Source organism: Lissotriton vulgaris, unplaced genomic scaffold, assembly GCF_964263255.1.
Source record: "Lissotriton vulgaris unplaced genomic scaffold, aLisVul1.2 SCAFFOLD_1404, whole genome shotgun sequence".
Lineage (NCBI taxonomy): Eukaryota > Metazoa > Chordata > Amphibia > Caudata > Salamandridae > Lissotriton > Lissotriton vulgaris.
Window position 1 is genome coordinate 146,661 of NW_028247630.1, and position 72,089 is coordinate 218,749.

General features: G+C 50.4%; 1 long non-coding RNA gene across 1 annotated transcript; it reads left to right on the top strand.

Annotated features, from left to right (window-relative positions):
• Window positions 1-21,145: 21,145 nt before the first annotated feature.
• Window positions 21,146-59,028, top strand: LOC147665091 (uncharacterized). The gene is made up of 4 exons (XR_015305049.1): window positions 21,146-21,222; window positions 39,681-39,750; window positions 58,554-58,722; window positions 58,872-59,028. It is a non-coding gene; the product is annotated as an uncharacterized LOC147665091 (long non-coding RNA).
• The last annotated feature ends 13,061 nt before the right edge of the window (window positions 59,029-72,089 follow it).

Genomic DNA, 72,089 nt, shown 5'->3' on the forward strand with positions numbered 1-72,089 from the left:
AGGTATTGGCTCTCTGGGTCAATAGGTACACTAAAGAAGGCGTTCTTGAGATCAATTACAGTAAAGAACGTTGCTTCTGAATCAATAGCAGTTAATAGGGAAGAGATATCGGGGACCACAGGGTACTGTGGAACAATGCATTTATTCAGCTCTCTTAGATCAATCACCAGCCGATATACTGGCGGTGCATTGGGATCAGTACGTTTAAGAATCGGAATGATTGGTGAATAACAGATATTTGAGTCGGTCTCTACGACCACTCCTTGGGCGATGAGCTCTTCAATGATTTCCAGTAAAGCCACTACAGCATCGGGCGGTAACTTGTATTGTCTGATTCGCGGTAGAACAACTCCTGTCTTGAGTGTAACACGGTATGGTGTGATATGCATACAACCTACATCAGTTGGGCCTGTTGCCCACAAGTGATCTGGTACATTTTTCAATCTGACATCGAATTCTCGTAAGACATAATGACCCTTGAAATCCCGCAGAAAGAGTCTAACCCCCTCCGGGGAACAGCAGATTATGGCTCCTAGAGCCTTCAACGTTTTAATTCCTAACAGATTTTCTGGGCATGATTTCGTAAGTAACAAGTCTGTAACTCGTGATAATGGACCCACAGCCAGGGGGACTGGTTCAGATACTTCATTTACAATGGGCTGTCCTGAAAAACCAAGGGAAACATTCTGTGAGCCTGAGAGGGGTGCCCCTGGGACTTCATTATGACTGATTGTTGTGCGGCTTGCCCCTGTGTCAATTAAAAACTTTCTGTCTTTTCCCAATACTTGACTGTGTACATAAGGACCTTCTTGATCTACAGGAATTTCAATAAGAGGCAAGCCAAACTCCCTCTCTAGGCTGTTTCATGTGTATCGTTGATACTCAGGGTAAGCAGATTGGGCATACTGGTACATCTGTTGGGAAACTTGTTGAGTCGAGGCAGTGGGCTGTGGTACCGCTACTGTCTGTGCTGTATGAGATGAAGCATGCATAGGCTGTGTGTTCTGCATAGGTTGTACATTCTGTGAGGTCTGTTGCTGAACCTGATCTTGTCTTGGTGGATGCGGTCTCTCTTTAGTTTTTCCTGTTGATATGTTATGTTTCAGGAGTGGACATTCATGTACGTAGTGACCTGGCTGCTTACAATAATTGCATGTCCCTTTAACGGGAGCTGCGGTGTGACCTGTCTGGGTCGTACCCTTTCTGTGGCCGTCGGCCGGAACTGATTGGGCTACTAACATTTTCATTTTCGTGTCTTTCATACGTTTCTGTTCCTGATCCTGTTCTTCTCTAATTCTGTTCTGATGGTATTGTAACATCTGTAACATCTGTGATGGCGTATTTGCTTGCCATGTACTCTCAACCTTGTATACACGATTTTTGACTGCTAACAGGGAATTCTCGACTAACTTTGATACAAAAAGATGCGGATACGACTCGCTACTTGGTTTAAGACCACTATTAATAATAAAACATTTCTCGAATCTTGAATAGAAGTCACTAGTATCTTCGTCGGGTTTCTGTTTACATGCTGAGATTGCATCCCAGTCTTCCTTTCTTGTTGTCAATAATCTTGGCAGAACCTGTACTATCAAACCTGGTAATGCTTTAGTTTTCTCCCCAAGGCCTACCCCTGGGACACGTTTGTTCTCTTCATCTTCTATTTCTGCCCATGCAATCTTTTTCTCTCCAACCTCCCATTCTTTTTCCTTTAATTTCTCGTAGATGCCCGTGGGCAGCAGTACCTTTAACATTTTCATGATATCTTCATATGTGTAATCCCCCATCAGTAACATGTCTTTAAGTTCTCTGTGAAAACCTGCAGGGTCTTTATCATGGCAGGGTACTAGTTTCTTCATTTCTAACAGTTCTAACTTAGTCAGTGGCGTGTGTACATACACGCGTTTCAAGGTACGATCTTCACCCATAACTGGATGTACTTCTCGTAAGGGGTTCTGACTTTCAAGACCATGCAGACGCTCTATATGATACATTTTTCTTTCTGGGGGCGGGGCGGGAACATATTCTGAGCTTACAAAAGTGTTATATCTATGTCGTTGTTCTAGAATTATTTGTATTAACTTGGTACTTAGACCTCTCCATCTATCCATGAGTAGTGCTTCTAATGTTTCGTGTAAGGGACCTGGATCAGAATGTTGGTTTCTGTATTTCGTGAGGAGGTGCTGAATCATGTATACACCTGCTAATTTCTGCTCGTCTGGGGAAAGGTTCAGAAATGTCTGTGCTACCGTGTCATCATTATATATATCCGGATTTTCAGTCCATAATATGGCTGACCGGGCTAGTTCTTGTTCATCCATAGAATTGAGTACGTGGTACCCCATTCTCTCTCGGAGTCTTTTATCAGTTTCCTGGAACTGATGTTCAGAAGAATTCGGGTTTGTTAAGGCAGAGAGGAAAACTCTCTTGCTTTCCGGACGGATACCTTTCCTAAGGTAAGTTCCCTTACCTACATAGGCTATAGTATATGTAGTCTTTTCTGGTTCTTCAAGTTCCTCTTCCTCCTCGGAGGAAGCCTTTTCTTTCTCTTTTTGGTGTATTTCTATCACTGCTTTTCTAATTTTCTTGTACATACTGGCTATGCAAGTCCCCTTGTCGTGTTTTCCTTCAGATATATTTTGACCCCACTTGTTTAGTGCATCTAATTCACTCTGATCTGTCCCAGGCCTGTCTCGTTCTCTTATTAGGCAATTTATGAAAAAACGTAGTATCTGTGCTTGAACGTCAACTTTCTGACGCTCCATGGCATCCTGAATACTGTCAGGGTCTTTCCCAGTCTGAACAAACTCATATATTCTATCTAGGCGCTCCTTCATTCCTGCATAGCACAGCAGGAAATCAGTAGCAGATCTTAACCGTAGTGATGCCATCATCATTATATCGTCTTTGCCGGGTACTGGATCATATCTGCAAACTGAAAGGTTTTCTTTGAATATGTCAAGGCGGGGTGACTTGAACGTAAAGGGATTCCGCAAGTCCCCGAGCTGTAACCTGCGTGTTAATGGCGGGGTGTGAAGACCCCCGGTCGCACCCCCTGAGGCGGAAGCTTGAACATTATCTCTCTGTGGAGTCTGTACCTGGACTTGAATTTGTCTTTTAGTAGGATCAGGTAGAAGTGGTTTCGGTAGATCAACTTTAGGTACGGGAAGTGGTGGAGGTGGTGGAACAGGAGGATTCTGTTGTGGTACGGGCGGAATATGATCTTGGGGCGGGTTACCACCCCCGTCCCTGTCGTTAGGCAGGGCGCGGACAGGCAGATTGGTGTAAGCGGGTGCTACATCCTCTAGATAGGAATTCAGGAATATGTCTTTAGTGGTCCTATGAGTTACTTTAGTTGGAACCAATGGTGGCGGCAGATTTTTCGGTATTCCTGAAATGGCCTCAGGCGAACCCTCGGCCGCGAGATACATACCGTTTACGAGGTTATTTCGTGCGCGGTCTACTTGCTCTGATTTTACTCGGATCCCCTCGGTAACTGACTCGTTTTCTTGGGCCTTGTCTGATTCTTTAAGTCTGTCTTCTCTACGTAGTGCTTTTTCAGCACGCTTATGTGATTCCTTACGCCAAAACTCTATGGCGTCTTTCTGAGATTGTCTGGCTTACTTTTTCCATAGTGCTTCCTCTACCTTCATGATGCACTCGGCATCCCATGTTCCGGTAACAGGCCATCTGTGTCTTTCGTCTAGATGCTTAGTATAGTCGGCCCATAAATCTAGATACAATATGGCATCTAAGCCATGCTTATGGTACATAAAATTTCCAGGAGTATCCCTAGGGGGGATAGGAATTGCTTCCTCTAGTATCCCTTTCCTAGTTCCTATTTGCTTTAATTTGTCGAAAAACGGCATCTTGTTTACTTAATACTGAGTGCTCAACCCTAACTACTTAATACTGAATACAGCTAGTTATACAAGAACACAATAATGCACATTTAAAAACGGTCACATTCATACCACGACATTAATCACATGAAAAGACATTTTGAAACATATATGACTACCCCCTATACTGGATGTACTGCTAAACAGTACAGATACACTGGTAAAACAGTGCAGAACTTCGGAATACTAGATATACTGCTAAACAGTACAGATACACTGTCTAAAAACAGTGCAGACCGTGTTTGTGTACCCAAACCCGTCTTGATACGTCCCAGCAATGGTACTCACCGGGAAGCACGGAAAACAGAAGGCCTCGGAAAACTCGACTGGACTGGAGTCGACTCGGCTCGACTCGGAAAACTTCGGAAAACTGGTGGGCCTCTTGACACCTCGGACCTTGCTTCTTTCGGCTAGGCTCTGGTCGGGATCCTCCGCACCCCTCACCGCCTCGTCTGGGTACTGATCGCAGTCTTCGTCACCTCCGTGGGCCAGAGGGAGATGCAGGAAATCCTGCCGGTACGCGTAGTGTCCTTCTAACTGATGGCAGGGGACAGAGCTTGCAACGCACCAACCGGTGCGTGAGGTGGGGGAGGGGTCCCTGTTCGGGCGCCAAAATGTTGTAAATATATTATTTACCGTCTTAATTTCTATGCAGGTAAGTACTTAATCAATAATAACTCAAATCGGAAAGAAAGAAACAGAGTCCGTGGTGTTAGAGTTCTTAGGGGTTTTATTCCTTAAAAAGGAATGGTCAAGACCTGGATATCATGTTCTTCCCACCGCAGGGGTGGAAGAAGGGATAGAGCGCTATATTTTATTAACAGTACATAGCTTATATACTTAATTTACATCATAGAAAGCAATGCAGTAGGCGTAACAGCTGAGAGAAGACAAGATAACAGCATCCACGTGTTACTAGTACGTAATCAGAAGGCGTGAACTGGGCGTGAACTAGAGGTGTGTGCTAGAAACGTCACAGGTAGGTGTCATGAGTGGGTGGCACCAAACAGAAATGTTGCAATGTCAGCAGAAATCGGAGGCTTGGATGCGCGCGCAGCTGCATGACGTGTGATTGACACGGAAACTGGAGGGTGCAGGGGACTTGACATTTACACTGACGGAAAGAGACAGAAGTCTGGCATGTCAGATCAACTCGTACTTCTATCATATCTGATATCTGATGTTTGGGAACCATATTATCTGGACGGGAAAGGTCTCTGGGGCAGAAGCTATTCTATACTGACTATGAATGCGTGTATAAGCGCCTAAGTGTCTGCATGAGAAGCGTGGGGGCATGGGCCTTTCACGGGAGCATGGTAAAGGAGGCTATGAATTACTTGCATGGAGACAGGTCGGCCCTTTGCTCTGCAGCTGAGGGGGATGTTTACTGGAACCAGTAGGCAGGAATGTATTTTCGAGGAGCTGAACAGATAATTCGAAGGTTGTAGTCAGTCTTGGCAGGCAGCAGGCTGAGCTGAGCGCGGGGGCCGCGCTGGGAGTAAGTCAGAGTTCACGGGTACAGAGGCTGCCTGGGCTGAGGCTTTCAGAGTCAGAAGCCAGAGAAAAGGCTCGATGGCAGAAATTCAGGGCCTACTTTGCCAGAGTTGGAGAAACGTGTAAAGTACACTACAAAAAGACGTTGGCATAGCATACTTAGGAACGGACTATTCACTCCATCCAGGGTGGATCTGAAAGAGGACATGTTAACGTTGGACGCGAATGTATTTGCGTCTTCATAGCTGAGACAGGAGGGAAGTTACATGCACTTTAAGCTGGTACATGGAGACGGTGGGGTACTCGCTAGGGAACACAACTTGACCAAAAATTTATATTTCCTCACTAATATAAGCGGATTGTGATCAGAGACTAATTTATGATGAATCTCAATTTTGGCATTAGCCAACAGTACCGGCATTGAAAAAAAATAGTCTAATCGGACGAATTTTGAGTGAGGAGAAGAAAAAATTTTTAAACCTGGATCCTCAGAATGTTTTGAATTCCACACATCATAGAACCAGGATCCTAAATCAGGCCCGCAGGGCTTAAAAACGAACTTTTTTCTTCCTATATATGGAGGATTAGATCTGATGTTTACTCCTGCGTCAATGTTAATATTAAGATCACCGCACATTAACACCGGCAGTGTCCACTGTGCTAGCTCTAAATTCAAAAAATTAAAAAGTTCTGCATCATCCAAGTTTGGCCCATAAATGTTACACAGTGTGAACATGTGTTGGCCAACCTTGAACTCGGAAATGGCCCAACGGCCCCATTTAACAGCTTCTGCCTTTACACACTCACCTACTCCCCCCCTTTTTTTTTAAGTATAGCAACCCCTCTTTTCACACCAGTCTGTTTAGAGCAGACTACCAGGATCATAGCCAAACTTTTTAAATACCCTCTATTAGCCCATGCAACATGAGTTTCCTGCAGACACAATATGTCAATATGTAGTAGTTGGACAATTTTGGCTAAACTTGTCGTTTCTTGGTATCATTAAGGCCACATATATTTAATGTGCAAATCTTTATTTTCCTATCCATGAGCAATATTGAAGAAAAAACAATTCAACCTTGAGGCTGCACCTTTTCTTAGCTACAAATATCTTACACCATATTTCACGTCTTTTACAGCTCTTCTCATCTTGTTTTGACTCTTAAATTACTTGCCTGCTTAAACACATTCCTGTCTGCTGCTGTCTTTTCCCCCCTTCCACCATACCCCCATGCCCAGCCCATCCCCCCCCAGCCATACCACCCACACCCACCCTCCCACCTCGCGCTTGTGAGGCCCAGGGACCTTGAGTCCCTGCAATATATAGAGTGCCATGCCCCCCCCCCCGGCTCATGACAACCCAAAAAAAATTATCATTGTAACCATGTCAGGGAGAGGATCCAGAAGCCAAAAAGAAAGAAAGAGAAGAAAAAGAAAGAAAGAAAGAAAGAAGGGCCTTCTCCATCACCAAGGGGGACCTCCAAAAGTATAACTCTCCACATCACCACTCCACCACTTTTCCCGGCTTCGCCCCATTTTCTTTTTTCCTCCTTTTTTTCCCTCCCCCCCTCTCCCCTTTAATTCCTTCCCCTTTTACCACATTATATCTTACAGCACTGTCTCCCTATAAAGTATCCAAATACTCTTTAGCCTGGATTTCTGACCAGAAAAATTTAGTTTGACCTTTAGCCATCACCTTAAGTTTTGCCGGATTCTGTAAGTAAACCACAGCCCCCTTTTTATGAAAGTCTACTATCAATCGGCATACTCACCTTGAAGCCCCCACTGCCCTCTGGTGTCCCCTCCCCCCTGGACTCACCTCGAAGCCCCACTGCCCTCTGGTGTCCCCTCCCCCCTGGACTCACCTCAAAGCCCCCACTGCCCTCTAGTGTCCCCTCCCCCCCTGGACTCACCTCGAAGCCCCACTGCCCTCTGGTGTCCCCTCCCCCCTGGACTCACCTCGAAGCCCCCACTGCCCTCTGGTGTCCCGTCCCCCCGGGGCTTACCTCGAAGCCCCCACTGCCCTCTGGTGTCCCCTCACCCCTGGACTCATCTTGAAGCCCCCACTGCCCTCTGGTGTTCCCTTCCCCCGGGACTCACCTCGAAGCCCCCACTGCCCTCTGGTGTCCCCTCCCCACTGGACTCACCTCGAAGCCCCCACTGCCCTCTGGTGTCCCCTCCCCCCTGGACTCACCTCGAAGCCCCCACTGCCCTCTGGTGTTCCCTCCCCCCTGGACTCACCTTGAAGCCCCCACTGCCCTCTGGTGTCCCCTCCCCCCGGGACTCACCTCGAAGCCCCCACTGCCCACTGGTGTCCCTCGCCCCTGGACTCACCTCGAAGCCCCACTGCATTCTGGTGTCCCCTCCCCCCTGGACTCACCTTGAAGCCTCCACTACCATCTGGTGTCCCCTCGCCCCTCCCCCCTGGACTCACCTCGAAGCCCCCACTGCCCTCTGGTGTCCCCTCCCCCCTGGACTCACCTCGAAGCCCCCACTGCCCTCTGGTGTCCCCTCCCCACGGGACTCACCTCGAAGCCCCCACTGCCCTCTGGTGTCCCCTCCCCCCTAGACTCACCTCGAAGCCCCCACTGCCCTCTGGTGTCCCCTCCCCCCTGGACTCACCTCCCTGGACTCACCTCGAAGCCCCTACTGCCCTCTGGTGTTCCCTGCCCCCTGGACTCACCTCGAAGCCCCCACTGCCCTCTGGTGTCCCCTCCCCCTGGACTCACCTTGAAGCCCCACTGCCCTCTGGTGTCCTCTCCACCCGGGACTCACCTCGAAGCCCCCACTGCCCTCTGGTGTCCCCTCCTCCCTGGACTCACCTCGAAGCCCCCACTGCCCTCTGGTGTCCCCTCCCCCCTGGACTCACCTCAAAGCTCCACTGCCCTCTGGTGTCCCCTCCCCCCTGGACTCACCTGAAGCCCCCACTGCCCTCTGGTGTCCCCTCCCCCCGGGACTCACCTCGAAGCCCCCACTGCCCTCAGGAGTCCCCTCCCCCCTGGACTCACCTCAAAGGCCCCACTGCCCTCTGGTGTCCCTCGCCCCTGGACTCACCTCAAAGCCCCACTGCCCTCTGGTGTCCCCTCCCCCCCTGGGCTCACCTCAAAGCCCCCACTGCCATCTGGTGTCCCCTCGCCCCTCCCCCCTGGACTCACCTCGAAGGCCCCACTGCCCTCTGCTGTCCCCTCCCTCCTGGACTCACCTCGAAGCCCCCACTGCCCTCTGGTGTTCCCTTCCCCCTGGACTCACCTCGAAGCCCCCACTGCCCTCTGGTGTCCCCTCCCCCTGGACTCACCTTGAAGCCCCACTGCCCTCTGGTGTCCCCCCCCCGGGACTCACCTCGAAACCCCCACTGCCCTCTGGTGTCCCCTCCCCCCTGGACTCACCTCGATGCCCCACTGCCCTCTGGTGTCCCCTCCCCCCGGGACTCACCTCGAAGCCCCCACTGCCCTCTGGTGTCCCCTCCCCCCTGGGCTCACCTCGAAGCCTCCACTGCCCTGTGGTGTCCCCTCCCCCCTGGACTCACCTCGAAGCCCCCCCTGCCCTCTGGTGTCCCCTCCTCCCTGGACTCACCTCGAAGCCCCCACTGCCCTCTGGTGTCCCCTCCCCCCTGGACTCAACTCGAAGCTCCACTGCCCTCTGATGTCCCCTCCCCCCTGGACTCACCTGAAGCTCCCACTGCCCTCTGGTGTCCCCACCCCCCTGGACTCACCTCCCTGGACACACCTTGAAGCCCCACTGCCCTCTGGTGTCCCCTCCCCCCCGGGACTCACCTCGAAGCCCCCACCGCCCTCTGGTGTCCCCTCCCCCTGGACTCACCTCGATGCCCCACTGCCCTCTGGTGTCCCCTCCCCCTGGACTCACCTTGAAGCCCCCACTGCCCTCTGGTGTCCCCTCCCCCTGGACTCACCTTGAAGCCCCCACTGCCCTCTGGTGTCCCCTCCCCCCTGGATTCACCTCGAAGCCCCCACTGCCCTCTGGTGTCCCCTCCTCCCTGGACTCACCTCGATGCCCCCACTGCCCTCTGGTGTCCCCTCCCCCCTGGACTCACCTCAAAGCCCCACTGCCCTCTGGTGTCCCCTCCCCCCTGGACTCACCTGAAGCCCCCACTGCCCTCTGGTGTCCCCTCCCCCCGGACTCACCTCGAAGCCCCCACTGCCCTCAGGAGTCCCCTCCCCCCTGGACTCACCTCGAAGCCCCCACTGCCCTCTGGTGTTCCTCGCCCCTGGACTCACCTCGAAGCCGCACTGCCCTCTGGTGTTCCCTCCCCCTGGACTCACCTCGAAGCCCCCACTGCCATCTGGTGTCCCCTTGCCCCTCCCCCCCTGGACTCACCTCGAAGCCCCCACTGCCCTCTGGTGTCCCCTCCCCCCTGGACTCATCTCGAAGCCCCCACTGGCCTCTGGTGTCCCCTCCCCCCTGGACTCACCTCGAAGCCCCCACTGCCCTCTGGTGTCCCCTCCCCCCTGGACTTACCTCAAAGCCCCCACTGCCTTTTGGTGTTCCCTCCCCCCTGGACTCACCTCGAAGCCCCCACTGCCCTCTGGTGTCCCCTCCCCCTGGACTCACCTTGAAGCCCCACTGCCCTCTGGTGTCCCCTCCCCACTCCCCCCTGGACTCACCTCGAAGCCCCCAATGCCCTCTGGTGTCCCCTCCCCCCTGGACTCACCTCGAAGCCCCTACTGCCCTCTGGTGTCCCCTCCCCCTGGACTCACCTCAAAGCCCCCACTGCCCTCTGGTGTCCCCTCCCCCATGGACTCATCTTGAAGCCCCCACTGCCCTCTGGTGTCCCCTCCCCCCTGGACTCACCTCGAAGCCCCCACTGCCCTCTGGTGTCCCCTCCCCCTGGACTCACCTCGAAGCCCCCACTGCCCTCTGGTGTCCCCTCCCCACTGGACTCACCTCGAAGCTCCCACTGCCCTCTGGTGTCCCCTCCCCCATGGACTCATCTTGAAGCCCCCACTGCCCTCTGGTGTCCCCTCCCCCCTGGACTCACCTCGAAGCCCCCACTGCCCTCTGGTGTCCCCTCCCCCTGGACTCACCTCGAAGCCCCCACTGCCCTCTGGTGTCCCCTCCCCACTGGACTCACCTCGAAGCCCCCACTGCCCTCTGGTGTCCCCTCCCCAATGGACTCATCTTGAAGCCCCCACTGCCCTCTGGTGTCCCCTCCCCCCTGGACTTACCTCAAAGCCCCCACTGCCCTTTGGTGTTCCCTCCCCCCTGGACTCACCTCGAAGCCCCCACTGCCCTCTGGTGTCCCCTCCCCCTGGACTCACCTTGAAGCCCCACTGCCCTCTGGTGTCCCCTCCCCACTCCCCCCTGGACTCACCTCGAAGCCCCCAATGCCCTCTGGTGTCCCCTCCCCCCTGGACTCACCTCGAAGCCCCCACTGCCCTCTGGTGTCCCCTCCCCCTGGACTCACCTCAAAGCCCCCACTGCCCTCTGGTGTCCCCTTCCCCCGGGACTCACCTCGAAGCCCCCACTGCCCTCTGGTGTCCCCTCCCCACTGGACTCACCTCGAAGCCCCCACTGCCCTCTGGTGTCCCCTCCCCCATGGACTCATCTTGAAGCCCCCACTGCCCTCTGGTGTCCCCTCCCCCCTGGACTCACCACGAAGCCCCCACTGCCCTCTGGTGTCCCCTCCCCCTGGACTCACCTCAAAGCCCCCACTGCCCTCTGGTGTCCCCTCCCCCCGGGACTCACCTCGAAGCCCCCACTGCCCTCTGGTGTCCCCTCCCCCTGGACTCACCTCGAAGCCCCCACTGCCCTCTGGTGTCCCCTCCCCCCTGGACTCAATTCAATTAAATGTAATTTATTTATATAGCGCGCTACATACCCAGAGGGTCTCAAGACGCTTGAAGAAGGGGGGGAATTACTTGTCGAATATCCAGGTTTTAAGTTGCTTTCTGAATGCTAGGTGGTTCTGAGTGAGGCGAAGGTGAATGGGAAGTGAGTTCCAGGTTTTAGCCGCCAGGTAGGAGAAGGATCTTCCTCCCATGGTGGTTTTGTTGATGCGAGGTACAGCAGCAAGGGCTTGGTGGGAGGAGCGTAGCTGGTGGGAGGGGGTGTAGAAGGAAAGTCGTGTGTTGAGGCATTCGGGTCCAAGTTCGTAAAGTGCTTAGTGTGCGTGAGTTAGGAGGCGGAATGTTATCCTCCTGTTGACGGGGAGCTAGTGGAGGTTTTTGAGGTGACCAGAAATGTGGTCTTTACGCGGAATGTCTAGTATGAGTCTGGCTGATGCGTTCTGGATGCGTTGGAGTTTTTTCTGAAGTTTTGCGGTGGTACCGGCGTATAGGGTGTTTCCGTAGTCCAGGCGGCTTGTGGAGTGGTGTGGCTCACTGGTTAGAGGCGGCAGACCCGTAAGCAGAGAACGGCCCGGAACCAGGGTTCAATTCCCGACGCGGCAGGGTCGTGGACCAGGGTCAAAATGGACTCGATAATTCTCGCCTCGGTGCCTACTCCAACCAGGGAACACACTCGGCAACTCTGGGCATTAAGCTTGCCTCATCTCTACAACGGCCCCCCACAGACGCCGGGGATGCCTGGTTTCACCTTGGAGATACCCAGAAAGGGACCATCTCACAGGGAAAACCAGGACGGGTTCCCCAGCGGTCTTCAGCGCCAGGATACTCCATGGAGTCGCAGTGCGCTTTACAAGTACACCCACATTTACATTTAATCAGTGTGTGGGTGACCGTTTTTCTAGTTTCAGTGGGGATCCAGCTAAATGTTTTTTTGAGCATGCGAAGAATGTTGAAGCAAGATGATGATACGGTGTTGACTTGTCTGGTTATCGAGAGTGAGGAGTTCAGAATGACGCCCAGGTTCCGTGCGTGGTCTGTCGGGATGGGTGCTTTTCCAAGGGACTCTGGCAACCACGAGTCGTCCCAGGCGGAGGGGGAGGTACCTAAGATAAGGACTTCTGTTTTGTCGGAATTCAGTTTCAGACGGCTGTGCTTCATCCACTCGGCTACTTCTCTCATTCCTTTATGTAGGTTGGTTTTGGCGGTGTTAGGGTCTTTGGTGAGTGAGAGGATCAGTTGAGTGTCATCAGCGTAGGAGATGATGTTGAGGTTGTGTTGGCGTGCGATGGCCGCGATGGGGCTCATGTATACGTTGAAGAGGGTGGGACTGAGTGAGGATCCTTGTGGCACGCAGCAAATGACTTCAGTGGCTTCTGATTTGAATGGTGGGAGGCGGACTCTCTGGGTTCTTCCGGCAAGGAACGAGGTGATCCACTCCAGTGCTTTTCCTTGGATTCCGATGTTTCTGAGGCGTTGTAACAGGGTGCTATGACAGACTGTGTCGAAGGCTGCAGAGAGGTCGAGGAGGATGTGTCTCCATTGTCCAGTAGAGTACGAATGTCGTCTGTTGCTGCGATGAGTGCGGTCTCAGTGCTGTGTTTGGCACGGAAGCCGGACTGTGAGGAGTCAAGGGATTTGTTGGTTTCGAGGAAGGCGGCGAGCTGGTTGTTGACAGCTTTCTCGATGACTTTGGCCGGGAATTGAAGGAGCGATATGGGGCGGTAGTTTTTGAGTTTGGTGGGGTCGGCTGTGGGTTTTTTCAGAAGGGCGCTGAGTTCGGCGTGTTTCCAGCTTTCTGGGAAGGTGGCGGAGTTGAGGGAGCAGTTGATGACGTTTCGGAGGTGTGGTGCAATGATGGAATCTGCTTTGTTGAAGATGTGGTGAGGGCATGGGTCTGTGGGGGATCCTAAGTGGATGGAGTTCATCAGGCGAATGGTGTCCTCGGTGGAGATTGGGTTCCAGTCATTAAGGATGTTCAGGGGGGTTGAAGGTACGGCAGAAGGTTGGGTGGGTTGGTCTCCGTGTTGGTTGTCAAAGCTGTTGTGGATGTCTGCGATTTTGTCGTGGAAGAACGAAGCTAGGGAGTCGCAAAGGGCTGCCCTCTGGTCTCCCCTCCCTCCTGGACTCACCTCGAAGCCCCCACTGGACTCACCTCAAAGCCCCCACTGCCCTCTGGTGTCCCCTTCCCCCTGGACTCACCTCGAAGCCCCCACTGCCCTCTGGTGTCCCCTCCTCCCTGGTCTCACCTCGAAGCCCCCACTGCCATCTGGTGTCCCCTCCCCCCTGGACTCACCTCCCTGGTCACACCTCGAAGCCCCCACTGCCCTCTGGTGCCCCCTCCCCCTCGACTCACCTCATAGCCCCCACTGCCCTCTGGTGCCCCCTCCCCCCTGGACTCACCTCGAAGCCCCCACTTCCCTCTGGTGTCCCCTCCTCCCTGGACTCACCTCGAAGCCCCCACTGCCCTCTGGTGTCCCCTTCCCCCTGGACTCACCTCGAAGCCCCCACTGCCCTCTGGAGTCCCCTCCTCCCTGGTCTCACCTCAAAGCCTCCACTGCCATCTGGTGTCCCCTCCCCCCTGGACTCACCTCCCTGGTCTCACCTCGAAGCCCCCACTGCCCTCTGGTGTCCCCTCCCCCCTGGACTCACCTCCCTGGTCTCACCTCGAAGCCCCCACTGCCCTCTGGTGTCCCCTCCCCCCTGGACTCACCTCGAAGCCCCACTGGCCTCTGGTGGCCCCTCCCCCCTGGACTCACCTCGAAGCCCCCACTGCCCTCTGGTGTCCCCTCCCCCTGAACTCACCTCGAAGCCCCCACTGCCCTCTAGTGTCCCCTCCCCCCTGGACTCACCTCGAAGCCCCACTGGCCTCTGGTGGCCCCTCCCCCCTGGACTCACCTCGAAGCCCCCACTGCCCTCTGGTGTCCCCTCACCCCTAGACTCACCTCGAAGCCCCAACTGCCCTCTGGTGTCCCCTCCCCCCTGGACTCACCTCGAAGCCCCACTGGCCTCTGGTGGCCCCTCCCCCCTGGACTCACCTCGAAGCCCCCACTGCCCTCTGGTGTCCCCTCCCCCTGGACTCACCTCGAAGCCACCACTGCCCTCTGGTGTCCCCTCTCCCTGGGACTCACTTCAAAGCCCCACTGCCCTCTGGTGTCCCCTCCCCCTGGACTCACCTCGAAGCCCCACTGCCCTCTGGTGTCCCCGCCCCCCTGGACTCACCTTGAAGCCCCCACTGCCCTTTGGTGTCCCCTCCCCCCTGGACTCACCTCGAAGCTGCACTGCCCTCTGGTGCCCCCTCCTCCCTGGTCTCACCTCGAAGCCCCCACTGGCCTCTGGTGTCCCTTACCCCCGGGACTCACCTCAAAGCCCCCACTGCCCTCTGCTGTCCCCCCCCCTGGACTCACCTCAAAGCCCCCACTGCCCTCTGGTGTCCCCTCCCCCCTGGACTCCCCTCGAAGCCCCCACTGCCCTCTGGTGTCCCCTCCCCCCTGGACTCACCTCGAAGCCCCCACTGCCCTCTGGTGTCCCCTCCCCTGGACTCACCTCGAAGCCCCCACTGCCCTTTGGTGTCCCCTCGCCCCTCCCCCCTGGACTCACCTCGAAGCCCCCACTGCCCTTTGGCGTCCCCTCGCCCCTCCCCCCTGGACTCACCTCGAAGCCCCCACTGGCCTCTGGTGTCCCCTCCCCCCCCCTCCCCCTGGACTCACCTCGAAGCCCCCACTGCCCTCTGGTGTCCCCTCCCCCCTGGACTCACCTCGAAGCCCCCACTGCCCTCTGGTGTCCCCTCGCCCCTCCCCCCTGGACTCACCTCGAAGCCCCCACTAACCTCTGGTGTCCCCTCCCCCCGGGACTCACCTCGAAGCCCCCACTGCCCTCTGGTGTCCCCTCCCCTCCCCCTGGACTCACCTCGAAGCCTCCACTGCCCTCTGGTGTCCCCTCCCCCCTGGACTCACCGCGAAGCCCCCACTGCCCTCTGGTGTCCCCTCCCCCCAGGACTAACCTCGAAGCCCCCACTGCCCTCTGGTGTCCCCTCTCCCCTGGACTCACCTCGAAGCCCCCACTGCCCTCTGGTGTCCCCTCCCCTCCCCCTGGACTCACCTCGAAGCCTCCACTGCCCTCTGGTGTCCCCTCCCCCCTGGACTCACCTCGAGGCCCCCACTGCCCTCTGGTGTCCCCTCCCCCATGGACTCACCTCGAAGCCCCCACTGCCCTCTGGTGTCCCCTCCCCCCTGGACTCAGCTCGAAGCCCCCACTGCCCTCTGGTGTCCCCTCCTTCATGGACTCACCTCGAAGCCCCCACTGCCCTCTGGTGTCCCCTCCCCCTGGACTCACCTCGAAGCCCCCACTGCCTCTGGTGTCCCCTTCCCCCTGGACTCACCTCGAAGCCCCCACTGCCCTCTGGTGTCCCCTCCCCCCTGGACTCACCTCGAAGCCCCCACTGCCCTCTGGTGTCCCCTCCCCCCCCTTTCCCTGGACTCACCTCGAAGCCCCCACTGGCCTCTGGTGTCCCCTCCCCTCCCCCCTGGACTCACCTCGAAGCCCCCACTGCCCTCTGGTGTCCCCTCCCCCCTGGACTCACCTCGAAGCCCCCACTGGCCTCTGGAGTCCCCTCCCCTCCCCCACCCCCCACCCCCCTGGACTCACCTCGGAGCCCCCACTGCCCTCTGGTGTTCCCTCCCCCCTGGACTCACCTCAAAGCCCCCACTGCCCTCTGGTGTCCCCTCCCCCCTGGACTCACCTCGAAGCCCCCAGTGCCCTCTGGTGTCCCCTCCCCCTGGACTCACCTCGAAGCCCCCACTGCCTTCTGGTGTCCCCCCTGGACTCACCTCGAAGAACCACTGCCCTCTGCTGTCCCCTCCCCCCTGGACTCCACTCCCCTCGAAGCCCCCACTGCCCTCTGGTGTCCCTCGCCCTGGACTCACCTCGAAGCCCCCACTGCTCTCTGGTGTCCCCTCCCCTCCCCTCCCCCCTGGACTCACCTCGAAGCCCCCACTGCCCTCTGGTGTCCCCTCCCCCTTGGACTCACCTCGAAGCCCCCACTGCCCTCTGGTGCCCCCCCTGGACTCACCTCGAAGCCCCCACTACCCTCTGGTGTCCCCTCCCCTCCCCCCTGGACTCACCTCGAAGCCCCCACTGCCCTCTGGTGTCCCCTCCCCCTGGACTCACCTCGAAGCCCCCACTGCCCTCTAGTGTCCCCTCCCCCCTGGACTCACCTCGAAGCCCCACTGGCCTCTGGTGGCCCCTCCCCCCTGGACTCACCTCGAAGCCCCCACTGCCCTCTGGTGTCCCCTCACCCCTAGACTCACCTCGAAGCCCCAACTGCCCTCTGGTGTCCCCTCCCCCCTGGACTCACCTCGAAGCCCCACTGGCCTCTGGTGGCCCCTCCCCCCTGGACTCACCTCGAAGCACCCACTGCCCTCTGGTGTCCCCTCCCCCTGGACTCACCTCGAAGCCCCCACTGCCCTCTGGTGTCCCCTCCCCCTGGGACTCACTTCAAAGCCCCACTGCCCTCTGGTGTCCCCTCCCCCTGGACTCACCTCGAAGCCCCACTGCCCTCTGGTGTCCCCGCCCCCCTGGACTCACCTTGAAGCCCCCACTGCCCTTTGGTGTCCCCTCCCCCCTGGACTCACCTCGAAGCTGCACTGCCCTCTGGTGCCCCCTCCTCCCTATTCTCACCTCGAAGCCCCCACTGGCCTCTGGTGTCCCCTACCCCCGGGACTCACCTCAAAGCCCCCACTGCCCTCTGCTGTCCCCCCCCTGGACTCACCTCAAAGCCCCCACTGCCCTCTGGTGTCCCCTCCCCCCTGGACTCACCTCGAAGCCCCCACTGCCCTCTGGTGTCCCCTCCCCCCTGGACTCACCTCGAAGCCCCCACTGCCCTCTGGTGTCCCCTCCCCCCTGGACTCACCTCGAAGCCCCCACTGCCCTCTGGTGTCCCCTCCCCTGGACTCACCTCGAAGCCCCCACTGCCCTTTGGTGTCCCCTCGCCCCTCCCCCCTGGACTCACCTCGAAGCCCCCACTGCCCTTTGGTGTCCCCTCGCCCCTCCGCCCTGGACTCACCTCGAAGCCCCCACTGCCCTCTGGTGTCCCCTCCCCCCCCTCCCCCTGGACTCACCTCGAAGCCCCCACTACCCTCTGGTGTCCCCTCCCCCCTGGACTCACCTCGAAGCCCCCACTGCCCTCTGGTGTCCCCTCCCCCCGGGACTCACCTCGAAGCCCCCACTGCCCTCTGGTGTCCCCTCCCCTCCCCCTGGACTCACCTCGAAGCCTCCACTGCCCTCTGGTGTCCCCTCCCCCCTGGACTCACCGCGAAGCCCCCACTGCCCTCTGGTGTCCCCTCCCCCCAGGACTAACCTCGAAGCCCCCACTGCCCTCTGGTGTCCCCTCTCCCCTGGACTCACCTCGAAGCCCCCACTGCCCTCTGGTGTCCCCTCCCCTCCCCCTGGACTCACCTCGAAGCCTCCACTGCCCTCTGGTGTCCCCTCCCCCCTGGACTCACCTCGAAGCCCCCACTGCCCTCTGGTGTCCCCTCCCCCCTGGACTCACCTCGAGGCCCCCACTGCCCTCTGGTGTCCCCTCCCCCATGGACTCACCTCGAAGCCCCCACTGCCCTCTGGTGTCCCCTCCCCCCTGGACTCAGCTCGAAGCCCCCACTGCCCTCTGGTGTCCCCTCCTTCATGGACTCACCTCGAAGCCCCCACTGCCCTCTGGTGTCCCCTCCCCCTGGACTCACCTCGAAGCCCCCACTGCCTCTGGTGTCCCCTTCCCCCTGGACTCACCTCGAAGCCCCCACTGCCCTCTGGTGTCCCCTCCCCCCTGGACTCACCTCGAAGCCCCCACTGCCCTCTGGTGTCCCCTCCCCCCTTTCCCTGGACACACCTCGAAGCCCCCACTGGCCTCTGGTGTCCCCTCCCCTCCCCTCCCCCCTGGACTCACCTCGAAGCCCCCACTGCCCTCTGGTGTCCCCTCCCCCCTGGACTCACCTCGAAGCCCCCACTGCCCTCTGGTGTCCCCTCCCCCCTGGACTCACCTCGAAGCCCCCAGTGCCCTCTGGTGTCCCCTCCCCCTGGACTCACCTCGAAGCCCCCACTGCCTTCTGGTGTCCCCCCCGGACTCACCTCGAAGAACCACTGCCCTCTGCTGTCCCCTCCCCCCTGGACTCCACTCCCCTCGAAGCCCCCACTGCCCTCTGGTGTCCCTCGCCCTGGACTCACCTCGAAGCCCCCACTGCCCTCTGGTGTCCCCTCCCCCTTGGACTCACCTCGAAGCCCCCACTGCCCTCTGGTGCCCCCCCTGGACTCACCTCGAAGCCCCCACTACCCTCTGGTGTCCCCTCCCCTCCCCCCTGGACTCACCTCGAAGCCCCCACTGCCCTCTGGTGTCCCCTCCCCCCTGGACTCACCTCGAAGCCCCCACTGCCCTCTGGTGTCCCCTCCCCTGGACTCACCTCGAAGCCCCCACTGCCCTTTGGTGTCCCCTCGCCCCTCCCCCCTGGACTCACCTCGAAGCCCCCACTGCCCTTTGGTGTCCCCTCGCCCCTCCGCCCTGGACTCACCTCGAAGCCCCCACTGCCCTCTGGTGTCCCCTCCCCCCCCTGGACTCACCTCGAAGCCCCCACTGCCCTCTGGTGTCCCCTCCCCCCTGGACTCACCTCGAAGCCCCCACTGCCCTCTGGTGTCCCCTCCCCCCGGGACTCACCTCGAAGCCCCCACTGCCCTCTGGTGTCCCCTCCCCTCCCCCTGGACTCACCTCGAAGCCTCCACTGCCCTCTGGTGTCCCCTCCCCCCTGGACTCACCGCGAAGCCCCCACTGCCCTCTGGTGTCCCCTCCCCCCAGGACTAACCTCGAAGCCCCCACTGCCCTCTGGTGTCCCCTCTCCCCTGGACTCACCTCGAAGCCCCCACTGCCCTCTGGTGTCCCCTCCCCTCCCCCTGGACTCACCTCGAAGCCTCCACTGCCCTCTGGTGTCCCCTCCCCCCTGGACTCACCTCGAAGCCCCCACTGCCCTCTGGTGTCCCCTCCCCCCTGGACTCACCTCGAGGCCCCCACTGCCCTCTGGTGTCCCCTCCCCCATGGACTCACCTCGAAGCCCCCACTGCCCTCTGGTGTCCCCTCCCCCCTGGACTCAGCTCGAAGCCCCCACTGCCCTCTGGTGTCCCCTCCTTCATGGACTCACCTCGAAGCCCCCACTGCCCTCTGGTGTCCCCTCCCCCTGGACTCACCTCGAAGCCCCCACTGCCTCTGGTGTCCCCTTCCCCCTGGACTCACCTCGAAGCCCCCACTGCCCTCTGGTGTCCCCTCCCCCCTGGACTCACCTCGAAGCCCCCACTGCCCTCTGGTGTCCCCTCCCCCCTTTCCCTGGACTCACCTCGAAGCCCCCACTGGCCTCTGGTGTCCCCTCCCCTCCCCTCCCCCCTGGACTCACCTCGAAGCCCCCACTGCCCTCTGGTGTCCCCTCCCCCCTGGACTCACCTCGAAGCCCCCAGTGCCCTCTGGTGTCCCCTCCCCCTGGACTCACCTCGAAGCCCCCACTGCCTTCTGGTGTCCCCCCCGGACTCACCTCGAAGAACCACTGCCCTCTGCTGTCCCCTCCCCCCTGGACTCACCTCGAAGCCCCCACTGCCTCTGGTGTCCCCTCCCCCTTGGACTCACCTCGAAGCCCCCACTGCCCTCTGGTGCCCCCCCTGGACTCACCTCGAAGCCCCCACTACCCTCTGGTGTCCCCTCCCCTCCCCCCTGGACTCACCTCGAAGCCCCCACTGCCCTCTGGTGTCCCCCCTCCCCCCTGGACTCACCTCGAAGCCCCCACTGCCCTCTGGTGTCCCCTCCCCCTGGACTCACCTCGAAGCCCCCACTGCCCTCTGGTGTCCCCTTCCCCCTGGACTCACCTCGAAGCCCCCACTGCCCTCTGGTGTCCCCTCCCCCCTGGACTCACCTCGAAGCCCCCACTGCCCTCTGGTGTCCCCTCCCCCCTGGACTCACCTCGAAGCCCCCACTGCCCTCTGGTGTCCCCTCCCCCCTGGACTCACCTCGAAGCCCCACTGCCCTCTGGTGTCCCCTCCCCCCCTCCCCCTGGACTCACCTCGAAGCCCCTACTGCCCTCTGGTGTCCCCTCCCCTCCCCCCTGGACTCACCTCGAAGCCCCCACTGCCCTCTGGTGTCCCCTCTCCCCTGGCTCACCTCGAAGCCCCCACTGCCCTCTGGTGTCCCCACCCCCCTGGACTCACCTCGAAGCCCCCACTGCCCTCTGGTGTCCCCTCCCCCTTGGACTCACCTCGAAGCCCCCACTGCCCTCTGGTGCCCCCCCTGGACTCACCTCGAAGCCCCCACTGCCCTCTGGTGTCCCCTCCCCCCTGGACTCACCTCGAAGCCCCCACTGCCCTCTGGTGTCCCCTCCCCCCTGGACTCACCTCGAAGCCCCCACTGCCCTCTGGTGTCCTTTCCCCCTGGACTCACCTCGAAGCCCCCACTGCCCTCTGGTGTCCCCCCCCCCCCCCCTGGACTCACCTCGAAGCCTCCACTGCCCTCTGGTGTCCCCTCCCCCTGGACTCACCTCGAAGCCCCCACTGCCCTCTGGTGTCCTTTCCCCCTGGACTCACCTCGAAGCCCCCACTGCCCTCTGGTGTCCTTTCCCCCTGGACTCACCTCCCCTCTATTCTGCCTCTGCTCTCCTCTGTAACGCTGTAACAGATCCACAGCGGCAACTCCTAGCGGAGGTGATCTAAAGCATCGCTGTTTTCTGAGACAAATGGCTGCTTCCGGTTTAGCGTCGGCAGAGTCTCCCCTTACCGGACGCTGATTGGCTCCTCAGGCCTGAGAGGTGAACAGTGTCCGGGTTACCAATGGCAGAGTCAGCAGCAGCGGCGGAGGCGAAAGAAGCCTTCTATCAGGATAACATAAGCCCCGCCCCCGCCCTCTCACAAATGCTGTCTGCTTCCGGGTCAGCAAGGGCAGAGTCAGCACCTGCAGCCCCCTTTCTTCCAGTGAGCCCTGGCTGCAGGCACCTTCACTTACAGCCGAGGTAAGTGAGCCTCTCACAACCATCTGCAACCTAAGGAGTGTGAATGACATCACATCATCATCAGGGGGCAGGGGTGGACAGGTGTACTGGCCTCACACCATCATCAGGGGTGCAGCCTGAGGTGTACTGACCTCACACCATCATCAGGGAGTGCAGGGGGCAGGTGTACTGACCTCACACCATCATCAGGGGGTGCAGCCTGAGGTGTACTTATTTATTTTAGAGGTTTTATATAGCGCTGGCTGGACCCAGGGGTATCAGAGCGCTTTACATTTTTGAGAAAAAAAGGTCAATAAGACAGGGAAAATACATAGCATCAATGTATATAAACAACCTATAAGTCTCTGCCTGACAGATTTCAAAATGATAAATATGGGAAAAAAGCACACCCAAATGTGGAAGAAGTGATAATCAAAAATATAATACGGCACAAATTAAAAAAAGAGCTGGGAAATTGCAGAGTCAGGATAGGGAGGTTAGTGGTCAGTTAGGTTGGTAAGGAAGAGAGAGGGAGGGGCAGAAATCGGGGGGGGGGTTGGAGGGGATGAGGGCTGAGGGTGGACAAGGGAAGGGGAGGTGCAAGGAAACGTGAAGGTGGTAAACAGGGAGGGGGAATTGACGAGGAGGAAGGTGAGTAAGGCTGATAAAGAGAGGGCGGATGCATCTAGGGTCGGACAGATGTGGCCAGTGGAAGAGAACAGATAGGGATTAGGGTCCCCAGTATTTATTGAGGAGATGTAGTTTGAGTTCTTTTTTGAAGCTAGAGTAGGAAGGGTTGCAGCGAAGGTCAGTTGGAATGGCATTCCAAATGCACGGAGCGTTGCCGGAAAAGGATCGTGACTGTGTGGTTTTCTTTTTTAGAAGGGGGGGATAAGAAGGAGGGTGTTAGTACTTCTCAAGGCACGGGAGCAACCGGCTTTAGTGAGTTTGTTAGCGAGGTAGGTCGGTGTGTTCTGATGGAGAATTTTGTGTGTAATGCAGGCTGTTTTGTAAGTGGACCTACCTTCAATGGGGAGCCATTTAGGGTTTTAAGGGCACGGGAGATGTGGTCGAATCGCTTGCAGTCTGAGGTAAGCCTAGCTGCAAGGTAAAGCACAGATTTAAGAGGTGCTAGGTGGATCTTGGGAATTCCGGTGAGCGTGGCATTGCCATAGTCGATGCGAGACAGAGCAAGGGATTGGACTGCTAGTTTGAAATCATCGATAGGGACGAAGGGCTTCATTTTCTTAAGGTGGCGGAGAGTGAAGAGGGCTCTTTTGGCAGAATTGTTGATGTGTACCTTTTTTTTTTTTGAAGACCTTTATTAAAAGTACAAATGGAGTACACAGCATGAGTGCCTACAACCTGCGGGCAGGCCGGCAGCTATGACAAATTGTATGGCAGCGGAATGGCAATATCAGATATGGGCGGAGTAGATTAACACAGCATGTCGCCTACAACCCAGTAAGGGCCGGCCGCGTTGTAAGATGACGAGAGCTGTAGAAAAGAAAACATGGCATCATAGGAGTCAAACATGGAAAGGAGAGGAAGCAGTTAGCCTTGAGGTCTCATTTTGTATTTTTTTTTAAATTCAGTAACCTAACTTAACTAAACTGGTAGGAGCTATGATCAATCCCTCCCCACTGCGTGCCCACCATACAAAGTATGTGGTGAAGAGGATTGGTCAGCGCAGGGCCAGAATGAAGTGTTCCCCGTGATGGGTTTCAAATCAAAAGAGGAGGAGCGACACCCTGCCGCTGATCAAAGGCTGTAGTGTTGTTGGGGGGGGTCAGTACTGGCTGTGATTCTGATTTCAATATACAGAGGAGCTGCGGAGTTGCTGCCTATCTGAGGGCCATGTAGTGCGTGGATTGCATTGGAATTCGGGGGGGGGGGGTGAGTATTCCCCTCGCCAATGAGAATCCATACGCTGAGCAGCATTAGAACGACATACTGGTATCTTGTGCCCACAACCCGGCGTTCGCTCATAAGCTAAAAATCCAAAATGCGCGGTCGGCAACGGGAAAGCGATCAAAAAAGGGAAGGAAGTGTCGCTGGCATGGACGGATGGGCGGGGGGAGGAACGGTGTGCATTTTCACGCCACGGGTCTCGCGGCATCAGCGGCTTCCGACGGGGAGGCAGCCGAGGGGTCATCATCCACCTGGATCCTGAGTAGGTACGCGGTGAGCGGGCCCCAAAGGTCTTTAGGCCGAAGTTTGTGCGGCAAGAGGTCCGCATAATTATGCAGTTGGTCCTGCCAGGTAGCCATGGACGTCAGCCAGTCATTGAATTTGGGTGCGCGGCCGCGTCCCTTTTTGCATGCAATTTGACGTTTCGCGAGTAGAAATCCCAATGTAAAGAATTTCCTACTTTTTTAGGTCTCACCTTCTGATGCGCATGCGCATCGAGCTGGCGAGGATATAGGGGCTTAACCAAAGTTTAACGAAAAAGCAATTTGATGATGTGCACGCGCTTTAGGCCACGACCATCAAATCAGCTTTTTGGTTAAACATCTTAGTTGCACGGCCGCTAGGCCGTGCCTCCTTTAACTCTCCTCCCCCTACTCTCCTCCCCCTGCCTCTCACTTGCACGGCCGCTAGTCCGTGCCTCCTTTTTTTTTTTCTTTCACTTGCATGGCCGCTAGGCCGTGCCTCCCCCAGCTCCGCCCCCTCCCTTCACGGCCACCACATCAAAGGCAGCCCAGCCTCCCTCCCCCAAGCTTCTCAGCGTGCGCACAAAGATATGCAGAAATATATATTTTTTAAAAGGTCTGCTTCGATGCCCTTTATTTAATCGCATTCCAGAAAATGCCAACAGAGGAGCCGCGCTGCAGCTTCCCAAGGCTGGCCTCCGACCCGGAAGCACAGCCCCAGACACCATGAGCCAGCAACACCGTCATCTGACTCAGCCCGATCAAAGTAACGCTGCAATGGAGTGCACCGCGACAGCCAGACACCGCTCACTAAGCCCACACTCCCGCCACTATAAACTGCAAAGTAGGCAGGACTCACAGTACCACAGCAGATCACTCTGTGCAACCCGCTTCTCCCTCAGTTTGAACACCTGCTCCCCAAGAAATGTCCAACAATGAAACCTCCACGACCTCACCCCACCTTCCTAATACTGTAGCCTGACTGCCCACCACAACTTCCCCAAAGCCCTCCATGATACACATGCCGCTAGGCCGTGCCTCCCCCAGCTCCGCCCCCTGCTCTACGCCTCCTCCCTTCACGGCCACCACATCAAAGGCAGCCCAGCCTCCTTCCCACAAGCTTCTGCACGGCCGTTAGGCCGTGCCTCCCCCAGCTCCACCCCCTGCACCACCACATCAAAGGCAGCCCAGGCTCCCTCCCACAAGCTTCTGCACAGCCGCTAGGCCGTGCCTCCCCCAGCTCCGCCCCCTGCTCTACGCCCCCTCCCTTCACGGCCACCACATCAAAGGCAGCCCAGCCTCCCTCCCACAAGCTTAAACATGCCCCCTGCCTCTCACTTGTTTTTGTATGCGCCCATGTCCCTGTTGTCTTTCATCGTTCCGTCCGTTTGCTTTCTCACCTCGTCGCACACTGGCTCCACGTCCTCTTGCCCGCCCACCCCTCCCCTTCTCTTCCACCTCTGTGGTCTTTGTTTTAGCGCAACCAACATAAGCGTCTTCCATGTACCAATCAACCAGTTTCATTCAAATAGTAAAGAAGCCAAGGACCTAATTATGCATTACGGTCGGCATTATGTTAAGAGTATAGTTATTTAAAAATAACTCAACATAGATTAAATACATTTGAAATTAAATAAAATGCAGGTTTGGTGTAACGGTTAGAGTTGCGCCCATGTCCCTGTTGTCTTTCATCGTTCCGTCCATTTGCTTTCTCGCCTCGTCGCACACTGGCTCCACTTCCTCTTGCCCACCAACCCCTCCCCTTCTCTTCCACCTCTGTGGTCTTTGTTTTAGCGCAACCAACATAAGCGTGCATGGGGGCATGTAGTAACTGTAAGGATATACATTACGGCAGTATTTTATTTGCCAGTTGAAACAGGACACAAAAATGCTAAAGAATTAAAAAAAAAATATAAAGATTTCTAAAAGCTCTAACTCTAATGGTGCGAGACCTATTGCATTTCCAATGCTTGTTTAATCTTTGGGGAAGAGTGACCTAGCAGAGCTATCCTAGGGCAGGGTTCGATCTCGACCCCCATCATGTCAGACATGGCTTCGAATACCGCCATCCAGAATAATGCCACCTTTCTGCATGACCATGCCAGATGCATGAAGGTAGCGGCAGGGCGTTGGCATCGGAGACAACGGTCATTGTTACGTAAGCCAAATCTGTGCAGTTTGGCAGGGGTATGGTAGAGACGGTGCAGGAATTTAAAATGGAGTAGCCGGAGGCGTGCGTTGCCAGTAACTGAGTTTGTGTGGGAGCAGCTTTCCTCCCATTGGTCGTCAGTAAGTGGAGAATCCAGATCTTCATCCCAGTCCCGTCGTGCTCGAAATGTAGGGGGTGTGGAGGCCGAATATGCATGTTTGTATAGCATGGAAACAATGTGTTTCGGGGTTTCTGATTGGAGAAGAGCATGCAGAGGTGCCACGGTTTCTGGCTCGTCTTGGAAATTGGGGGTGACTGCTTTGATATTCTGGCGTAACCTAGTATAGAGGAACGTGTCCATAATGGAGGGTGTGTGCTCCCCAAAGAATTGAGTGGAAGAACGTAACGTGCCCTGCAAATAAAGATCTCCCTAGGTGTAGAGGGCCAGTTTGATGAGCATTTTACGACCTAATTCCTCCTGAGAAACACTGAGTCTGGGATCGTGTGCCAGGGGCATGCGCGGGGAGTAGAGGAAAGTAATGTCCATACGAGCCGCTACTCTGCGCCAGGCAAGGACTGTACAGTCCACCGTGGAAGGGTCCCGGTCGGACACCTGGGTGTCTGTGTGAAGGTAGCCCGATGGTCTGGTCGGTCTCGTGTAGCCGTCTTCAACTGCTAGGTGCGCCATGAACGGGGGAGGGCGGAGCCAATACGCCGCGAAGTGACCTTGCGCACAGTCATAATATAGCCGAAGGTTCGGCACGTCGAATCCGCCCTGATGGTAGGGTAGCATAAGCGTGTTCAACCCAATCCTGGCCTGTTTCCCCCCATATGAGTCTCGATAATTGGGAATCCAGGGCTCGGAAGAAGTGCGGTCCCGGGTTATATGGAATGTTCGTGAACAAGTACAGCAACTTGGGGATAATCACCATTTTTATCAAGGAGATGCGGCCTGCCATCGAGAACGGGAGGTGTATCCATTTAGCAACGTGGTCGGTCAGTTTATCTAGAACAGTGCCATAATTTGCCCTGATAAGGGCTTCACGATCTCTAGTTATTTTAACCCCCAAGTATTTGATCTCGTCACTCTCCCACTGTAGCGGGAAGTCGAGAGGGAAGCGTTTGGTCTGTCGGTGAGCGGAAACAAGGCAGATTTCGACCAATTAATTTGGACCCCAGCGATCGCACCAAATTTGGTAATTTCGCGAAGGAGGGGATTTAAATTTTCTTGCGGGTTATGGACATATAGTGTTATATCGTCCGCGTATAGGGAGACAAGCAGTTGCACGATGGTTGTGATGCTGATGAAGTTTGGCTGCAAGAGGTTCGATGGCAATTGCAAATAGGACCGGGGACAGCGGGCAACCCTGCCGAGTTCCTCTGTGGATCTCAAAAGTGTCAGACCTGTATCCGTTTAAAAGAACAGCAGCATGTGGTTTGCAATATAAAAGTTTGATCCAATCCAAGAAGTTGAAAGGAATACCCATGCGTTCTAATAGCGACAGCAAGTAGTCCCATTCCAGGGAGTCGAACGCTTTAGTAGCGTCGAGAAAGGCGGCCGCTGCCTCACACCTAGGGGTTATGTCCTGCAGAACGGTTTGTAATGTGCGGAGGTTGTGTGATGTCGCACGGTTCGGGACAAAACCCGCCTGGTCAGGGAGAACAAGACGCTCCATAAGGAGGTTGAGACGTGTAGCAAGGACTTTCGCCAAAATCTTGACGTCAACATTCAGCAGCAAAAGGGGGCGATATGAATCGCATTGGTCCGGTGGTTTATCCGGTTTTAATAGGGAGGTTATTAGGGCCTCTCGCATGCTGGCGGGCAAGATTGCCTCCTCCAGAGCAGTGTAATACACCTGTTTTAAAATAGGGGCAAGAATGTGTATGAAGGTTTTATAGAAGTCGATCGGCAGGCCATCGGAGCCAGGAGCTTTACCTGACTTCATTGACATGATGGCGTCTTTTATTTCATCTAGGTCAAGTTTGTGATGTAAAAATTTCTGCTGGGACGGACCTAGCCAAGCTATTGCTGTGTCTTCAAGGTATGGGCGTAAGTCCAGTGTAGACTGCCTGTGGGAGGTATATAGTGTTTTGTAATGGTTAGTGAGGACGCCTAGCTGTCCTGGCAGGTCCCTATTTGGAACTTGCTGGTCATCCAACAGGGTGGTGACATAGTTATAGTGTCTGGGAGGTCTTATCGCAGAGGCCAAGGCTCTGCCAGGTCTGTCGCCCTCCCCGTAGATGCGTGCTGTGCATGGTTTCCTCAAGAATTTCCATTCTTTTTCAGCTGCGTCAGTGTATTTGTTAAGCTTCTCCCTGAGTTGAGCTGTGGCCTTGGGTCCCTGAGTGCGGTGTGAGACATCCCGCTCCAGCAGGCGTATCTCAGCTTCCAGCTTCCGTAAATCACTGCGGAGGGCCTTGAGGACCCCACCACCTTTTCGAAATGCACCAGCCCGCACCATTACTTTAAAGGCTTCCCAGACTGTAGTGAAGCTGGAGACAGAGTTAACATTACGATCAAAAAATTCAGTGATGTCTTGCTCGAGTTCGAGGCTGAATCAGAGAGGTGTGCAGGGTTGAGTCTCCAATTTAGGTAAGGGGAGACATCTAAGGGGATGCGCAATGATAGGAGTACCGGGGAGTGATCTGAGAACGTGGGCGCCAGGTGTAGGGAGTTGACCACCCAAGGTGCAATGCCAGCCGACAGAAATATGTAATCTATGCGGGCCCAAGTGGAATGGACCGCAGAGTAGTGTGTACCTTGTCTCAGGGAGGGGTGCAAGTGTCTCCAAGAGTCTAATAGGTGGTGATCTTCAATTATGCCCTGCAGTGTGCGTTGGGTGCGTGTGTAATGTAGCGTCTGCGGGTGTGATCTGTCCATAGCAGGCTTCAGGGCGGTATTGAAGTCGCCCCCCAGGATCACGTGAGAAATACCCAGAGTTTGGATTTTGCCCCACATATTGAGGAGTGTGGTCGGGTCATCTATGTGGGGCCATAGTAACAAGCAAGGAGAATGGTGTGCGAGTGTAGTTTCCTCCAGACCATGCAGTATCTCCCCCCTGAGTCTACTTCCGTGCCAGCCGGGGTGAACCCAACACCTTTCTTAACAAGGATCGTGACTCCACGTGAGTAAGTGGAGTATGACGAAAACACCCTGCAGGAAGCCCATTTAGATGCAAAGAGATGAGACCCATTTGGCCGTAAGTGTGTCTCTTGTAACAGTGCTATGGACACTCCCTGTCTGTCTAGATAACCCAGTACCTGTCGTTTCTTTCTAGGATTATTCAATCCCCGAACATTCCCTGATGCAATGTGAAGTTTGAGAGCTGGTTGCGTATCTGTCACGTCACCCATGGCCATCTTAAAAACAACCAGCAGCTATCACATGTAGCAATTCCTAGTAATCTGACAACAGTAGAATCACAGTTATGATTGAAACCCATGACTACCCCCTTGACTCTTCCCGTATCAGGAATTAGACCAGTAATCACATTAGGAGAACAAGAGCAGATCAAACCCTCCCCAACATCGGCTACCCCAACTTGCCAAAAAGAACAGTGACCTATAATAGAGGCATCAATAAAATCACAGTTTCGTATGATCCCCGAGTCCACCTCACTGAGTCCACCCACCCTCGGTGCTGTAACATTGTCCACATATGAAGAGAACGGGCAGGCCACATCTATCTCAGCATCCGCCGATTCAACTTGCCGAAGAGTACAATGTCGAGGAGTAGTGGACAGACAGCTTGAAGTACTAACAGTTAACGCTGTAGGTCGGACCTCATGTGAACAATCAACATTCCCTCCCACACCGGCTACTCCAACTTGCCGGGAAGTAAGCCCCCTCCCCATACCTGAATACCCTCAAACATAAAACCAATGTAGTCAGTACTCTTACCCTTATGAGGGAAGAGGAATTACGGGGATTTGCCCATTGGGGACCGAATCCAGGGGCACCAGACCTTGCCTCCACCTCCCTACTTGCACCCGTTGGCAACCAGGCAAAGGCCTAGCCTGCAGCGTGGGACGGAGGTGGGTGATCAAACACACATATGCATCTATGACCACCTAGCAATAACACAGTACATATACCTCACCAGAGTTCATGCAGAGTGGGCACCGTCAGTGTCTCTTCTCCGGTGCGCGGGAGGCATGGCTCCATGGCGGGATGCTGTGGAACTGAGCATAGGACAATCAAAAAATGCGTGGCCGGCCATGTTGAGTGCAGGAAGTTAGATCAATGGTTGGGTCACTCAAAGTGTATCAGTCTTGTTGGGACATCGGAGAGAGCGACCGAGAGCGCCTTCTGTCAGAGTCTTCTTTTGCCTGCTCTTTACCAAGGTGTTTTAGAAAGTCTTCCACCTGTTGCGGGTTTTGGAACAAGTGTTGTTTGCCTTGGAGGGTTATTTTCAATTTCGCTGGATAAAGCATAGCGTAAGGAATTTCCTGAGTTTGTAGTTTCTTCTTCACTCCAGCAAATTTTCGCCGACCTTCTTGAACAGAGGGAGTGAAGTCTGGGAAGAAGGACAAATTAGCGTTGCCGTATTTCACCGCTCCAAGTTCGCGGGCTCGCCTAAGCACCGCATCTCGGTCTCTGTAGTTGAGGAAGCGCGCTATTATGGGCCTTGGTTGGGCCCCAGGAGGGGGACGTGCTGTGAGGGACCTGTGGGCGCGCTCTACAATGAGGTGGGATGAAAACGCTTCCTTCCCGAACAGTTCAGTAACAAGGTTCTCGACGAAGACCTCCATCTTCCCTGTGTTGGTGGTCTCAGCAAGGCCCAAAATGCGGACGTTGTTGCGGCGTGAACGCGCTTCCAAATCCTAATTTTCCTCGGCTATTATACGGAGAAGCCTGTCCATCTGAGTAACTTGCCTGGCGCTGGAGGTGGCCCCATCCTCTAGTGTAGAAATCCTCTCCTCCGCTTCTTTAATACGCGAATCATGGTGTTCCAGTTTGGCCACGACACTGTCCATTCGAGTGTTCATGTTATCTATCTTGGCATCAATGGACGTGAGGCTCCGCTGCATGTTCAAGAGGAGAGCTTTCCAGTCTTCCTCCTGAGGTTCTGCAGGGGGAGGACTCCCATCCTTAGTTGGCGCTGATTTGGAGGCTTTCTTGGTCTCGAAAGGAATTTTGGATTGCCTGGCATCGTTGCGGCCCATGTCTCTTTTGGGCGTCCGTGCAGCGGTGAAAGGAATGGCCGCCAGCTCGCGGGGAGGGGTGAGCCAGCAGATCGGCCCAATCTAGCTGTGCCAGTAGCCTCTGGACAGTGCGTGGGTCCGATCATACGTCCTCTTTAACAGATCCGGACAAGAGGTTAGTGAGCGTGGTGGGTCAGAGAGCACCCACGCGCCTTGGTCATGGCGGGAGATAGTAAGGCGAGAGCGTCCAGCAGTCCCTCTGTTGTGCAAACGGTGCCAAGTGAAAGTTATGGTAGGCAGCGTCCGGGCCCTCCCGTGCCTCCAGGCCAGAAAGTATTGCGGTGCCTTCCACGTGTGAGCCAAAAGTGCGGAGCAGCGTTGCAGGTGTAGCGGGGAGGAGGCGTTGGTTAGGAAGGCCGCAGATCAGTCCACAGGCCTCAGTTCAGCGCTGCGCCGGCAAGGTGGGAGAGCAGGCCCACGGTGACAGTGAGGCGAGTGTAGCTTGCAGACTTCGGGCAAGATGCTACCACCCCGCAGCAGAAGGAAAAGGGGGACCCAGCTCCAAGAGCGCCGGGCCCAGCGCAGCTCACCTCCGACTCCGGGGAATGCAACTTGTCCAGGGGGGGCCAGACGCAGGCGTATTCCGGTCGTTCACCCGGTCCGGAGCGAGTGTTTTGCGCGATTTTCCGTCCAGGCCGCGCAGGCCGCAAAGCCCCGACCTTTCCCAGCCAGGGAGGCCGAGCAACAGCGACCGGCGGCGCACTCCACTCTGCACCCCTCCGCATATATCTCGACAGTCCAGTGGCCGTTCTCGTCCGGAAGGGCACCGATCAGCTCCCAGCAGGTTCACGGAGCTATTGGTGTGGCAGTTGCGTGGTTTTGATGGGTCAGGATAGTGAAAGGATGGCGTTGTGTGCTCGATCGAGCGAGAGCCTCACGACAGTGCGGCCATCTTGGTCTGGCGCCACCTAGCGCCCCCTCGTTGATGTGTACCTTGAGGGTTAGGAGGTTGTCAAAGGAGATCCCTATTGATTTGACTGAGGAGGACAAAGATAAGGAGCAGATGAGGGCTTTAAGGTCAGAGGTCCAATTCTGAATGGGGAGGTGGTTTTTTTAGGGGAAAAAAGAATAATTTCAGTTTTTTTAGGGTTGAGTTTGAGGTGGTTAATGTGGAACCAGGCTTGAATCTTGATGAGAGTGTTGTTGAGGTGAAGGATGTCAGCATGAGTTTTAATCTTATAATAGAGTTGGGTGTCGTCGGCGTAGAGATGGTAGTTGATCCCGGCTTGTTTAAGAATGAGTGAGAGGGTGTCCATGAAAAGGTTAAAGCGAGAGGGAGAGAGGATGGATCCTTGCGGAACTCTTAAGGAGATGGAGGTAGGGTTAGATAGGCAATTTTGGATTTTGATTTGTTGAGAACGGTGTTGTAGGTATGAGACGAACCATTTGTGTGTCGTACCATTCAGGCCGAATCGATCTCTAAGAACATTGAGTAGAGCAGAGGGGTTAACAGTATAAAACGCTGCAGAGAGATCAAGGAGGATCAGAAGGCTAGATTCGCCATTGTCAAGTGGGAGGTTGAGTAACCAATGGGAGAGAAGGGGTGAACAAACTTAAAGAGTAAGCTAAGATGAGAGTTACGCAAGATACGTGAAGAACATTTCATGCAGGGTTATACAACAGGGTGCAGGGAGCAGGTGTACTGACCTCACATCATCATCAGGGGGTGCAGCCTGCAGGTGTACTGACCTCATACCATCATTAGGGGGGTGCAGGGGGCAGGTGTACTGACCTCACACCATCAACAGGGGGTGCAGCCTGAGGGATATTGGCCTCACACCATCATCAGTGGTACAGGGGGCAGGTGTACTGACCTCACACCATCATCAGGGGGTGCAGGGAGCAGGTGTACTGACCTCACACCATCAACAGGGGGCCGACGGGGCAGGTGTACAGACCTCTCACCATCACCAGGGGATGCAGGGGGCAGGTCTACTGACCTCACAGCATCATCGGGGGGCAGGTGTACTGACCTCACACTATCATCAGGGGATGCAGCCTGCAGGTGTAGGCCCAGATCTCTGTACTGGGGGGAATGTATGACATTGTTCTGCATTCTTTTGTTTTGCATTTGTCACCCTGAGTGGGATGGGTATGCTCAGACGTGAGTCCCATGCTCTCCACACCCCTGGAGTCAAGCTATCCTGGCTGAAGAGGGGTGAATCCCCGAAACCGGCCCTAGGGTGCTTGATTCCGGACCAGGAAAGACATGGCTTGGCAGTTCGGGCTGGACTGTTCCCATGAGGCACAGGGTCAAGGCGGATTTGCATATGGCCATGTCTGAACTGGGGTGGTGTGGAGTGCAAAGAAACAATGGATTTAGGCCCAGATCTCTGTACTGGGGTGAATGTATGACATTATTCTGCATTCTGTCCATCAACTGTTATTTTGCAGGTGTATTGACCTCAGCATGATCAGGGGGTGCAGGGAGCACGTGTCCTGACCTCACACCATCATCAGGGGGTGCAGGGGGCAGGTGTACTGAGGAACCTGACCTTAGGGGCCAAGCGGCGCAGAGTATGCCTGAAATCCTCTAGTTCTCCTGCCTTGGAATACAGAGACACTGGACACTCCATCTGGCGTAAAAGATCAAATTTATTAGCTGCAGCTAGTACAGTTGTCTGTGAAGTCACACAGGGATGGATTCACAAGAGACTGCCACTTCAATCCGTGGCGCACAGTCTTAAATACAGTAACGATGCACAATGAACAATGAACAATCACAATACACACATAGGTAACTAATGAAAAAGGATAAAAAACAAGGTTTCAAGTAATTCAGACAAGCCTGTTTGTTAGCTCTATTTGCTACCCGACCCCTTAAGTTGATTGCAAACAGACCCACATAATCCCACTTGCAGGTGGAGAAACACATTTGTATATTCGGGGAAAACAGTCGTGAAACAAGAGAATGCATGCAGGGATTTGGTGGAGGTCCGCAGATAAGATAGTATCAGGAAAGAATGGTGTGAATCAAAAGTTAGGTGGGACAAGGATTTGCACAGCTCAGGCGAAGATTAGTGTACTCGGCCAGACCCTGACATCAGTCAGACAAACAGAGGCTGAAGTTACTTGACACGCACGGGCAGGGACGACAAAAACATCTTGTTTACCAGCTGCCTGAGTAAAGGCAACCTAAGATGGCGGAGAACACAAAATGGAGTCTGGGTACGATCGAGAAACGACACATTTCAGAACCTCAGACCCTCCTTTTGCCATTACTCAGGCAAAAAATCCACTAACTAGACTCATGTTAGTCTGAGTCAGAGTCAACATTAATGGCCATAAGATCGTTCAGCTGTTGCTGGACCATCATCTTGATATTCTCAGTCTGTGGCGTTACAGGCTGTGATACACATAAAGTGGCGAGCAGACCACAAATAGTAGGACCACAGTGTATGCAGAGGCAACAGGAAAATATGATGGCTAGTATTGCTCCAAGGAATGTTAGTATCTTCCATCCCCAGGTAGACAATAATCCCCAAAACCATCCCATGAGGGACCAATCTCCTTCATCCTGATGGATCGATGTGGAGATGGTATGAAATTTTGAGATGGCCTGATATACAGTTGGGGCGTCTTCGGGAATGTATATACAGCAGCTTGATCTGATCAATTTACAGACTCCTCCTCGGTCTGCTAGGATCACATCTAGTGCAATTCTGTTTTGTAACGTCATAAGACGGTCCGCTCGGAGTTCTGCAGTAAGGTTACTTAATGCACCTGCAGTAACATCGATGGTTGTCTCAACCACGCAAACTATTTGCCTAATGTTCCTGCTGTTAATCATTGGACCCCAAAAGGGAATGAACCCTTTAAAGAAATCTCTCCCTTCTTGTCCTGCTGTGTCTTTGGCATCAAATACGCCTCTACCATATCTGTGTCTGTGATGGTCTGAAGGTGCAGTATACGTAGGGGGGAGCAAGAATGCTATGTAACATGTTCCCGAAAAGTCAGAAGGGAGCCATGTATAAGCTTTGTCATAGCAGACAAAATAGGTTCCTTGTGATAGGATCAATGGAGGGTTATTCCGAGACGTGAATACATATGTGTGGGAACAATTTTGCTGAGTGTCATTCTCCTTGCTATTAATTCGGAGACAAAAGTTGCCCTGGTGAAGTACAGTCCATGCTGTGGAAGGCTGTTCCTGTTTGGTTTTGTTATTGAGACTGGAAATGTAATGTGTTACATTCCCTCCTTCGTAGGCTTTCTTTTCATCTAAAGGAATTTTATTTTTCCCCACGATTTTAGCCATGGCCACTATACCCTTTATCAAAGTGCTGTGGCTAAAATCCATTCCATTCTCGAAGTACCTATAGGATATCGGAGTTTGTTGTGGTAGCCAGCTGAAAACATAGCTAAGTAATCCCATGCTGAACCTTCATATGAGAAAGGTAGTACTAGATAGGGCATCCCTTTATGGGCAGTGTGAGGCATGAGTCCAAACACCTAGCAATCAGTTATGTTGACAACTAACTGATGTTGGTGTAGCAACTGGATAAATGAATTCTGATATTCTGTATTTCTTATTATCTCATGTGTGGAAAGGGCATTCATCTTGTGTTGAAAATTAGGGGGACGAGAAGGCACAGGAGTAGATAGGGGAACAGTTTTTAGTTGCAACAAATGGACAACCCAACTTATTCAGCTGCCTGAGTAAAGGCAACCTAAGATGGCGTAGAACACAAAATGGAGTCTGGGTACGATCGAGAAACGACAAATTTCAGAACCTCAGGGACGAGAAGGCACAGGAGTAGATAGGGGAACAGTTTTTAGTTGCAACAAATGGGGGTGCAGGGGTAGGTGTACTGGCCTCACACCATCATCAGGTGGGTGCAGGTATACTGGCCTCACACCATCATCTGGGGGTGCAGGTGTACTGACCACACACCATCATCAGGGGGATGGGGGGCAGGTGTACTGGCCTCACACCATCATCTGGTGGTGCAGGTGTACTGACCTCACACCTTCATCAGGGAGTGCTGCCTGCAGGTGTACTGACCTAACACCATCAGGGGGTGCAGGGAGCAGGTGTACTGACCTCACATCATCATCGGGGGTGCAGGGGGCAGGTGTACTGACCTCACGCCATCAGGGGGTGCAGGGAGCAGGTGTACTGACCTCACCGTCATCAGGGGGTGCAGGGGTAGGTGTACTGATATCACACCATCATCAAGAGGGGTCAGGGGCCAGGTGTCTTGACCTCACACCATCATCAGGGCGTGCAGGGGGCAGGTGAACTGATATCACACCATCATCAAGAGGGGTCAGGGGCCAGGTGTCCTGACTTCACACCATCAGGGGGTGCAGCCTGAGGTGTACTGGCCTGACACCATCATCGGGGGGCACTAAGGGCAGGTGTACTGACCTCACACCATCATCAGGGGTGCAAGGGGCAGGTGTACTGACCTCACGGTCATCAGGGGGTGCAGGGGTAGGTGTACTGGCCTTACACCATCATCAGGTGGGTGCAGGTATACTGGCCTCAAACCATCATCAGGGGATGCAGGGTGCAGGTGTACTGGCCTCACACCATCATCTGGGGGTGCAGGTGTACTGACCTCACACCATCATCAGGGGGAGGGGGAGGGCAGGTGTACTGGCCTCACACCATCATCTGGGGGTGCAGGTGTACTGACCTCACACCATGATCAGGGGGGTGCAAGGGGCAGGTGTACTGACCTCACCCCATCATCAGGGGGTGCAGCCTGAGGGTACTGGCCTCACACCATCATCAGGGGGTGCAGCCTGCAGGTGTACTGACCTCACACCATCAGGGGGTGCAGGGAGCAGGTGTACTGACCTCACATCATCATCGGGGGTGCAGGGGGCAGGTGTACTGACCTCACGCCATCAGGGGGTGCAGGGAGCAGGTGTACTGACCTCACCGTCATCAGGGGGTGCAGGGGTAGGTGTACTGATATCACACCATCATCAAGAGGGGTCAGGGGCCAGGTGTCTTGACCTCACACCATCATCAGGGCGTGCAGGGGGCAGGTGAACTGATATCACACCATCATCAAGAGGGGTCAGGGGCCAGGTGTCTTGACCTTACACCATCATCAGGGGGTGCAGCTTGAGGGGTACTGACCTCACACCATCACCAGGGGGTGCAGCCTGCAGGTGTACTGGCCTCCCACCATCACCAGGGGGTGCAGCCTGCAGGTGTACTGGCCTCCCACCATCATCAGGGGTGCAGGGGGCAGGTGTACTGACCTCACACCATCATCAAGGCGTGCAGGAAGCAGGTGTACTGATCTCACACCATCATCAAGGGGGTCAGGTGTATTGACCTCACACCATCATCAGGGGGTGCAGCCTGCGGTGTAATGACCTCTCGCCTTCATCGGGGGTGCACCCTGAGGTGTACTGACCTCAGAGTGACCCTTGACCCTGTTTTCAGGCCAGGTCGCTCCCCTGACGCGTTAGCTCACCGTGCTAGTGCTGTGTCTGACCTGTGCCCCGCTGCTGCCGCCGGTTCGATCCCTGGTGGTCCAGTGGGTGTAAGCTTGCTCTCTATTCTGCTCTTTATTGCCTTTATTCTGCTGCCGATTGTACTGTCTCCACTGTGTTACCCTTTTCTTTTTGATTCACGTTCTGTGCCCCATTGACTGTACAGTGTTGCCTGTGCTCCCTTAGCGTTTTTTCTTTTGTGCTCCTTTGCGTTCAGGTGTACTGACCTCACACCATCATCAGGGGGTGCAGGGAGCAGGTGTACTGACCTCACACCATCATCAGGGGTGCAGGTGTACTGACCTCACACCATCATCAGGGGGTGCAGGGAGCTGCACTCTCTGATGATGGCGAAGTCAGCCTTCCTATAAGAAAAACGGGCTGCATTTAATTAAAGAAAGAGAAAAAAAAGCTGCTTCATTGAAAAGAAGTCCCAGACATGGTGGTCTGCTGAGCCCAGCAGGCCACCATCCCTGGTAGGGCTGCTGGGCTCAATGGGCTCGCAAATTGCGAGAGCCTCATTAATATTAATGAGCCTCGCAATTTGCGACCCCGATCTAGTGTTGGTAGACAGCTGCAACCATCGCTCGCTGCAGTGGTGGAACCCTCAAAACTTAGCAAAAGGGCAGCCTTTCATAGACCCGATTCCACAGTAACCGGTTGGGGTGCCCACCTTCAACATTACAAAGTCCAGGGGCTGCGGTCGGACAAACACAAACGTCTCCACATCAACTACCTGGAACTTCTAGCAGTGTTCCTAGCACTCAGCTTTTCTCACCCAACTTGTAGGCAAGACTGTCTTAGTTTGCACGGACAACATGACAGCAATGTACTACCTACAGAAACAGGGAGGGACTCCCTCTCTCCAGCTGTAGCACCTTGCACAAAGCATTTGGGATTTGACGATTCACCAGAAAATCTATCTCCTAGCAGAACACCTCTCAGGAGTAGACCATCAGTTGCAGACCTGCTCAGCAGACACAGGTAGCAAGTCCATGTGTGGGAACTTAATCTCAAGTTCTTCTTCCCTACGTTCAAAACTGAGGGTTTCCACAGATAGATCTGTTTGCCACAGTGCAATGCCCTATGGATGATTTGGTCAGGGATATTTGCTTATGCTTTTCCGCCTCTCCTGCTAATTCCATTACTAGTTCGGAAGCTCAGACAAACGTCCCGGTTAAAAAAGGCTTGTTGGATGTTGGGGGCAGGTTACGACCTCTCACATACCGGTATGCGAAGGAGGCACTACAGGTCCCAGGCAGGCTCTGCTCAGAATTGCTGGTCATCCCCTAGCCACTTCACATCCTTGAAGTGATTGACAGCTAAAACAAGCGTGTTACTGAGAAGGGAATCCCCCGTCTCACACATAGAGAAACACCTTAGTGGGTGTAAACACATAGTCTGGTTTACACATTCACTAAATCTTAGTTTGCACTCACATAATTTTATATAGGTCCTGAGGAAAGCCAGCATATTCATAAGGCACTGGCTGAAACATGTCGACCCACCATTGGATGTGAGAGGTCGTAACATGCCTCCAATATCCAACAAGCCTTTTTTAACCGCTGACGGAGGCCCAGTTATTAAAGTTTAATTTACCCTCGGGTACTGGGACCCCCGCCAAGGCGTTTTAATATCACAATACTTTCCACCTCACACTGCACACTCAGCAATATACCTGCTCTGCTGTAATCAGGCGTTGAAGCACACCCGGGACACGCTAGGTGTTACTGGGTGGGCCCGATGATGAAGCATGCCACCAACTAGGTTGGTGGGTGAGGGCTTCATGAACACACCTACAAGGTGTTCCCAACCCCTGACAAAACATATCAGAGTCCTTTAATACTTAGTCATGAATGAGCTAGTCTCCTTTTGATTTAACATATATAACCCACGGGGATACGGACTAGCTACCTGGTCCTCTCTCTCTCTTTTGATACGCACATATATCACTATTAATTGAACCATCAGAATTCTTGTATAGAATTTATGTGCTGCAATGATAATAGAGCAAAAGATACACAATTGATGGACGGAATGCAGAACAAATCAAAACTTTCACCCCCAGTCAAGAGATCTGGGTAAATCCATCATTATTTTGCTCACCCTGCCACCCCAGTTCAGACATGGCCATATGCAAATGAGTCTTGACCCTGTGCCTCATGGGAACAGTCCAGCCCGAACTGCAATGATAATAGAAGCAGATAAAAGTCATTAGCAAAATAAGCACTTTGAACAGAATAAATAGTTCCACCATCTTTTAAAACAATGTACATATGCAAGCATATGATAACTGTACACAGCGCTTTCCTACTATGCTTTCCCGTGTGTGTGTGTGTCTGTTGGTCTCTGTGTGTCTGTCTCTCATTCCCTGTAGGGAAAGTATGTAGCTCCCCGTTCTAGAAGAGTTGGTCAAGAAGGAGCACACTGCATTGAATAATTTCTTTGTATGCACTTTTTATTAGTATTACAGGAAATCCCAATGATTGATTGTCTCTGTTATATTCTTCTTTCCCACAGGGTCATCCACTTCAGTCCCTTAGGTGAGCCTCGGCCGCCGTCGTCCCTAGGACAGAAGGAAAAGACTCAGGTAAGTGTTTTTGCTTCATGGTTTCAGTGGAGAAGTGTGGCTCAGGGGTTAGAGGCGGCAGACCCGGAAGCTGAGATCGGCCCTGGACCAGGGTTCAATTCCCCGCCTCGGCGGGTCTTGGGCTCAAAAATTCCACGGACTCGATAATTCTCGCTCCGGTGCCTTCTCGACTCACGGGTTCACACTCTGCGACTCTGGGCAATAGCTTGCTTAATCTCCACAACGGCACCTCGCGGCGGGATGCCTGGCTTTCACCTTGTGGATACCCTGCCGGGGTTATCTCACAGGGGAATACCAGGACGGGTTCCCTAAGCAAGCGCCGGGAAACCCTTTGTGGTTAGCTGTGCGCTATATAAGCTCAAATACATTTACATTTACATTTACATGGTTTAGTCAAGGGAGGATGTGAGGGATAAATAATAGCTATGCATAAATGTGAAGGGAGGGTGTAGAGGTTGGAGCAACCAAAAGAAAAAGAGTAGCTGATGATTTCTGCTCTTGTCTTTGTTTCCGTCTCACTTATTTCCTTTTCTCTGGGTCCCTTTCACCCCTCAGCCTCCCCTCCCGTCCCTCTCTTACTCAGCCCCTTTCCAAAAGCCCGTAGACGCCCACGCACCTGGAAGAGCCACGTCCCTCCGGGGCAGTGGCGTGGTGCCTCTGAGTCCTTCAGTGAGGTCTGGTCTTCTGTTTCGGCTTTTCCTCCTCCTTCAGGTTCGGGTGTTCTGCTCGGCGACAAGCTGTGACCTCCCCTGGGTTCCGGTTCACTCTCTCGGAAGGTTGTTAGTCCTTCTCTGTCTTTCCGGTCTTCCCCCGCTGCTGGTTTGTCCGCCTCGCGTTCCCATGCCGCGTGTAGCTGGACCAACTACTGACCAACCTGACGCGCTCTCCACCCCGCCTTCTTCAAGCATGTATCCTCTGATGTACGTCCACAGCTCCGGTTTAAAGGGGCCGCCTGCCGATTCTCCTCTCTCAACTTCTTGATGACAGCAAAGCGGACATCAGGTAAAAGGGGACTATGAATATAAGAGGGGAGAAATATTTGAAGGGATGGCATGGCACTCCTTATCCTCTATCCCATCGTATACCACACGGGCTACCTGACATACCCCACCCCCAGACGTTTCCCGTTCAGGGAAATGAGGGATGTGTGAAAGAAAGTCAGCAACTTGGTATGCATAGTATAAAAGATGACAATGCTAAAACTAGTGCCCATCCTGGAATAAAAGAAGACACACCCAAAAATAGCTTATCCTAAAAACCCACCTTCCAAAAACAAGATACCAAACAAAAGGAAAATCTTAGGAGCTTCAGGTGATGTTCCTTGTGTCTGATTTACTGGTGCTTGTTTAGGTTTACAGGAGTCCAGAGGTTACATAGCAAACCTTGTCTATGCATGCCGTGTATTTTTCATTCATTATTGTCGTATTTATGAAATCCACTCATCGCGTGCCAGAAGGTAGATGTATTTGGCTACAGTTGTTTATATAGCCCAGACTTGATCAGGTCTGTGTCTCCTGCTCCACAGCTTGTACCCGTAAAAGTGCATCAATGTCTCCTTCCCTTGGAAGCAAATCCCCTTGTATTCCAGTTTAAGCATATTTATTCTCATAGAATCACTTTCAAAATCCACTGTTCCGCAAGTAAATTCAAATTCAGTCCCCCAATTCATTTTGGGGGTTCTCCCTTCATCAGGGGGGCGCATGTGAGGAATCTATGTTGTACCTTGTGTGCGGAAAATATTGACATAATAATTAACTATCAATGCAATCTAATCCTACATATACATAAATAAATAGTTTACTACATGTCCTGGTAGAGCCTAACCGCATGTCTGCGTTTGTGTTATACCAGGGTCTTCGCCTTTTCGATAGTAAGAGCTACTTCTGATCGAGGAGAATCATCCTGATCTACTGCCTTTATCACGTGGCTTAGCTAAGGGTAGATAAATGCCAAGCAACCTCATTGCTGCCCTAGAGCGCCCAGTCCTGCTGCAGGGGGACATAGCATTTGTAGCACTGGGTTTGGAAAGGTTTACCTGTAGGGCCCCTAAGCCTTTGTAGCACTGTTAGGTTTACCTGCGGGACCCCAGGCATTTATGGTACTGGTAGGAACGGTGGATCTGTGGGGTCCCCAGGGACCCGTTTTGTTCATTTTATTCTTATTAACGAATCCCATCTGAGAGGTGAGTGTTTCACTGAGGGTTGTGGGCTCTTTGTCATGCAATACATGGGATGGCATTGTTCTCTCTGAGTGAGTGTGAAGACAGAAGACTTCTATTATCGGGTGAGTTGCCCTCCTGTTCATTGGCTCCTGTCCAGATCCTGGCCCTGCTTTAACAATTCAAGATTCATGTTCAGTAGTGGCAGTCACAGTATAAGGACTATGAGCAATACCTGCTGTAGAGTTTTCGCTGTCCTAGAAAATATGTCTCAATGTAGGAAAGGGCCTGTTTTGGACATGGTTAGCCTTCACTTTTTACTTGGAAAATGATATAGGTTTTTTCTGGAAGTGCACAGGGTCCCTGCCAACCAGGTCCCCTGAGCCCGATCTCCTTCATTAAGTGTACCAGTCGTTTCCACGATTGTCAACGCATTCGCTCACATATAAGTCCCTTGTAAAAGATACCTCTGGTACCAAGGGCCTTGTTGTTACAGAGGGTCCCTAAAGGCTGCAGCATAAATTATGCCACCCTAAGGGACCCCTCACCAAGCACATACATACATACATTCATACACACATACATACATACATACATACTGCCACTGCAGCTGTGTGACTTGGTGCAGACAAAACTGAAGAGTTGACATGGCACACATCCCTGTATGCGATGCCCATAGGGACTGTCTGAGATATAGGTAAGACACCCCTCTAGCAGGCCTTATAGTGGACGCTGCTTTAGGAATATCTCCTGCAATGTCCTTGTTGATTCCTGGATATTGCAAGTGACCAGGCAAGCTCTATAGTAAGCACATTGGCTGGACACTTGTCATTACGAGTTCCCCAGCCTCATGAAGGTTTCTCTGAAATATGGGATATTTGATACCAAACATCTCGGCATATTAAACCTGCATTGATTGCAGTGTCCGATTTATAAACAATTGCACACAGAGTGCCCCTTAGAGGGGTCCCCTAAGATCTACCAATCCTTAGTGTGGTCACCGACTGGCCTGAGCCAGCCTGCTACCACCAGACAGTGTTCTGTCCTCATAGAGAGAGTGCCTGCACACTTTGAGGTTGATAACAATGCCTTTCCTGGGTGGAGATATTCACACCTCCCCCTCATCAGACAGAGCCATCTGTGGCAGGGATTTTCAAAGGCCTTGCCGCCTTGGTAATGCGACCCCAGCCTCTTCTGTTAGAGGGAGCAAGCGATCATCCTGGCCTCACCCCCTTTTAGGCGTTTGGCCGGAACAGCCTTAAATGCAACTCCGACAAATCGGAAGTTCTTTTCTTCGGTTGTCCAGCAGATGGAAGGAATGGTGGCCCTTCGCCATGTTTCCGCCGGCCCATGATTCTGAAGCTGCAAACAATCTGGGCATCTTGGTTGACAACACCCTCTCCTTTAAGGCTCAGGTGTCAGGACTAGCAGGGAAGTGCTTTGCAATCTTGAAGATGTTGAGGAAGTTCCAGATAAAAACCACTTTAAAAAGTGGACAATTCAAAAGGGACAAGATGATACGGACAAGAGTAACAAAGACTTCAAAGAGTCTATCTTAGCTACAAAATTAGAAAAGTTTAAGAAAGACTTAGCGAGATTTTCAATGGAGAAGGTATACCCATACACTAGTGACACTTATACAGCGCCTACATTTAATCGAGGTGGCAAAAAGGGTGGCACTTCTAGTTCAGATGGGACTTCCAGGGATTTAGACACATCACAAACTGGACCTTCTAACCAAACCCCTGGGGGCCGTGGGAATAGAAGAAATTGGAGAAGTCAACCACAGAACTTCAACAACTTCCAACCATGGTGGCCAATCAACCCTTGGATGATGGGACCAAACTGCCCTCCTCAAATGGGTCCGCCCTTCTGCCCACCACAAATGCAACAAGGCCCAGGGTCTTTTCCTTTTTTAGGGTTTGGCCAGAGATGAGGCAGAGGCAGGAGGAGACAAGGAGCCGTGCCACAACAAGTTCATTGGAACACGGATACGAACACCCCACAACAATCGAGGATGGATTTACGCAGCGGGAAGAAAGTCCCCCAAGACACTGCGGGAACAAGCAATCAGACGGCATCGTGATCAACCTCAGCTCACATACACTCTCTACCAACGAGGAGCGCCTCTTGAACAAAGGCTTGGGATTCGTAGCAACCCAAAAAGGTGATCCCTTCCAGGCCCAAATTGAACTATCTCAGCTGTTTAGGAAAATAAGATTGCACTACTTCTTCTCAAAAACGACTAACTTGGAAACCATTACCAGAGATAACAACACTGGATTGAAGAGACCCTCTTCGTTTAATCCACCCAGCGCCACCTTACCTCCTAAGGTTCTGACTTTTGAAGCAGCTGTGGAGAATGATGTCACAAATCTTTACAGAAGAGAGGTCAAGCCTTTCATGAATCTCTCTAGGGATGAACAACTGGCCTTACGCTCACTAACTTCCAACGATAAAATTACCATCAAGCCGGCCGACAAAGGCGGAGCCACTGTTATCTTAGATACCGAGACATACAGAAATGAATGCCTCCGGCAACTAAGTGACCGTAAATCCTACCTACCACTGAGAACTGATCCAACAGAAGGACTACAATCGAAAATAAGCACCTTGGTAGAGGAAGCTACAAGTGAGGGATGGATAACATCACAAGAAGGACAGTACCTGGTCACCAAACAACCTACGATCCCGTACTTCTACTGTCTCCCCAAAGTACATAAGCCACTAAGGCCACCACCTGGTAGGCCTATTATATCAGGCATTGGGTCGGTTTTGGAACCACTCTCGACCTTTGTCGACTACTTTCTTAACCCAATGGTTAAAGCAATGCCTACATTCCTCCAAGACACTAAAGATGTCCTAAGACTCCTTCCAACGATACAATACAACATCGAAACTGACATCCTAGTATCGTTCGATGTTGAGTCCCTATATACATCGATTCCGCAAACTGAGACCTTAGAAGTAGTAGGCACACTGTTGGAGCAGAACAACCACCAATCTATCACTCCCACACATTTCATCATGCATCTAGCAGAAATTGCTATGAAGGAAAACTATTTTCGCTTTGAGGATACCTTCTACCTGCAAACATCCGGGACCAGTATGGGCAGTGTTTTCGCGCCGAGCCTGGCGAACCTGTAGGTTCATAACTTTGAGCAACAAGATGTCCTAGTAACCACCAATCCATACTTACCATCGATACATGTATGGAAACGTTATATTGACGACATCTTGGTGGTGTGGCGTGGCACGGAAGAAAACCTTGTGTCATTCCACAGCTGGTTGAACGGCAAGAACACATATCTCAAGTTCACCATCGAGTATAGTAGAACATCCCTGGCTTTCCTGGACATAAAGTTACATGCCACTCCCACTGGCATTGAATCGGAGTTATATCGCAAACCTATGGCCAAGAATGCACTATTGCGATATGATAGCTGCCATCCGCGAGCCCTGAGAGACAACCTACCTTTTGGTCAGTTTCTCAGGGTCCAGAGAAATTGCTCCAACAAGGAATCATTTGAAGTCCACTCAAGAAACCTGGAGGCTCAATTGAGGGAGAAACACTACCCCAAGAAAATCATCCGCCGATCTAAAAAGAGGGCTTCCAATAACAACAGAGAGGCCCTACTTGAAGTCCTCCCTCCAAAAGAGAAGTCGGATCGCATTGCTTTCGTCAACACCTTTAACAGTCGATCCAACCAGTTGCAAAAAATCATAAGAAAACACTGGTCTATCCTAAGAACCGGAGGTGACGACATCCCACAGCCTATGTTCGCCTATAAAAGAGGACCAAATCTGAAAGATCAACTAGTCCACACACGCCCACGCAACAAGGAAGTGAGGCAAGTGGGTACTCTATGGGACCTACCACCGGTAGTAGGACACCATCCGTGTGGAACCTGCACCGTCTGTCCTCAGACCAATAAGTCCACTGAGATTGACATCGGCACCAACCGCCCATGGATACAAAGCAAGTTTACGAACTGCAACAGCAGTAATCTGATTTACTTGATCAAATGTCCATGTCAATTACAGTATGTCGGCATGACGACCAGAAAGATACGGACACGCATCCAAGAACACAAAAGTACGGTGTGTTGTCGGAAACAAGCAACCCGACTCACCGCACACTTTCTGGAGAAGGGTCATGGTCCTGAAGAGTTTTACTGGACAGTCCTTGAGCAACCGCACATCCCTGACTCATGTGCGGATGTCAGCTGGTTTTTGTTTAAAATTGAACAAAAATGGGTATACCGCCTCAACAGCGATAAGGAGGGCCTTAATGAGCCTATACCCTGGATGTCCCTCTAAATGTCGCCCTGTATAGTGTCATATACCACCAGTAAAATACCTCAAGGGGTTAGTTTTCCAGCTACCATGCAACTGTATTGGTACATTTTGGATATCCTATCTGATATCAATATCCAACATTGTTGCCTTGCAGAATGCTATCTTACACACCATGGAGTGTCTTTCCAGCTGCCACACAACATATGAGTGACTTATTATATTAATCACACTTTGTTGTGCCGCCTAGAGCGTGTTCTAACACACTTTTAAAACACTTCTTGCGCAGTCCTCGCTGAATCATCGTCAGAAACGCGCTGCGAACTACGTTTCCCAGGATTCTCAGCATCACGTGACTGCCCTGGTCACGTGACGCCCGGGAATTATTTACGATTCTACAAAGCATCACCGTGTTCCGCGATCGGTGCCCCCCCAAGCAGTACTGAAGACTGCCCGGAGACATCGACGGAAAGGTGAGTGCATCACCGCCTGTGCGCACTGATTCATCCACGCACGCTGCCTACCTTTCTAACGCACATACGGAGAATCTTAAGCCGTTAATGGCGACTCCGATTTTATGACAAAATACTTCGCGCTCATCGCGCTCACTCGGAGGCATCTTTTCAAAGTGTTGACACACATTTAAATAGTTACGTCCACACGGAGTACTTTCCATTTTTAACGAGCTCTCTGTGATCGTATGATCTGTACTTTGCAGCGTCACTTTGTACTTTGAAACCCCCTGGGAAGCCCACTCACTGTCATTGTAAACGAGCTCTAGCCAAGAACATACCATCAGAGCAATGTAGCATTGGTATGCTCGTTTCTGTGCACAGCCACGCTATTCTCTCGCTTGTTTATGTACATCTTTTTAGGCACAACGTGAGAGACTGTGTATATACAAACATTTGGTGTTCGTCCTCACTGGCTTTGATAGATTTGCCTAGAAGTCTGTCACCACTTGACATACAAGAGGTCCAGACCACCTCTTGTCTCTATTTTATTTCTTTCTTTTTTCTTGTGTCACATCATGAAACCGCTCTGTAAATACCTTATAATTATCCCCAGAGCGGTGCTCCTTTTACCTGCGCTGCAGCCAGGTGGGGTGAAGCCTCTCAACCTACATACAAGGGTGAGTGTACACTTGAGACTATGTCCTAGTATGAGTGAACATATTGCATTGCCAGTATGATTACAAACAGAAACAATGTGAATAACATTAAGTGTCCTATTTGTTTCTTTGTTTGTCTGTCTGTTTGTTTTACATGTTGGATCCCTTGCCACAGTATACGGTTGAGTACGCCTGGATGTCCAGGTGATATTTTTTCATTATTCTTGTTTACAAAGCAGTAGTGTTTTTTTCTAAGGTCCTGAAGAATGCATTAGAAACTTCCTTCTTGTGAATGCAGAAACACGTCGACCACCAATACTAACTATTATTTCTCAATGATACTGTTTTGCTTGCTTTTGGTATAGTGGTCCTTCTTGCTTGACTTACTGACCTACTCTGTGACCCCCAGATATTATTTGTTGTTGTGTATTGAGTTCGGGGCTTATATCTGGTCGGTCGGTAAACCTGCCCTTAGACCCTCCCTAATTGTTTGTTGAACGAAGTTCTTGCCTCTCCTATCATTTGTACATAGAAAGATCACAGTGCAGGCTTTGATAGGATCGCTCTTGGACTATGCCAACATCCTCTACCTCGGGCTGGACTGTTCCCATGAGGCACAGAGTCAAGGCTGATTTGCATATAGCCAGCGTCTGACCAAGGGTGGTGTGAAGAGCAAAAAAACGATTGATTTAGGCCCAGATCTTTGGACTGGGATGAATGTAAGACATTTTTCTGCATTCTGTCCATCAACTGTGTTTTTTGCAACATCCTCTACCTCGGCCTCCCTGACTACCTCCTGAATCGCCTGCAGGTTGTCCAGAATTCAGCAGCACAGGCCATTTATGGCCTAACCAGAAGAACTAGGGCCAGTGACCTTCTCAGGTCACTACACTGGCTACCCGTCAGAAAGCGCGTTACTTTTAAGGCCCTGACTACGGCCTTTAAGGCTTTGCACAACACCGGTGCGCCGTACCTGGAAAAAAGGGTCAATCTTTATTTTCCTTCCAGACCCTTGCGGTCATCCGCTATGGTTATGGCTACCATCCCGGTGATCCGGCGTGCCCGATGCAGGGGACGATCTTTCAAATATATCGCCCCGCGTCTTTGGAACTCGCTTCCTTATCCCTTCGATCCAGTGCCAGTCTTCTTTCCTTTAGAAAAAATTTGAAGACTTTTCTTTTTTCCCAGTAATTGTCCTTTAGTCCGTTATGTACCTACTTCTCCTCTCTGCTGTTGGTTACTGGGTATTGTGTCAACCTGCAGCGCCGGGACGCTCCTTGGAGCAGCTGTGCGCTATATAAATAACCCATTAACATAACATAACATAACAGGCGCAAGGGCAGGTGGGAAACCTTATATAGAGCAGGAGGTGCGCCACCGCACCCTCTGTCAACTCCACCCCTCAGGTGCTGGAGGCGAGGTGAGTTACACTTTGTAGTACCCACCATCTTGAAGATGATGGGACTCATCCAAACAGGGTTAGGACTGTGTGCCCTTCCCACATGAGGTGGGCATGATAGAGGGTATAGACACCCCAGGAAAGGGGCCCATTAGCCTCTACCTGTCACTCCCTTGTAACACCCTTAAATCAAGATTTTAGGTGGCATCCTCAGACCCTGAATTTCAGTTCTTGACGACCTAAGAAGAGCCGGGCACTGCAGCCTTCTCTGCTGGTGAAGCTCTGTAGAGAACTATGGACATGGTCCCAGCCCTACTGGCCTGTCTGCATCCCTGGATGATCCTGAACCAAAAGGCAAGTCATCTTGCCGACCAGCGACCTCCAGAACCTTGGGAGGACTAGCTGCCTTCGATAAAGGGCAATCTAGTTTTATGTAGTGGGATTTGGCCAGGGAGTGTCAGGACAAGCCAAGCTATGTTACTCACTCTATATTTGCAGACTTTGTGTTTTTGGTCTAATCACTCTCACTAATGTGCACCACATTTTCGGTGTCAACACCATCGATTGAGCACTAGTTCAATAAAAAGAGATTTACAAAGTACCTGTGTCTTGGCAAGATAAGCAGCGTGCTGGTCATTTATTCAATCGAGTCTGTTGTTGAGCTCTGAGTTCAAGCTGCCCTTTAATGTAAACAGGGTCATTGATTTGGCAGTATCAGTATCTGTAGTTAAATTAGACAAAAATGAGTTCTAATTGCCAACTCCCTGACACCCTGAATGGCCTCAACCCAATCACCCTCGCCAAGCGTGCCTAGATCCCTCTCCCACACAGCTCTCCGCGTCCCCAAGGCATCCAGAGAACTGTAGATCAACTTCCTATAGATGGTTGAGATTGCTTTTTCGGTCAGGAGATCAATTAGTAGCTGGTCCTCCAGTAGGGATGCATCAGGCAACTGCCCCCCTTCCCGGATGTGACTTTGCAGAGCGTGGCCACCTGCAAATGTCAGAACTGTTTTAGTCACCTAATTCATACTTTTGTAGTAGGATCGTGAAGGACACAAGCGCCTGTCCCCCTCACACATCGCCCGGCCGTTCTAAGCTAATCAATCCCCATTTTGTGAAGCCCTGCAATCCTCCCACTGCACTTAAGAGATCACCATCATACAGTGGAGTAATTTCAGTCAGCTTACCTTCCCAGCCTAAATACTTGGTAGCCTCTCTCCACACCCTTACCACTGTTTGGGTATGAGTTGGTATGGTGCACTCATACTTTCTTTGATACAGCACCTGGGTGGGGTAACCTCTCTTGCCCATGGCCAATCTATTTACCCGGTAAGCAGGATCCTCACAGTCCGCAAAAACCCAGTTGTTGACTGCCACCAGCTGCGTGGCCCAGTAATACTTGTGAATGCTCCGGAACGCGAGTCCACCTTAATAAACTCCCCTCTGCAACTTACTCAGCGTGACGTGCCACCATCCACAACAGGAGCCGACGTTCTCAGACTACCTTTTGAAAAAAATGTCTGGTGGGATCTTAAAGGACATTTTTTGCCCAATGTACAGGAGACCCTGGAGGGTCATCACTTTAAATAGGGCCACCCGGCCCAGTAAGGAGAGCGGGAGCGTCCGCAAGTGTGGGGCATCCCAGCGAAGACGGTCTAATCTCGGAAGTATGTTCCTGCCTGTGCTCTCTTGTAATGAACACAACCAAATATTTAAAGCCATGTAGTGCCACCCTAACTGTGCACCTAGAGTGCAGCCGCAGGATCCCTGCCACCAGCAGGAATATTAAGGACGTCTTCCAGTTGATATTATATCCTGATCAACATGAATACCCCTTATGAGAGGTCCTGGTGAACCCAAACATGTGTGAAGAGCATAGGAGACAAGGAACATTCCTGGTGGACGGCAAAGAATCGGTAGACTGTATTATTGAGGCGCATGCGCGCTAGAGGGGCCACAAACAAGAGCTTAACAGCAGCGCTACTGGTTCAGCAAAGGAATGCCCTATTGCATATGGCACTCCATTAAGGTGTCGGAGATTTAAGCGCGTTCTCTGGTGTGGTATAAAGCCCAATTGATCAGGATGAACCACTGTTGCAATTACTGACCGCAGGCAGACCGCCAGGGCGTTAGCAAGTACCTTAGTCTCAATATTAAGCGGGGAGATAAGTCTTTAAGACCCACACTCAGTTGCTGGTTCGTCCTTTTTGGGATGACCGCAACCTCAGACGTTCTTTGGTCCTCCGGGAGACATCTTTATTTTCAGGCAGTCTGAAACATACTCTGGAGGTACTCCCTGATTTTATCCATCATGATTTTATATCATTCTAACGGGAGCTCATCAGGTTCCGTTGCTTATTTATTTAGCCTGTCAGGTCTTGGTCAAGTGCGTCTAGGTCCTTATTTGTTAGCATTGCAGGGTCAGGTCTTTCAGGAAGTCTCTCCCAGTATTTCCGTCCCCTTGTTGTCTGTGTCCTCAAGGATCCAGTTCCGTCCTTTGTCTTGTCTCTCTAACCATGCAAGCAACTCATTGGCTTTATCACCAACATCATAGAGACCATTCTGGGTAGCCAGCGCATGAGTGCACGCTATTTTCCATTAGTGCTCTTAATGTGTGCTGCTTCAGTTGATGGTGTAATGGGAGAGAAACTGATTCCCCACTTGCCAAGCGAACCTCCAGGAAAGCACATTCCTTATCCTGAGCCTCGCACTTCAATTTACGTTCCTTCGACATTCTCCCAATCAAGGCTTGTGTCTGGCCTCAAATCACTGCCTTGAGTTCACCCTATAGCACGCAAGCTAATTCAACAGGCCGCCCATTCTCCCTAAAATAGAATTCTGCTCTATCTCTCGTACATAAAGTGTGGCAGGGTATGCTCAGACGTGAGTCCCTTGCTCACTTTGCCACTGGATTCAAGCAAGCCGGGCCGAAGACGGCTGAAATGCCAGAAACCGGTCCCCGGAAGCTTGTTTCCGGTCCAGGGAAGGCATGGCTTGGCAGTTCGGGCTGGACTGTTCCCATGAGGCACAGGGGCAGACTGATTTGCATATGGCCATGTCTGAACTGGGGTGGCAGAGTGGGCTAAAGAATGGTGATGGATTAAACCCAGATCTGTGGACTGGGTGTGAGTGTCTGATTGGTTCAGATGCTCCGTCCATCACCACCCCCTTTTGTACCACTATCTCTCATACAAGCTTTGAACGTCTTGTCTTTTAAACATCACGGATCAACCCTTGGGGGTAGGATGAAGTCCACAACCGGACCATCGAGTTGCACCTCCACCAGCGAATGGTCTGAGATTCCCCCTGCTATGTGCGTAGCGGCTCTAAAATCATCTTCATGGACAGTCTGGGTGAAAAGATAGCGCAGGCATGCCAGACTACCATATGCTGCAGACAGGTGCGTCCAGTTCTGATACCCTCTTCCCCTCTAGGGGCATTTAGGAGTATCATGAATATAGTATAGGTGCAGTTCTGTCACTCCAGTCACCCCAATGCGTATATGCTCTGTCGTAAGTGTCTTATCCTTCCATTGGATGAGTCAGTCTAGTCTGGGTCTCTTTCCTGTTTCCCGGCACTTGAATGGCACGCCCGAACACTCGAGAGAGCAGTGACCCACCAGCAGGCTTTTGTGAAGCGCTTTTGTCCTGGATGTAAGGCTGCATTCAGTAGGGCACCCACTCTGTCTTTTCTTTGCCTTTGCCTGAAGATCAGCAGTCCCAAGGTAGCAGTCACACCTGGTCTGTTGGTAAGTGCAGCCCCTCTAGAGGCCCGACCATCAGCAATTAAGCCCACACTGTGCCCGGCTGGACCACAGGCGTAAGCTCAGACAGGGTGTTCGACACTGGAGTAGTTGTAGTCCCTCATGGGCCTCTGACACAGAGTAGCCAGAAATAATTCAGCTGCTAAAAGCCCAACACAGGCTCTTCAGGAAGTCAGTAGATTCAGACCCTGTTGTGTTAGGAATTTGGCAAATGCAACCTTGAATGGGCAGTTGGCAGCACACAATCGTCCAACTGGGCCTCAACAATCACGTTGTCGGAAGTTTTATTTTCTGCCTTGAACTGTTGGGCGAGTCTTGGCGGGGGAGGAGGGGGTCCATCAGACTAGCTGGTCCTGCTGGATGGCTTTCCGGCCCGCCCTACAAATAACGAGGATGTGTCAGACCTTGCTTCTTCCAGGACAGCCTTGTCCTCCTGCTGGATAGTCAAACTCCCTTCCCTTTCTTACCAGACAAGCAGACTTCTGGGCAGACTTTTAGGCTCTTCAGGACAGGTACACAGCTTCTCCATTAAGTAATTCAGCCTGCAGGTGATGTCCCTTCAACTTAGATAGACTGTCAGACTGACACCATCCCTGTTGGCACAGCAGGCACCTGGGTACTTAGTAGAGCACATTATTCCTGGGTAACAGAGGACTTTGTACTGTTTACAATCTACCAGTTTGGTCTTTCCTTGCAATTGAAGGCGGCAACTCTTACATCTAAATTTCAGGTTATTAATTTGATGAGCCTGTCGACTGACATGCTTTGCAGAGGTTTCTTTTTAAAAGGCACCGAGTCTGTTTATAATGCACAATTGCATTAATTTTTTCTGCATTTAATTTAATTAAATTAGATCACCAAGAAAACAGTTTGTGTCTCAATGTTTTCAGCTCCTTACAGAAGGATTCATTTGAACCTTGGAGATTATTATTCTCGGTCACCAAAGGATGGGAATGGATGAGGCTGACCAAGAACAGAGGAAAGCGTGCACTTGAAACGAGAGTAGGTGGGAACAGAGACGACAAAGGGGTGCCCCCCTTGAGTTCTTGAAGAATAACATCAATGTCATTGAAGAGCCAGTGAAAAAGGCATGGTCTTGAGATAGAATTTGCAAAGCCAATCTTAACAGGACAGTTATTTTTACCTATTTATAGCTCATTCAGGAAGTCCTTTAAACACCGTAATATTGAAATATAGTGCTCATATGCAGAGCTGCCCTTTTCAGAAGTTCTGCCGAACAGAATTAGCCTACCTGTTATTCTACGTTAGTTTCTCTTTTCAAAATCCTCACACTTCTTTAGGGTTATTTAGCACACTGACGAGACCACCATTTTTCTCCTCAGAAGAGGACCATTTCTTGAAACCTTTTGGGCCCAGAAAATATTGGAGCACGATTATTCAAATCTGTTTTCCCAGCATCCTTTGTTGGCCCATCCAAATACGGAGATTTCTCTTACGTGCGACTTTTGCAGGAAAAGCTACATACAGATCCTCGTTATTTATTTTTGACTTGTAAGCCTTATTGTTCCTCGCTATATGAGCAGGTATAAAATACAACCATCAGAGTCATCAAACTTGTACTTTACAACCAAAGGTTTTTTTTAAAGTTGCATTAAATGATAACATTAAATACATCTGATGAGATGAAATAGAAAACTACACTTTAGACAAAGGCCTACACAAAGCATATGCCCCTTGTATAACAGTGTGATTCTAGGATCTTTTGAAGGTGGTAACCATCGCCATCCATCTACAAAGATCACCCTGGATGCTACCAGTTGATCTTGTTCATTGTATAGAAATCAGTCTTGAGCATGAACATATTTTACATTAAAACTAAAACCACGTTCCTAAATGTTATCCTGATCCTAACCTTCTTGTCTGTCCTACCCTATGAGCGTGTATTTGAATCCATAGACTGTTTATCTATCCAAGCAAAAATATTACCCTACCTTCAACAAGTTATCCTTGAGGAACCGGCCACCCTGTCCACGAAAATTAAGAAGTTATTGCTCAAGACAGTATGGTTTGTCTTTCGTGCAAGTGGATTACATGTAACAATGTCTTTTTAGGTTTTGCCTGTCGAAAGCTGCGCAAGCAGCGTTTCGCGCAGGCGAAATCTTATGTCAACAGTATGTTGGCCTAGTCCCGCCTCTGTCTTCCATTGGCTAGCTCCATAAATGGAGGCTAGCCATTGGAAGACAGATCTGTCCGTCAATGCCGGAACAGATTCGTGGGCGTTCCGGCGATTTTTAGGCTTTCTGCACACGTCCTGCGGCGGTGGGCGGGTTCTTTTTTTTTTGGGGGGGTCTCGCCATCCTTCGTCACACCAGCCTGCTCGCTCTCCCTGTGAGGACGCAGACCCGACCCGCTCCCTACTCCGAGCTGGGGTATGCTGCGCGATGTCACTTTCCTTGCAGGTAAGCGGAAGTGACGAACTGAACGGCAGTAAGAAAACGACCGTAAGGTTGCCCGAGGACAGAAAGCTACGGCTGCTTTCGGTAATTATTCGTGAGCATTGGTGAACCCGGGCCGCGGTGAGTGTGGTGCTCTTTCTTTGCAGGCTTAATGTTGGCCACCGGCTACAGTGACGGGGTGCAGGGCGAGAGCCGTGTAGGTGGGACTGAGTAGTGAGACCTGGGAGGGGTGCGGCGAGAGGCACGGCTGCTGCTCTGCGGGGGTGGGTGGCAGACCGTGCCTGCGCCCCCACGAAATCAATCAATCGGGGTATACAGTCCTCGTATATCGGTCTCTTCTCAAACGAGGAGCATGCAATTCAGAAATGCATACTTCCACTGGCCTGATGGCCTCTGGTGCCGGGATGGGGCTGGCGCAAACCGCAGGGCCCCTGGGAGGGTCTGCCATTCCCCCAAGCTGCGCGTTGGGTATTTTTGTATAGATCGAATGTTTTAGGTTATGTGTCTCCCCTATAGAATTTCCCTTCCGCAAGAAGGTTTTGTGTGTCACTACATCTGCCTTCCGCTGGATCGCCACCACGCTACTCCGCCCCACCAGTGCCCCTTCCTGGTAGGTGTACCAGGACCCTTTACATCGATAACCACTGCTCTGCATCCTCGCGCCAGACAAGAAGTTTGAGCTTTGCTGCCAGGTACCGAGTCTGCAAATTGGTTTTTGCTCTGCCCACTCCATCCGTAGTCCTAAAACGTTAGGGCCCTGGTGCTTTCCCTTTCTAATCTTTATTCCTCAATATCGCATCCGTACCATCTCCATTGACATCTCCAACCCTTAAAAAAATAAAAAAAATAATCCTCCCACACATGGAGTCTGCATAAACGCTAGGCCATTACGCACTGAGACCTCATCCCCACTCAGAAGCTCGGCAGCTTCCAAATCTCATTAGGGCGTCTAGACACCGCCCCACCACTCCACCGAGCCCTCCTCACCTGTCGGACGCGAGCAGCAGAGATGGAGGCCACAGGCAAACCGAGTCTGTTCCAGGAGTAATAGAGCCCCCCCACGGGCGGAACTCAGCAGGAAAACAAAACTCCTGCTCGAGTGGGCCTGGATGTGTATTTGAATTATACTGAGTTCATGGCCCAATCGGTTATTTCAAGTTACAATGGGCTAGCAAAGAACAAAGCGCAACAACACTGTGGGCTTCTGGTACACGACTGCCAGTCCTTGTTACATGCAAATTAAACTTTATTTTAGATTCCTCTATAACAAGTCCACTGTTTCTTGGCTGGCTGGTGCACAACTACCTGCAGAGAGGGGGAAAAGATGTTGACCTCATGTAAGGCCCCACAAAGTACCCCCTCGGCCTGCCCCTTCCCTGCCCTCTTCGACAAGGTCGTCTACCAACTCTCTGCTCCTTAACTGTGCTATGGTGACCACTGTCCGCACGAAGCAAAAAAGTGTTCCTTCTGAAATAAAAATAGAGAGTTATTCTTATAAATTGTAGCACCTACGATCTTTAATTTCCAAAGCATCTTTATGTACAAGGACATGAGGGACATACACGGGTGACATTCTTATGATGTATAACTGTTATTTCATTCAAAAACACATATAGTTTTTCATGATGGTGTTTACCAACAATTTGTTTTTCTAAAGTACAATTTTACTAAATTGGACCCCGCCCTGGGTAACATTGCTGTCCCAGCCGCGCAGTTGTCACTCACGTGTTTAAAGATTTAAATAAGGTACATTGGAGGTAATGTCACCCGTTACGCAGAGCGTTTAGGTTTAGTTCTGAAAATCAGTAGAGCTTCATGAAAAACGTACTGAAGGGTGGCTGCCGAAAGTACCATCAACTGTGCGGAACACGCATCGAATTCACTGGCACATGGTGTACAAATACGTCACATTTTTAAGTTCTCAGAAGTTAGGAAGTGAGAAATGTAGGTCGACACCTATCTCCAGAAAGGGCATCTATAGAATCCACCCCACTTGGCCCACCCGAACCAGTCCTTTCTGCTCTCCATATCCCATGACAATTACTTAACCTCGCCGGTAATAAAAAAATCCCGCCTAAGCCGTGTTGTGATTGGGCTCAGCAGCTGTATTGACAGGCCGGGCTCTCGGGGTGGACAGGACCCTCCCATGTGGATTTAGCTGCAGGACAACACTGCCTGCCCAGAAGGCCCAGACACCTGGAGGACACCTTTAAGCCACCTCCCGGCCGATTTGTACTTCAGAGGTGCCCTGGTGAGCCCCCCGTTGTAAGACGCAGTAGCTAATTGGCTCAAACAGCTTGTAAATCACTTTAAACAGGCGATGGGCGGCAGTGAGCTGACGCCTGCGGTGAACTGGGGATCGGCGGCCCCAACAGAGCTCAGAGCGGTAGAAAAACAACTCTTACATTTTACCGGGAATCATAGCAGTAGAGACAAGTAAAAAAAAAGAAACCTCAATTTCTGATAAACTTAACTGTTGCCTGTCGCGGATTACCAGATGCGCTTTCTTATTTGAGAGCATCCATTTTCTGGTTTTATCCTTTCGCTCACAACCTTCTCTGTATTGCCAGATCTATGTGTATCACGTGATCCTGTAGTCTCACATCACTGGCCTTGTTGCTAAGTGCAACTTCTGTACACTTCTTGCTTCGTGTTCAAGGACCATCTTAGCTCATAAGACAGTGCAAGGCATCTTGAGCACAAGGAAAGGAGTAACTTTAGTGTCACCTTCCATACCCAAGCAGAACCAACTTCCAACCATCTCACCATTCTTCTGTTTCCAACTGTTTCCGCTTGTGTCCAACTTGACCTTTACATATGGCCCCTCCTTGTAAATAGCAGCAGTGTGTGGGGCTCGCAGTGTGTGGGGCTCGCAGTGTGTGTGGGGGGCTCGCAGTGTGTGTGGGGGGGCCTCGCAGTGTGTGGGGGGGGCCTCGCAGTGTGTGGGGGGGCTCGCAGTGTGTGGGGGGGGGGCTCTGTGTGGGTGTGTGTGGGGGCTCGCAGTGTGTGGGGGGCTCTGTGTGGGTGTGTGGGGGGCTCTGTGTGGGTGTGTGGGGGGCTCTGTGTGTGGGTGTGAGGGGGCTCTGTGTGGGTGTGTGGGGGGCTCTGTGTGGGTGTGTGGGGGGGCTCTGTGTGGGTGGCTCTGTGTGGGTGTGTGTGTGGGGCGGGCTCTGAGGAGGGGCTCTCTGTGGGTGTGGCTCTCTGTGGGTGTGTGTGTGTGGCATTTGCGAGAGATTAAGCTATTGGCATTGTAAATGACAATGCCATTTATTTATGTTTTCAAAACCAATACATAAATAAAAATGTTGTCATTTACAATGCCAATAGCTCTAACTTTTGCAAAGGCGAAACCGTTGCATTGTAAATGCTTGTTTAAATATCTGTTTGGTGCCAGTGCATATGACTTAAATTTCTGCCTTTGGGATTCTATGTTACCAGTCCATAGGGTGCATGTATCCTTTGTGAGCTTAATAAAATGTTGAAAACTCTATAAATCCTCACTCCTACATCCAAGTTCTCGCAGGCTACAATTCTACACTCTGCTCTGTATGAAAACAGCTCAACAGTTTCAAAATTCTGCAACTCTGCATTGATTTGGCTTGTAAATTATATTTTGGGACATTTTCATGTATTAAGTATTTAATTTTAATACTATAGGTGATTGAAATTACTGACGAAGAAAGCAAGATTTAGCACCAGGCAACTGAAGTCAGTGCCATAAGAAGGATTATTTTGAAAAACTGAAGGACATCCAGCATTCTACATTTAAACAATTTCCAAAATCTAGGTGTGGCGAGGAAGTGGGAGCTGAGGAAAGTACTATACTGTAAGTGAAGTCTCTAATTTAGCATTTCATTAACCCAGAGCAAAGCCAAATCTGTGCACAGAATAACCTTCATCTAAAACATCATGTAATTCCAGAGAGGAAGCACACACTGCATAAAAGAAAGTTGTAACAAAAGGTTTCTTCTGCAGACCATCAAAGAAAAGACGCTGAGAGAAGACTCCGAAGCTGACACGTTAACAACCAAAAGATTGGAAAATCACCTTTGATCAACAACCGTTTTTAACCAGTTACACAAGTTTGAGACTATCTGACTCTGGGTAGAAAACCACGACCCACTCTGCTCACTCTTGTGAAAACCTTAAAAATTCACCACTTTATTGTGTTCATGACCATCTCAGATTGTTTCCTTTTTATTGTGTACTGTTCTGTAATTCTATGTAAATCGCCTCAACAGTATCTGTTGTGCAGGAGTGAGATGTAAAACTGTTAAATATAAAAATGGATTAAAGGAGCACCGTTGCGCTATATCTAATGTAAATAAATCCTCATCCTCAGAACTACAAACCTTAACCTTACACCAAACATAGAAAGGGTAAAAGGAACTGATGTTCTGAGACTCATGATCTACAATGGTACTGTGCACGTTCTAACGCCCTCAGTTACTGCCATTACATCAGTGCAAAAAGGTACTTATCAGTTCAATTAATAAATATTAGACTAACACCTTATCACTGCATTGCTAAGAACCTATACAAATAGATTAGAGAAAATCTTCAGTCACAAAATAAGTTGCTGCCGGATAGGCTATAACCTAAAGACTATCATCTGCTAGAAATATTTCGACAGGTGTTACAGGGCTGCTTTCAGACATATTTTGCTCAATTAAAGTGTTAAGAAGATTACACACAATTTCTTTTAGAGATAAATGCTGAACATTATCTAAACAAGTCCAACTCTAAAATCGGGTTCACTCTTACTGTGGCATATAAGCAAAAGAAAACTAAACGTAGAGATATTAACTCTAGGAATACACCTTATAAAAACACGGGCTGTGAGAACAAATTCAGTGTTCAAAACCACCTCAATCAAGGCAAAATAACCTAAGTTGGGGAAAAAAGTTACATGTGCCAAAAAAGATACAGCCATAAATCTTATCTCACAGAATTTGAAACAATGCACACTGGGGGAAACCACTCTCAGTGCAAAGTATGCCAAAAAAGTTTCAGGCGTAAATTTTATCTCACTGAGCATATGAGAATCCACACTGGGGAAAACCACTCTCCATGCAAAGTATGCCAAAAAAGTTTCAGGCGTAAATCTTATCTCACTGAGCATATGAGAATCCACACTGGGGAAAAACCTTATCAGTGCTCTAAATGCCAGAAAAGGTTTAGTATCAAAGCGAGTCTATATCGACATGCATTAACCCACTCTGTGGAAAAACCTTATCAGTGCTCTGAATGCCAGAAAAGGTTTAGTATCAAAACGAGTCTATATCGACATGCATTAACCCACTCTGTGGAAAAACCTTATCAGTGCGCTGAATGCCAGAAATGTTTCAGTGACAAAAGAGCACTTACTATACATACAAGGACCCACACTGGGGAAAAACCTTACCAGTGCTCTGAATGCCAGAAATGTTTCAGTTACCAAAGCATTCTCACTTGGCATAGAAGAACCCACACTGGGGAAAAATCTTTTCAGTGCTCTGAATGCCAGAAATGTTTCATTGACAAATGCAGTCTCACTTGGCATATAAGAACCCACACTGGGTATAAACCTTTTCAGTGCTCTGAATGCCAGAAATGTTTCAGTATAAAAAGCAGTCTCACTCAGCATATAAGAACCCACACTGGGGAAAAACCTTATGAGTGCTCTGAATGCCACAAATGTTTCAGTGTAAAAAGCAGTCTCACTAAGCATATAAGAATCCACACTGGGGAAAAGCCTTATCAGTGCTCTGAATGCCAGATATGTTTCATTCAAAAAAGCAGTCTCACTCAGCATATAAGAACCCACACTGGGGAAAAACCTTATCAGTGCTCTGAATGCCACAGATGTTTCAGTGAAAAAATCAGTCTCAGTCAGCATATAAGAACCCACACTGGGGAAAAGCCTTATCAATGCTCTGAATGCCACAGATGTTTCAGTGAAAAAAGCAGTCTCACTCAGCATATAAGAACCCACACTGGGGAAAAGCCTTATCAATGCTCTGAATGCCACAGATGTTTCAGTGAAAAAAGCAGTCTCACACAGCATATAAGAACCCACACTGTGGAAAAGCCTTATCAATGCTCTGAATGCCACAGATGTTTCAGTGAAAAAAGCAGTCTCACTCAGCATATAAGAACCCACACTGGGGAAAAGCCTTATCAATGCTCTGAATGCCACAGATGTTTCAGTGAAAAAAGCAGTCTCACTCAGCATATAAGAACCCACACTGGGGAAAAGCCTTATCAATGCTCTGAATGCCACAGATGTTTCAGTGAAAAATTCAGTCTCACTCAGCATATAAGAACCCACACTGGGGAAAAGCCTTATCAATGCTCTGAATGCCACAGATGTTTCAGTGGAAAAAGCAATCTCACTCAGCATATAAGAATCCACACTGGGGAAAAGCCTTATCAGTGCTCTGAATGCCAAAAATGTTTCAGCCAAAAATCTCAACTCAGTAAACATGTGAGAATCCACACTGGTGAATAAAATTATCAGTGCTCTTAATGTCAGAAAAGATTCAGAGGTAGAGATGGTTACAAGCGTCATAAGAAAACACACCATCAAAATAATTCAGTGCTCCGAATGCCAGAAAAGCATTAATTTTAAACGCAATCTCCCTCTACATAAGCAGACGCACACAGGGAAAAAACATTACCAATACTGTGAATGCCAGAAATTCCTATTTGATAGGCACAGCCTCACTAACCATAAGCTTCTAACAACCTGACTTTACATGAGAGAGCACATATTGTAGTTGCAATAGAATTCATCAAGAAACTCTTGCAGGATAACTTAGGCTGCCCGAATGCAACCTCCAAAGAAATTTCAGGCCTGGAAATATTTTTCATTGCAACAGAATCCACAATTTGAGTATCTGAAAGTTACAAAACTCTCAAGGTCTTTACTTTACACAGAGAAGTGTTAGTGCTTGCAAAAATCAACTAATTGCCCAAAAAATCACAATAATAATGTCTTAAATTTTACTCCACCCAGAAGGTTTCTACTCACCCTTGTTTCTTAACATATGACTGATATCTATTTTTTCATGATAGGATTAAGCCTATGCGGAGTTCCTCAGTGAGGAACTCCGCAAAGTGACAAAAAAACTCTGGCGGTCTACGCGGAGTTCCGCAAGCAGCGGAGTGCGTAAGGGTCATGCAGTTTGTGGTGATTTCATCCCATGTCGGAGGATCATTTGGCCCTTCTCTTCCAGGAAGTTATGGATCTCTTTGTCAAACGCGACCCTGTGCCAGAAGTAGGTTGGGATTGCTACTCCCACTACTTCTTGTTACCCAAGAAGGACAAAGGCCTGCATCCTAGCTTAGTTCTCAGGGACATCAACCGCTTTCTCCGAAAGGAGAAGTTCAAGTTGTTAACCTTGGCTCAGGTCTTATCTGCCTTCGACCCTGGAGATGTGATGGTTGCGTTGGACTTGCAGGACACTTACTTTCACATCCCCGTCTTGCCTGCCCACCGGCATTACCTATGGTTCACGGTAGGCCACCCGCATTTTCAGTTTACCACGCTTCCCTTTGACCTTACCCGCCACCCCCTCCCCCGGGTGTTCACGAAAGTGATGGCGGTGGTCGCAGCTCATCTGCGCAGATCAGGGGTTCCAGTCTACCCCGATCTCGACGACTGGCTGTTGAAGGCTTCCACCTCCAGACTACGACGGACTTCCTGCATTTGCTGGGGTTCTCAGTTAACGTGCTGAAGTCGCACCTGATTCCATCCGATAAGCTCTTTTTCATCGTAGCGGTTCTGGACACAACACAGTTTTGGGTCTATCCTCCCTAGCAGCAAGTCCAGTATATTGGGGCTATGATACCGATGTTTCAGCCTCCATCCCGGTGTTCGGTGAGAATGACCCTGAGGCTGCTGGGCCTCATGGCCTCCTGCATCCTGCTGGTGCATCATGCCAGATGGCATATACGTGCTCTGCAGTGGGCCCTGAAGTTTCAGTGGGCGCAGCACCAGGGGAATCTTTCAGATGACATTCAGATTTCTGAGGGGACTGAAAGTCCGTTGCAGTGGTGGTTCACGAACCAGGATTGGGTCAACAGCAGATCCTTCTACCTTCTCCAACCTGAGTTCACAGTAGTGACGGATGCGTCACTCCTGGGTTGGGGCAGCCATATGGGAATGGTGGAGATCAAAGACCTCTGGTCTCTGGCGGAGTCCAGGCACCACATCAACCCTCTGGAGCTCCGGCGATTCATCTTGCACTGAAGGCATTCCTTCTTTCTGTCAAAGGAAGAGTGGTGCAGGTGTTCACGGACAACACCACCGCCATGTGGTACTGCAACAAGCAGGGCAGGGTGGGGTCGTGGACCGTATGTCTAGAGGCTCTTCGCCTTTGGACATGGCTGGAACATCAGGGCATATCTCTGGTAGTTCAACACTTAACAGGTTCACTGAACGCAAGGACGGACAAACTCAGCCGCCAGTGCATGATGGATCACAAATGGCATCGTCACTCGAAGGTCGTGCTAGGTCTCTTTCAGTAGTGGGGAGAGCCTTGGTTAGATCTATTCGCCACCGAAGAGAACGCTCAATGTCAGCAGTTCTGCGTGTTAGAGTTTCCAAAGCGACTCTCGCTCGGCGACCCTTTTCGTAGCGAGTGGAGTTGCAGCCTCCTGTACCACTTCTGCCAAGATTGCTGAAGGAGATCAAACGCGATCAGTCCCAAGTCGGGTACCCCGAGCTCTTGAGCATGGCCTTCGATCCTATTGTTAACAGATTTCTGAAGTGCATTACTCATCTCTTTCCTCCTTCTCCTTTCGTAATACCCTAGTGGGAGTTGACCTCAATTATCTTATGTGTGCTCCCTTTGAGCGCCTACATAATTGTCCTCTTCGCCTCCTTAGAAGACTAGTTTTTTGCTTGCCATCACCTGTGCTTGCAGGATGAGTGAGCTTCAGGCTTATCCTCCAGACCTCCCTTTCTTGCTGTCCATCCAACAAAGTAGTCCTCCGTGTAAGCCCTCTTTTCTCCCAAAGTGATTGCCTCTTTCCACATAGGTCTGACCATCAGATTACCTACCTTCTTCCCACCTCTGCTGTGTTTTTCTCTGCCAGGCGCACAACATATAGACTGTTCACACACTTTCTGTAGTATGCTTTGTTCTGGGCAGATAAACTCTAATCCCCACCCTACTTCTATCCTCGTGTTAGTGCAGCCCGATGTAAACAGTAATTGTAATGTATTTAGATTTACATAACACTTACTACCCCATACGAACTTTGAAGCGCTTTTTCGACGAGTAGCACACTACTCTAGGATCCAAAAATGATTAGTGGTGAATTACTATAGGGAAATATAAAATGTATATGAGAGCTGGACATGTTGGTCTGTTAGTTGGGTTAAAAAAGATTGTGGGGGGATAGAAGAGGGAAGGTTTTGCATTTATATAGCGCTTGCTACCCCTGATGAAGTGTTGAAGTGCTTTTCGGCGAGAAGCATGCTACTCCAGATCCCAACAAGATGAATAGACAGATCAATTATGGTGGGGAGGTTGTTTTATTGTATACACACAACTGTACACAAATTAATAAAATTCCGTTGTAAAGTTGTATCCAAGAGGCAAGTATAGTCTCTGATAATATTGTGTACAATACTGATAAGTTTTAAGTTGGGTTGCCATCAAGACTGATGCCCCGTAATGTTGATGCAAAGTCATCTGTGCTGGAGTATCTTAGACTCTTTTTGAATTGTACCTTCCACCTTGTAGGTACTGCTATTTGTATCATGTCCACGTTGTAGGCAGACACAAACGCCTAAATTATGCACTATGTATATTAAGCATAATAAGCAAGTAAGTGAGCAGATGACAGTAAGCACTGTACAAGCTGTATTAGGTGCTTAGAAGTAGAGTGACATAGAGGGCAATAAACACTCACTAGATCTTTTTTATTCTTATTAACAGTCCTCATAAGAACATACAATTGAATATGATATACAAATAGCCCACTGGGGAACGGTTCAGGCATCATCTGGGGATTACACATCCGAGAAACACAAGTGTCTTTCATGAATACAAATTGACTACTCGTCCAAGGACTCCACTGTATTATTGACACGGGCAAAAAGGCAAACAAGCAGTCAGGAGGCGCACTGATTGTATACCGCCACCTGACAGGATGGTGACAGACCCCAACCACCTGCAGGGGAAACGTGCCACCTCACTTAATAGCTGCCAGACGCTTTACTATGTAAGCAGACTGGTGGTTTACAACTGCACCTACGTTGGGGCACCACATGTTTTTTCCAGCATAATCTGGTGTGCTCCCCCTGTGTGGGATGATAGCACCCACTGAAAACTGCACCATTGTGTAGTCTGGGACAGTGCACCTTCCATGTAATTCTGAACTGGGCCTTTAAATACTGTACTATTTTCTGTGCCTATTTAATTCAGGTATACAAAGAATGTGGTACTACTTGTATACTAGAGTAGGACAAGGAATTGAATTTCTATGGTGGCAGAAATGTTTTTGTCAAAGTGCTTAATGCCCTAAATACTCTCCCGTACCCTGAACATAATGAGATTACATAGAATACACCTCTGCGTGCCTAATGCTGCTATTTGCATTTCAAGACCAGTGATTAATGTGGCTCTATCAAGTTCAAAGCCATTAAGCGTTTCCGACCTGTCTGATACTTGCATATGGAAAAGATGGGTCATTTGGAACCTAAAGATAGATAAACATATTCATAGGTCACGATTTATGTCTGCATCTAATATAAAACTGTAAATTAGGAGAGGTGATAAGTGAGAAGTTAAAGGCAGCCGCTAATCGAGCTGCATTTGTACACAGGCCTTCCTATATATTATGATATCTATTCCTGCTTCAGTCTTTAATTGTAATGAATACTTTAATACCCAGGCATGAAGTCATTGTCGAGCTCTTTAGATAATCCACCTGTCTCGCCACTTCTTCCCCACTGCATCCTTAACCAGTGGCCTAGGCAGTGTGCCTTGGGCCCCAAGGCAAGAAAGGAAATGTGACCTCTGCCGTTTATTTGGACTGTGGAAAACAGCAATAATCATTGCTCTGTGGGCCCCTCAGGCCTTGGTTTGAACTGTGACAAACAGCAGTTATCAGGGTTCAGTGGGCCTTTAAGGCATCTGGGACCTGGTGCCACTGCACCTGCTGCACCAATGGGAAGCTAAGCCCCTGCCCTTAACAGCTTCTATTCTAGCCCCACTGGAGAACCGAAACAGCCAAGTACTGATCTGGCCATATATGCAGGCATGCAGCCGCCTCTTCCTCTGAAGGGATTTAAGTCGCGTGAAAGCAGCATGCGGGAAACAACCATTTTCTGAGGTAAAGTCAACCAACACCTCTTCTGTTCCAACCTGAATCCGTTTAAAACCAGGGACGAAAAAACGGTTCATCGTCATCCCTTGCTTATCAGAAGGGTAAAACAGATTCATCTAACATTACAGTGTACCACATAACAAATTGTGATTCTGTTTACAAATTAAAACTAGCATGCATATAGAAAGGGCAGCCTTTGGCCAAAATAGCCATTTTCCCTACCCATACTTTTAACACATCTTGTACAAAAAATGCTAATTACATTGTCATCCGGAATTAGTCATTAGCGCCTACTCATAACCAAATGCCACTTAGAATTGTCTTTCACTTCAATCTTTCAAAGGTATATTAATATAAAAGCAGTATTGAATTTTTTGACGTTGTGTACTCTTACCAGAAACTTTTGATTAACCAGTTATAAAGTCACGTCTAGCTTAGTTACTTTACAGTCTTCTTTTTTTGTAATAGTAACTATTTCACATTGTTACTGAATATCCATGGCTAAACACTTATAAGGTCCCAAAGGCGAGACCTATTGGCTATGACAATGCTTGTTATTGATTGAGTACATTGTGCGGCAGAACATTTGATTAAGTCCTGAAGAATGTCGCAAACACCTATTTGGATGGTTAATAGGCTGAAACATGTTGACCTCTTATTGACTCTAACAGTGCATATATATTTCTCCCACAGTGTCCTATTTTTAATCCTGGCCCAGGGGTGTACAAATAATGGAAATCACTTACCCTTTAGCAAGTTTTAACTTTTACTCTGCTGCCCCCACTACCCTGAGCTCATTATTGTGGTATTTAGTATACCTTTCTCTATAACAAAATATGCCTGAACTCCTCCCTCTCAGTGAGGGGGTTGTTTCATGGTGCAAGGAGATTCCCATTAAGGAAGCATGCCAACTATGGTGGTTGAGGGAAATTGTCCTTTTAAAGGGATATTTCATCTTAGCTAGGTCTTCATTTGCAACAGTAATCCTCAGAGTTTCTTGATTGTGGTAGAAATGCATTTTTACCCCTTCATTGTACGTTCAAGCACAGGCCATTGCATGAAATGTGATCTATGTAGGGAAAATACTCTGTGCCCTGACAAAATGTGTTAAAATAACAGAAAGTTGATCATCGCAAATATGACTAGAAGTTAATTCTAGCATTTTTTTGATACCACAAGGTATAAGAAATTTGGGGATCTTTATCTGATATCTTTATCAGTAAGTTATCTGAAATTATTGAACATAAACTTTTCCAAGTATTATTTCGAAAGATTAAGGAATTGGTCTTTTCTGAACTAACCCCAGTGCGTATGACTACAATAATCACCTCTCTCAAATTAATATATTGCGCTTGTTTTAGTGAGAAAGCTAAATGATCTAGGAGAAACCAGGAACTGGCGTCAGTATTTTTCTTAGGAAGCTTCAAGTTAGAGAGTGAAAACACTTTTTAGAATGCCCCAAAAATTGTGATAAAGATATTTCAATATGTTTGACAAAAAGAATAGGTACATTGCTTGACAATATTGAAATTCTGAACTAACAGTATCAAATATTGACACAACAGTTTCATGTACTAATAATCCATTTGGTAAAAAGTAGTTGCTTGTAGAGTCAGCACACTACTTTGTCTGTGATAGCTTTTAAATAAAGGCATTTTTAATGCACCCCATTTTACTTTCAGATTCATAAATGTCCCCTTAGGTTACTACCTCCTGTTACTGTTTTTCAGTCCACATATGGTTTCAAAGCTCAATACATACCTTAACAATGTATTAAATATTCAGAAGGGAAACTGTTAACATTCCCCTTCCAAATTCTGAATTGTTAAATGGGCTTAGTACATTTCAAAAAGGGGTTTAACATTTGCAAACTCTGTGAATTACTGAACCAATAGATTTTTTAACAATAAAACATGAGGGGGGAGGGCAGGGGTGGGGGGGTTTACCATGGAATTGTTCGGATAAAATCGAAAACGTCTAATTGTTTAAATTGATACTGAGGGTATATGTACATATTAGACTGTAGAATTTATGACTGTGATGTGATACTTGCATTTGTACTTACCTATCCTGCTAATAAAAAAGATTAAAAAAAAAAAACAATAAAACATGAGGCAATTTTTCTCAATTCCCTCCAAATTAAGTTTGCTAATATTGTTAGTTGAATGATAACGGTGCATGTACCTATTTAGTGTTAGTGGTGCTTCAGATCAAATAAAAACCATCACAAATAACTCTTACACAATACTTAAAGACAGAATTTCTGACATCCAGCGTTAATGTTTTGTTAAATATATTTGCAAATGTTGTCACTTAAACAGGAAAGCAGCTAAAGCAGTCTCTGGATATAAAATAGGATGTAATCATAATCTTTAGATACATTTTTTGAGTTTCAGGAACAATGTGTGTCTTCTGGGTTTACTCTAAACCACTATAATAAACATATTCAATGCTTTTAGATTTGATCTGTTTGTACTAGTTTCAATTGCAGACTGTAATCTAGATTTAGACCAAGGATCAATTCCACCCATGGCTTTTAAAATCTATTGATCAATGATCTGTATTAGTGTTATCGCAACTAAAACTGTAATAGAACTGATCTGAGAGATGGACCTTCAAGTATTATGCTAAGTCAATTTATTGAACAAACTATGGAGTTAAAATCTGAATAGATTAGATCCTCAAGCATTGCATGACCACTGTATTTTACATCAATAGATTACTTATCAGCACATTTTCTCTAAGTACAATTCAGTCATCTTCTATTTTTTGCTGAGCTCATGCTGGGTCTGTTAGAACTCTTTCAAAAATATGACATTTAAATGTCCCAAAAATCAGGAATTCTAGTTTCAAGCTTGGTCAAACCTTAATGAATGCTACACCAAAAGATGCCTTTCTGTTCCTACATTTTATTGTGCACCATGATTCAGAAATGGCATGTTTTTGCTTTCGCAGGTAAAATTCTAAACATATTTATTGTTATTGCCAGCCGAAAAATTATCACTACTTGGTAAGATAACAACAAGTGGTCTTGTAATGCTTGCTGGGATGGGAAGTGTTTAATCAAAAAGTGGATGGAATTCAAGTTTAGGAGACAATTTTTAAAAAAGTGTATGAATTTTGTATATATTTCAAATTGTTGACCTCCAAAGTGGCCTAAATAAATAAATTGAATTGAAATTCAAGTTTATCATTTGAATCCTATTGTTGTAAAAGATGTGATTTTGAACTTCATGAGGCGGTTCCTTTCCAAAAAGCATTCAGGTTGTAATCATGAGTCAAATAATGCTGAGGAGGTTAAAATATTCAAATTGAATTCTAATTACATATGGAATGTTCATTGTTCAATATATTTCTCTTAGTATTTTAATGTGAGGACTTTATTGCTTAAGCAAAATAACTAGTATTTGTTTTTCTATATGTAGGAAGCATTACATTAATGAAATCACTGTATCCTACCTTCTTTGTTTCTTTTCCTGTTCGTTATGAACGTTTCTATTGTTGAACTTTAAAGATTTCATAAATCAATTGGGGGGGATCACTTGTCCTGCATAACCTGGGTATACAGGTGAATTGTATGTCCCATGGTAAAAAACCCTCATGCATGTGTAAAGTTGTTTGTATTAGCGGTATATCTTGGTTCTTCGCTCCTTTATTCACGTGACTGCATAATCATCGGGTTAGTCGATATGCAACCTTCACCAGGAGGTGTTTGCCCTAGGTTAAAAGCAGTAGTGGAGTTCTGGACTTTTTGGTTCCGTCCAGAGGTGTCAGGGATAACACCCGAAGACCCCGGAGTTCTACCTGTCTCGGTGCACAAATAAACAGAAACACGGGCTTCTCGATGGTGGCGTCAAAGAACAAAGGTTTATTACTGCAGGGACACAGAAGTCACAGAAACTACACACAGGCAGAATCTAGGAGCCTGTTCCATTTGTACAAAAAGGGTTGCTCCTTATATACTGAATATTGGGCTTCGGGCAAATTCTTTACATGTTAGTACATTCCTAAACCTTTGTGTCCTAAACAATAAATATTTGGCGTTGCACAGGAATCGTCAACAATATCTGATATCAAAACATTACGAACGAGGGGTTCCCACTGTTCCATCATAATCCCATGTCAACTTTTCATTCAAGACCCGGACCGCCTCATCGTAAATTTCGTTACCTCCCCCTAATAAAGGCCCAGAAGGAAAGGAGCAGAGCCAGGTGCAGAAGATAGAAAAGCAGGATAAGAGATGTTTGTGGGTCGTAAATGGGCAAGGCTACCAGCTTCGGCCGCCTAATCATGATCAGGCCAACGAACAACGAGAACCAGTATAGCAGGACTGGCCTCGGGCAGAGGAGGCAGTTTCTGTCGAGTCATGCAGCCATGGCGTGTTCTGTTCTAAGGTGCACGTGTCACTAGCAAGGTGAATCTCCGGCTAAAGCTTACGTGTCCTTAGGTGAAAGGGGTCACTGCGTGTCCATTGTCTACGTGAGGGCAAGAAACACAAAATGGCTTCCGTGATCCGAGATGGATGCCATGGGTAGATCAGAAATGTGTTTGTAACAGGAGTGCTCTTGCTCGTAGCATAGCGAAAACACCAGGATATGCTAAATGGATCATTTGCGGTTCACTGATACCAAAATTATGTATTTACGACAATGTTGAAAACACGGGTTCAAATCGTCACGGAACCTCAGACCCTCCTTTTGCCCTAACGTAGGCAATTACTCTATGTCCGAGTCTATCTCTATGCTCATCAGGTCAGTGACATGTTGTTGCATCATCATTCTTTCTCGCTCCTTTTCTCCAAACGCAGGTGGTTTTCTGAAACATGTTGCAGCACAGAGACTACACAAAGCGGGACCACACTGGATAATAAGGCAGCATGAGAATATAAATACTAGGATGACACCAATGACCATCAGAACCTTCCATCCCCACGCTGATATCAGAGTCCAAAACCACTCCATGAAGGACCAGTTTCCCTTGTCTACGTGTATAGAGTCGGAAATCTTGTGTAGCTTAGAGATCGCCTCATAGACAGTCGGAGCATTATTGGGAATAAAAACACAGCAGCTCGATTGGATCATTCTGCATACCCCACCTCGATCTGCAAGTATTACGTCTAGAACCATACGGTTCTGCAACGTCATGAGTCGATCCGCCTGAAGCTCAGCTGTTAGGTTACTAAGGGCACCAGCAGTTTCTGTAATAGTAGATTCAACTACCCGTGTTAGCTGACGTAGATTTCTACTATTGGCCATAGGCCCCCAAAACGGAAGGAAACCTTTGAAGAAGTCTCCAGCATCCTGACCAGCGGTATCTTCCTTGCTGAAAACACCTCTTGCTACTCTGGTCTTGTGATAATCTGAAGAAGCAGTGTATGTCGGAGGCAACAATCGAGCAATATAACATGAACCTGAGAAGCCAGCAGGTAACCATGTATATGCTCTGTCTTGACAGATGAAGTAGGTACCACTAGCAGTAAGGAAGGCAGGGGAAGAGTTAGACGGAAACACGTAAGTCTCAACGCACTCACTCCTCCCTAGCTGAGCTCTCGGATTTCTCCCATTTCCTTGCAAACAGACCTGACCTCGGTGAGGCACGACCCAGACTGGAGTGAAGCTTTTACGCTTGCTTTCTCCCAAACTAAGGCGATACTCTGTAGAGTTCCAACTCAAATATACCCGTAATTCATCTCTAGGGTAAGATGGAGTATTATTGACGTCTTTAATCATGTCAATAATTCCCTGGACTAAAGTTTTGTTGGCTGAGTTGTATTTAGTGGAACGTGGTGGACGCGGAGGATAGGTCTCAAGGGCATAGGCAAAAATGGTCTGAAAGCCCTGAAATGATCCATTATAGCTAAAAGGCAAGACT